Source organism: Rhizophagus irregularis, chromosome 25 (genome assembly GCF_026210795.1).
Source record: "Rhizophagus irregularis chromosome 25, complete sequence".
Classification (NCBI taxonomy): domain Eukaryota; kingdom Fungi; phylum Glomeromycota; class Glomeromycetes; order Glomerales; family Glomeraceae; genus Rhizophagus; species Rhizophagus irregularis.
This window is the reverse complement of record NC_089453.1, coordinates 3,508,423-3,579,881: the sequence shown is the minus strand read 5'-3', so window position 1 is coordinate 3,579,881 and position 71,459 is coordinate 3,508,423. Positions and strand designations below refer to the sequence as shown.

Here is a 71,459-nt window from a genome sequence, read left to right as displayed (position 1 = left end):
TTTTCTTATATTATCTATTTTTTCAGTGTGACTACTGTTCATGCTTTACTTACTGTAAAATCAGATTTTCCACAGGATACGGACTTTTCTGAAAAAAAATTTATGAACAAAATATTCCTTAACTCTCCTATTCATTTGCGAATCACCTCTTAATATTATGACTAGAAAAATAAGTGATTGCTTGAGAGGAAATCCATTAGAAAATTAAATTTTGAGAGAAAGAAAAAAATTTTTTAGTCATCTCACGCAAGTATTAATGAATACTATACAGAAATAATATTTCAAGAAATTTCATCACACTCTTAAAAAACAAATAGAATATAAGTTTGTATACTCTAGTTAAAAAATAAAATCGAATGAAGTGTGATAGATCTTTTAAGATTTGTATTCCTTCGAAAATATTACCACTATAAATTCATAAAAAAAATAAAATTGAAAAATTAGTAATATGAGAGTTCATATTTGTTAACACTGGTTAAAATAGTCCATTTTAGCAAAATTTTAAATTGTAATACTAAAATAATACAAAAATAATACGAAAATAATACTAAAATAATAAAAATTTCCTACAAAATAATACGAAAATAATATGAAAATAATACTAAAATAATAAAAATTTCCTATGAAAATAATACTAAAATAATACGAAAATAATAAAAATTTCCTAAAATAATAATACAAAAATAATACGTAAATAATACAAAAATAATATGAAATAATACTAAATTAATAAAAATTTTATACGAAAATAAAAAAATTCAATCCACAATTCCACAAAAAATCCCATAATTTTCAAAAAAAATTCAAAAAAAACTGACGAATTCACAATCTAAAATTTGAAAAAAAAGTTAGTATAATAAAAACTCAAACAAAAATTAAAGTACAAATTTATACCATTTGTCTGTTTCATCTTCCATTTCTAGCGATTCTTCCACTCCTATTAGTTCTGATTCTTTCACTTCCGTTAGTTCCAATTCTTCCATTCCCGTTAGTTCTGATTTTTCCATTCCTGTTAGTTCCAATTCTTCCATTCCCGTTGATTCTGAATCTTCTATTACCACTATTTCATCCATCTTCGCTGACACTTCCGCATCTTCCGCCATTATTAGATTCTCCATCATTTGAATCAGCGTCTCCAGCTCAGAAAAGTTGGTATCAGCCAGCGTATTCTACTCCACATAGGTCCAATTTGGAGCACCTCGTGAATGACAAGAGACGATATTATATATCTCATCGTCATAATTTCACGTTCGTATCAATTGTGCAGATTGAAGAAAGAAAGCGTGTTGGTCTGATACATTTCGTAATAAATCTATTAACTATTATTAGAAAAAAAATCAATCCTATTACGAAAAAAGTAAAACAAATAAAAAATAAAAAATAAAAAAATGCGACAAATAAGTTATCGAACCTCTTCAGATCTTCAAGACAGATTATAAATATTGATATGTCTTTTACCATCTGGTTGCTCTTCATCCGATTCAGAATACTCTGGAGAGTAATATCAGTTGTCACTTAAAACATTCAAAAGTTCTTTTTGATCATAATTCTCAGTTTTTCATCATTTTTGTTGAAAAGCAATTTTGCGCCTTTAACTCGACGTGCCTTTTTCTATATTTAAAGTTTCAACGAATGATGAGATTTTTTTTTTGAAATAATAAAGAAATTATTTACCTCATTTAACCGATTATTTCGATGTAAACAGCGATTATCTTTGTTTAAAGTGCCGCATTGTTTATATAACAAGCGCACTCTGCGATATTTATGTAAAGCGAAGAGCCAAGACTTGACTTGCCTGTATCGTGGAGTATACCTTGGCTTCATCGCTTCAATTAGTTGAGGTATAACCTGTTGAAGAATTTCATCATTTAACTCACTGGTAAACTTTTCATCGTATTTTAATTCTAGTTCAATTAAAAAAGTTTTTAGAATCGTCTTCATCTCGGCCTAAATTGAACAAAATATCGGTTTAGCGAGCGTTAAAAGCATACATTGAAAGAGGAATTTTGGACGAACCCTAGCTTCTTCTTCATCTACTTCCATTTCATCTTCAGAATCGCGCACAAGATTTTTTCCTTTCCTACGCTTTGTTGGTCGTTGATCCTCTTCAAATTCGATATCTTGAAGGTCAGATGAATGTCGGTGACGCAAGCCGTCGTTTTCCTGACTAAGTATATTGTTATACGATTGTAATTGGCCAACATCTAGCCGTAGGTCACGCAACTCGCCATTTGCATTATCGAGTTGCCGATTTAATTCGTCAATTCTTTCCCGTAAGTAAAGTTGCCTGCCGAAACTCTACAGGCCATTGTCGAAATGTCGAAACTAAAACCTGTCGAAATGCCGAAATGCCGAAATAGTTTCGACATGTCGAAATTGTCGAAACCTAAAAATATTACGTTTCACGTAATAACTCGGCATCCAATGATCGTAGAAAGATGCGCCATAGCTCGTTGGAATCGTCTCATAACGACGAGTCGAATGGTGGTTAGATCGTCTTTCTACGATCACTAGATGCCGAGATATTTAACGAAACGTCAAAAATTGGCATTTTGTATTTTGCGATACTGCGCCGTTGACGCTTTCACATAATAACTCGGCATCCAATGATCGTAGAAAGATGCACCATAGCTCGTTGGAATCGTCTCATAACGACGAGTCGAATGGTGGTTAAATCATTTTTTTACGATCACTGGATGCCGAGATAATAGGCGAAACGTCAAACGGCGCAGTATCGCAAAATACAAAATGCCAATTTTTGACGTTTCGTTAAATATCTCGGCATCTAGTTATCGTAGAAAGACGATCTAACCACCATTCGACTCGTCGTTATGAGACGATTCCAACGAGCTATGGTGCATCTTTCTACGATCATTGGATGCCGAGTTATTATGTGAAACGTCAAACGGCGCAGTATCGCAAAATACAAAATGCCGATTTTTGACGTTTCGCTCAATATCTCGGCATCTAGTGATCGTAGAAAGACGATCTAACCACCATTCGACTCGTCGTTATGAGACGATTCCAACAAGCTATGGTGCATCTTTCTACGATCATTGGATGCCGAGTTATTAAGTGAAACGTAAAACGGCACAGTATCGCAAAATACAAAATGCCGATTTTTGACGTTTCGTTAAATATCTCGGCATCCAGTGATCGTAGAAAGACGATCTAACCACCATTCGACTCGTCGTTATGAGACGATTCCAACGAGCTATGGTGCATCTTTCTATGATCATTGGATGCCAGTTATTACGTGAAACGTAATATTTTTAGGTTTCGACAATTTCGACATGTCGAAACTATTTCGGCATTTCGGCAAATCAGAGAGCCAATGTCGAAATGTCGAAATAGTTTCGACAATTTCGACATGCCGAAACTCCCTAATTTCGGCAGGCAACTTTACCCGTAAGTAGGCATTTTCTTCTCGGAGATCATACGTTTCTAAAAAAACGTTAAAGTCGACCAGAACTCTAAAATGAATGCAAAAGTCAATTGTAGCTCACCAGTTACATCTCTAGTCCAATTACTACTATAAGGTTCGCGTATAATTGGCGTTGATTCTCTCCTATATGGTTCGGCGATGCGTACATTGCTCCTATACGGTTCGGCAATGCGTACATTCGCTCCTATATGGTTCGGCTGTGCGTGTAATGGGCGTTAATTCCCTATGTACGGTTACATTACGAATCGGTGGTACCATCCTGCTTTGTTGCGAGTACAAGCTGGATGGTACCACTAAGCGAAATGGCCCATTATCTTCCGAAGCTTCTGGTATCGACGTTTGTTTTTGAGTCTTGGTAGAACCAGAACCGGAAGCTGCGGATTCCTGTATCGACGTTTGTTTTTGAGTTTTGGTAGTACCGGAACCGGAAGCTGCGAATTCCTGTGTCGACGTTTGTTTTTGAGTTTTGGTAGTACCGGAACCGGAAGCTGCGGATTGTTGTTTCGACGCTTGTTTTTGAGTTTTGGTAGAACCAGAACCGGAAGCTGCGGATTCCTGTATCGACGTTTGTTTTTGAGTTTTGGTAGAACCGGAACCGGAAGCTGCGGATTCCTGTATCGACGTTTGTTTTTGAGTTTTGGTAGTACCGGAACCGGAAGCTGCGGATTGTTGTTTCGACGCTTGTTTTTGAGTTTTGGTAGAACCAGAACCGGAAGCTACGGATTGTTGTTTTGATATCGACGTTTGTTTGGGAGAATCAGAACTTACAAATTCCTGTGAAGAAGTTTGTTTGTGAGACTCTTGACGACTTTTTTCGACACTTTTTTTTCCAGATCGTTTCATTCTTTATAGAGATTTTAATAAACAGAAGAATAGTAAAATTAGTAAATAAAGTAGAACTTTCTTTCAAAATGACGAAAAATATTGTTCGATTTATATAAAAGTTGATCAATATAAAAATGTATTGCAAATTTTATAAAAATTACGAGAATTGTTTATCGAAAAAATAAAATTATTTTTGCGAAAAAAATTCGATTGATGGAGCTTTATAATTTCAAAATAAGCTTTCCTGGGAAAAAGTTTATTTGATAAAAATAAAAACCGAAATTTGATTTATAAGTTAATTAATCGTTAAAAAAAGTCTAATCGAAATTAAACTTTTAATAAATCAATTGCTAACAGATCAATTTTAACCGAAATTTTCAAATTAATTAAAAAAATTTCTCATGATTGAAAATTTAATTAAATCGACTAAATCAAAATCTCGAAATTAAACTTTTAATAAATCAATTGCTAACGGATCAATTTTAACTGAAATTTTCAAATTAATTAAAAAAATTTCTCATGATTGAAAATTTAATTAAATTGACTAAATCAAAATCTCGAAATTAAACTTTTAATAAATCAATTGCTAACGGATCAATTTTAACCGAAATTTTCAAATTAATTAAAAAAATTTCTCATGATTGAAAATTTAATTAAATCGACTAAATCAAAATCTCGAAATTAAACTTTTAATAAATCAATTGCTAACGGATCAATTTTAACCGAAATTTTCAAATTAATTAAAAAAATTTCTCATGATTGAAAATTTAATTAAATCGACTAAATCAAAATCTCGAAATTAAACTTTTATTAAATCAATTGCTAACAGATCAATTTTAACCGAAATTTTCAAATTAAAAAAATTTCTCATGATTGAAAATTTAATTAAATCGACTAAATCAAAATCTCGAAATTAAACTTTTATTAAATCAATTGCTAACGGATCAATTTTAACCGAAATTTTCAAATTAAAAAAAAATTTCATAAAATTTTAATTTTCAAGAGAAAAATTGACTTCATTTGTCAAAATTTCATTAAATTTTAAAGTACATATTAATTATAACCGATTCTTTATCAAATTTTATAAAACATGACGAGAAGAAGATCGATTAATCAAATTATGGGTTCGGAAAGGATAGCAAACCGACTATCTTCTAGAAGGTTTAGCAAAAAAAGAACCAAAGTCCCTTGTTATTGTGACAAATGTAATGGAAAACTGGTTGTAACACGAACCAAAATGCTTCACAAAGCGGCGGAAAACACAACTGACTCGAATCTTAATAGTGGTTTGGCTTCATTGTTACTAATTAATCAAGAAGAAGATTCGACAATAACTTCGTTAGAAGAAAATCTGATAAATGAAGATATTTTGATATCTCCATTAAATGAAGAAATTTCGGTAATAACTCCTTTTGGAAGATTCGACAACAATTCCATTAAATGAAAAAGATAATTCGACAACTCCAGAATACAACGAAAATGAATATATTTTTTTACCTCGAAGCCGTACAAGAAGCTACGCAAATCGCCCACAAATTATGCTCGAACATTCAGGAACAGAAGATTTGAGCAATTCTGATTATGAACAACATACTGATACTTCTTCTTCTGATGGCAATGAGTCAGATGATGGAACTTTTGCCGATACTTTTGAAAATTATTTACCGCCAGATTTTAAGTCATATCAAGAGGAAGAAAAAACGACAATAGATGATAAATTTTCATGGATTTTATTGTGGATAATGACCTTTCGAAAAAAGTTCAATCTCCCCTGAAACAGTGACCGAATCTCAACTAAAATTCATGAAAATAGTGTTAAAAGAAATCGGTGGAGATATTTACGATAGCTTTCCTGACTTTCTATATCTGGCAAGAATTCAACTTGGCCTGAAAGATCGTTTCCATAGTTTCGTGCCATGTCCGAAATGTCATAAATTATATAATAAGACAGACATGGACGAAATTCAAAAAAATGACAGTATCGGTATCATAAGATGCAGTCACGTCGAATTTCCAAATTCTGCGTCTCAAAGGACGAAATCGTGTCAAACGGTCTTGGCTGAGAGAGAGGTTAAAAAGCCAGAATTAATATATCCATTTGTACCGATTCATCAACAATTGGAAGCTCTATATCGTCGGCCTCACTTTGAACGGTTACTTCGACATTGGTCAAATCGTCGACAATTCGATAACATACTGACCGATATATATGACGGTCAAATCTGGAAAACATTCAGAGAAACTGACGATGAAAATTCAGCCAAATTTTTCTGACCAGAAGTAGCCGATTCACATCTAGGACTAATGATAAACCTTGATTGGTTCCAGCCCTACGATGGTACATTTTATAGTATCGGGGTAATTTACGCGGCTATCTGTAATTTACCCCGTGACATTCGGTTCAAGCGCGAAAATTTGCTGGTTCTCGGTCTACTACCAGGACCGAACGAAGTAAGCTTGCACAAGATTAATCATTATATTGCGCCTATTGTCAATGAATTAGAGTTACTATGGAGTGGAATAACTTTAAATCGAACATTTGAGTGCCAAAACGGGAAAAATATTCGTGCGGCTTTAGTACTAATTTCGTGCGATATCCCTGCTGCTCGAAAAATATGCGGGCATATTTCAGCTTTGGTTTCTTGCCATCGGTGTATGAAACGAGCAAATTATGAAGACCACCAACATAATTTTGCAGGTATGGAGGATATGGAGAATTGGTTCATTACTCGCGATTCGACCGAACATCGTCGGAATGCTCTTGCATGGCGAAGTTGCAATTCCACCAATTCAAGAAAGAATTTCGTTAGTGAAAAAGGGGTTAGGTGGTCGGAGTTACTTCGATTGCCGTACTTTGACCCAATTTGTTTTATTATTGTAGATCCAATGCACTGCTTATTCTTAGGAATTGCGAGGTGGATAATGAAGAGGATTTAGATCGACGAGGGTGTTTTAACCCCGAACGATCTAAAGAAGATTCAAGAAAAAATGAATCAATTCAAAATACTGGCTGATTTGGGACGAATTCCCGGAAATATTGAGCGCGGAGAAGGGTTTTCGAACTATACAGCCGATCAGTGGCGAATTTTCTTTATGATCTACGCAACTACCTCATTGTGGGAACATTTACCGTCAAAAGATCGAAAAATCTTGACACATTTCGTTAGAGTTTGTTCTATTTTAGTAAGCCGAATTTTAGAAATTGAATTAATGGAAGAAGCTCATGAGAGGCTAATTAAAATAATTAAGCTTATTGAAGTACACTATGGAAGAGTAAAAATTACGCCTAATCTTCACCTTTCGCTCCATTTGTGCGATTGTTCGAATGATTTTGGTCCATTATATGCATTTTGGTATTTTTCATTTGAGCGTATGAATGGAATACTCGGTAAGATATTCTTTTTTTTACTTTTTTTACTTTATTCGGATGTTTACATTGTTAGTCTTATTTTTAATAATTTTTAAGGCTCGTTGCCAACAAGTAATAGACAAATTGAACCGGAAATAATGCGTCAGATAATGAATGATAATCGAATTGGAGATATCATTAGTTTTGACATTCAAACGAAAGGTTTAGAATTGCTTGAAGATCGACCCACAACTGGTTCAATATCGGCTGCAGACCAATTTTCTTCAAATGAACTAGAGCGGTTTTGGCTAAATGCTAAAAACATACAGGAATCGACTATTACTGGATGCGAGCCGTTTCCTGGAGAAATGCTGAAGCCTAGTTCCGAAGCAATAATGACCGAATCAATGCTTGAACTGATGGTTGCTTTTTATAATGCTTCTTATATCGAAATGTACAAGTTTCGCAAACCAGCAGATGAAATTATCCAAGATTCTATAACAATTCGAGTAAAGATAAATCAATTTGGAAGATGCCGAATTGGTTCTGAAGTATTTGGCTCCGCAATGTCAGTTCGACATACAAAAAGCTCGTATGTCCTAGCCAAATTTATAACTAGTGATGGGAAAGTCGACAGTTATCCTGGACAAATTCAATACTTCTTCAAACATACAGTCGACTTGCCAAATGGACAAATGGAACATAATTTGGCATATATTCGTTGGTATCGACCAGCTAGTACGAGTGAAAGTCGATATTATTTTCATATTGATGATGAAGACGAGAGCTGTAACGTCGAGTTGTGGAAATCTGAATTTTATGATGAAAGCCGCGATTGTATTATTCCTGTACATAATATCCTTTGTCGATTTATACTATCAAAATATCGAATTTCTACTCGGAGTAATGCTATTGAATATTTGGCGATTAATCCAATTAATCGCAAACTCCAAATTCGTTAATAATTAAGTGTTTTTAGTAAAAATCGGCCGAATTATTATTATTTTTTTAAAAAAAAAAAAATTTCATAATTACTTGTCGAGAGACACGTTTATTAGACGAATTACGAAATTTCCAAATAAAGATTCTTTTGTAGTATTTTTATTATAATTTCTTGACGAAAGACGAGTTGAAATTCATTTTTACAATTAAAATTTTTCGTTAATGATTATGCACTGAATATAAACAATGTAAACAAGTATAAATTCGAATTAAAAAAGAACATATTTTTTTGATTTTTTCCATTTGGCAAAAATGTGTCGATTTATATGACCAATCGGCAAAATTTTACTGAACGATCTCAAGTAACCATTTTTCGTATAACAATCGGTATAAGTCGATTTTTCACCAAAAGACTGAACGAGGTTTCGTTTAACAATCAGTATCAGTCGATTTGTGATTGATTTTACCGATTTTTACCATTGGTCAAAAAATGTGACGAATCACATGACCAATCGGCAAAATTTATGCCGAAAGCTCTTAACGGTCGAAAGTTTTGATTTCGACCAGTGACATTTTATAACTAAAAGTTTGACGAATAGTTTTGTTTCCGAATTTTGCCGATAATAACGAATTTTTGCCGATAATAACGAATTTTTGCTGATTTGTGATTGCCAAGTGGCAGGCGAACTGTGCAAATCGTCCATAATAATTTTGACGATTTTTTTTGGTAACGATCGGCCAAAGTTAGATCAACTTTCGTCCAACATTCGTCAATTTGAAATTTGGACGAAATGGACTATTTTGACCAGTGTCAATTTTAATTAATGATTCACATCATTCATAAACATAATTGCATGTAGCTGATATCTTTCTTGAACGTCAAAGTGAGCATGACATTCAACGCAATGCTCTAGTGATTGTATTTTTAAGGTTACTTGAATATCATCAAAAAATTTTGTTTTTAACAACAAATCGAGGTAAGAATTTTTGAAAATACATTAAAGTTTTACTGAATTATTCTGAATTAAATTCTTTATTATAGTAAAATGTTTTGATGCCGCTTTTCAATCTCAAATTTCAGTTGCCTTAAAATATAATGATTTAGACACTGATGGTTGGTTATATTCATTAATGATCAAAATATTTATTTTTAACTAATTGGAAGTTATTTTTTTGCATTCATAGCACATGAAAAAGTTTGGCGTACATTCTTGGATCGTATTGAAGAAAAGAATAAAAGCCAGGTAGACATTAAAAATTTGAAAAAGAGACCTCTAAATGGCAGGGAAATCAAGACGGCTGTGAGATTAGCAAAGGTAGATTTATTTGAGAATGCATTGTGTTGACCCAAAACTTTATATTAATAGATTATTTAAATTTAATTTAAATAGGCATTAACCACAAAAGATAACCCAGACTCATTGATTACCACAAAACAATTGGAAACAATTCTTGACATTTCAAAAACTTTTGGTGAAGAGTTGGAAATATAGATACAGTAAATTCAGTTTAAAAGTAATATAGCTTGCAAATACACATTAAGATGTAACAGCTCAATAATATTTTTATCACTTTTTTAACGTGCAGTTCTTATCATTGTTTATAACAATTCCTCACATTTTATTATCAAAATTTAAATAATTATTAGGGTTCTATAAGTTTTGATACATTTTCTATATAAAGACTGATTATTATAAGAAATAATTATTATAAACTTGATTGTTTATAAATGACAATTGACAAGAAAAAAATTATTTAATATATAAATGTATTTGATATAAAGAAGAAGAAAAAGTAAAATACTTTAAATTATGACCTATATGCTATAATTTCTCTCCTTTACTAAATTCGAGAAATTTGTCAACATTTCTTTAATTCTAACTAACTAATCTGATAATTACGTTAAAAGTTTATTAGGGTCCTGTCTAGACTTCTGCAAATTTGAAAAGAATGATATGGCCAAACAGTTGGAAGACAAAACTAAGGTCGTCTAATAACAATTGCTTGTGATCTATGAAAGGAACATCAAAGCAAAATGTTTCTAACGTAAAATACAAAGGAGTTTCTAGTATTTCATAAATTACACCTTGTCAACACATTTATAATTTGAATTTTCATTACAAATTCAAATTAATAATAAATTATTATATATTGCTTTATAGTTTCATATTACGAAATTATAGTATTCAATGTTTACTAAACGTTAAAACTCAAAGAAGAAATCAAGAAACAAAGAAACAACTTTTTCCAATATTGACGACTCTCATTTGATGCTGCGAAAAGTCTCCAATGACAGTAAAGATTTATCTAACCTTGTTTAGAAAAAGATGAATAGAAAGACATTTACTCTCAAAGAAAATATTAATAAATTGTGGAAGAACAATCCTCTCTACTAGATATTACACACGATATTGTCGATTCACCATATTAACATTTTCAGTTAGAAAAAGGAGTTAAAGAATTAGATGAAATAATTCAGTTGTCAATGGATATCAAGGTTTTGCAGTACCAACGGTTAAGGGAATAGTTGTTGGAAACAAGTATTTGGAAATGATCAAACACGCTGTAAACGGTCAAATATCAAACACGAAAAGATGATAAAATTCAACCACCAAATGTAATTGCCAAATATCAAGAACGAACAAATTAATTATGAATTGGCATGGATGGATAAATAATTAACCGAAAAGGATAAACATTTAGGAAGAGTAATGATCTACATGATGTAATATTTGTTGAATGATTGACAGAGAACCAATAGGATAATTAGAGTCGATCAATTGCGGCTTAGCAATCTTTAACAATAAGAACAATTAGAAAGAATAATTATAAGCCACAAAAGATAGATTATAAGCAAAACACATAAAGCGAGTTAAAAGAACATATAAAATAATGTCGGAAAGGTTAAAGAACATAAAATAACATAAAAGATAATATAAAAAGATAATACAAAGATATTATAAAAGATAATATATATGTATATAAAAGATAGCATATTAAAAGATAGCGTATTTAAAATATAGATAGTATATTAGAAAGATAGTTCAAAGATAATATGTAAAAAGAACATAAAAGATAGTATATAGATAGAATAGAAAGTAGCGTAAAATTTGTATAAATAGAGAACGGAATTCAAAGTAATTCCACAGTTCTCATCCACAGAACTCAATAAAAATATAAGTTTCATTTAATTATTTGTTAATGAAGTTTAATGTTAATTAAAGGTACACAGGTCGAAATGCTAAAAATCGGCAAAAAAAATGGCGCGAAAAGCAGTGGCTATTCTTGGCTATTCTTGGCTATTCTTGGCTGTTTTTGGCTATTTACGAATTAACCTATACTATTTGTAAATAGTTTATACAAATTTGCGAATAGTTTATGCGATTTGCGCCATTTTTTTTGCCTATTTTTGATCATTTGACGTGTGGTAATAGGTTCACCCTAAACTTTAATTAATGTTCGCTTAATTAATTTAATTGAATAAAATGGAAATTTCAAGATGAATTAAATATACGTTTTTGAAAAGTAATAATTCGTAGCGAGAGCTATCGAAGTTTGAAATTAAAGGTAAAAGTGGATATAATTTGGGGAAAATTTAGAGAAGTTAATTTTATTTTATATCGTTTGATGTTTTATATTACTAACGCTATTTATGTTGTGAACCAAGAATGTTGTTGTTATATGTGGTTGTATGCATGTTGTTCGTTGATTATATTGTTTGCTAATTATGCTGTTGATTATTTGTTTGTTCGTTTATTTGTTCGTTCGTTCGATTATTCGTTTGTTCGACCATGAGAATGCCCGTTCGATGTGGCAACTCTGTAAATTGATGACAGGGGGAATTGGGGGATCTCAACGCAGACTAAAAAGATAAAAAAAGTATATATAAGCTTAACCCCAAAACTTTTTAAAAAAAACACTTGATTTCCAGAATAATATCAATATACTGTATCATAAAACTCTTCAAAAAGAAAATAAAAACATTTAGTATTATCATAAAACTACAATAAATACAATTAAAATTAAATATACAAACTGAAATGAAATATGAAATACTAAGTACTAACATACCACAAAAAAGAAGAAAGAGTGAAAGATAGGAAGAGTGAAGATAAAATAAATTATGCCGGAGTTATGTAATAAAAGTGCTGATTAGCCAATCAAAAGTTGACTGGTACAGAATCGGTGGATCAGGTTAAGGATAGCCCAACACTGATCGTGACAAAATGTCACAGGTTTTCATATAAAGCAATGTGTTATATTTCGATTATTGTAATAGTGAATAAGGGAAATGGTAAATTTGGTTTCCTTGATATTTTTGTTTTAGAAGAATGCTATACTAATATTGAATTAAAATATATTCCACTAACTGGGTTAATGAGTAATACTGATGGAAAAGATTTTGATGCAAATGAATTGGGAGAATTAGATAAAGAGAAGATGAAGATATATTGTTGAGAAGACAATATAGATATTATGATAAAAAAACTAATAAATATATTCGCACAACTATAAATGATGTGTTAAACAATGGAACAAAGCAATTAGAAAGGTACATGAGAATAATTGCAAAAGGACAATTTTATCTCCAAGTTGTTACAAACCGAATTTACTATAATTTATGCAATATTTTCCACCAAAGAAGCTAGTATTCTATACACCCCAAGGAAATACGTGGAAATTTCTTTATCCGTTTACATAAATCATTATTGTCAATATATTTTCTCTTATTATTATCACGATCTTCAACAATAGCTTGTGCAATTTTCTCTCCCACCCTATATATAACTCGTAATTCACAAAATCTTGCCGTATTAATAGGAACTTTGTTTTGAGCTACAAAAGAGTGAATTTTTCAGTAAGTAAAAAAAAAAATAACGAATTCTTTAAAAATATAAAAACCTACCTGCGAAAAATTGAGCACGTGACGAATATATTCTACCATAAAATTCATTAAAATTATTTCTGTCAACAATAGCACAATTTGGTGGTAGGTCCTTTGTATAGGTACTCTCACGATTTGATAAAATCAGCAGTAACCAGTTATCACCCAAACCAATCTTTTCTGCGACTTCTTCAGACTTTTCATACTCCTCTTTGATTAATTGATCATCAATTTTTGAAGGTTTCGTTGAACCTTGCTCTCGCCACTTCATTTGAAACGACAAAAACATTGGCTTCCCATTAATGATCAAGAAACAAAACCCATCTCCATTTGCCCCTTCTCCATTTTTATAAATTTTACCATTATCTTTAAGTGAAATATTAAAAGTTTTACCCCCATCAGTTAACAAAGTTATACCCTCAGTATTTAACATATTATAATTAGCATCAGAAGGAGGAAATTGATTAACAAGAAAATGCGTGCTAACAGATTCATGATCAGGGATATCCACATTTGCATTCAAATCTAAATTATCTGAATAATGTGCTCCTTTTAACAATTCCTTTAATTCTATCTGTTTGAATCCGAGTGCTGAAAATAAACAATAGCGTAAGGCCCAAAACTTAACATTAAAAATTTCCCAATTTTGACAATAAAATGGTTCATCAGGATCGATCATTCCATGCCAGAATTTATTAATTGATTTATTAACAGCTTTTTTTACAAGTAATCGTACCCAAAGATAGGGAATACGTATATAAAACTTAGTATTGACTGGTTCAAGTGATAAAATTCCATTGGACTTTAACATTTTGTATGAGATAGACTCATTCTCGTCAAGAGTTGCGTCACCATCAACAGGCCTATCCAAAATCGCATTTGCGAGCACTGGAGTGATCATGTTGACATATTTATTGAATGGATACCGTATACTTAGTTCCACCTCAAGTGATTTCATAATGTCCACTAAATCAATGTCGTCATATCTGTGGGTTCTGGACGCATCCCATATACGATCATAAAATATTTCTAATGCACGCACCTGACCACCTACATCAGAAATCATACGTCTGAAAAGATTATTTCGATAAATAAAGTTTTCGTCAAAGCCAAGATTACACGCTATTTTTAACATATCTTCTATGTCTAGCAAATGCAATGGTAACTGAAGAGGCGGATGCATTGATTTTGTAATAATTAACTGGAGTGGACCCTCAACTGTACCCGCAAAGACTGGAACAAAAAACACTTTTCCTGTTTTTTCTGGAATTGAGCTTCCTATTTCTTCTGAAATTAAGTCAACAATAAAATTACAACTAGCTGAGCCAACAGAATTTATAAGGTCACGAAATTTATCGTAATTCTTATCATGTAATTTATTGATCTCATCAATACCGACAATTATTGCAAGTTCATATATATTTTTGTCTTCTTTAAGCTTACTTAAATAAATGGCTCTTAAAACGAGGGACAATGTTAATCCCCTTGCATTTTCTTGCCCAATCTTGTCTCTAAATCCAACAAAGCTCTTATTGCCATGTACAAAATAGCTGAATAAGATCCTCAAAGCTATCGAAGCTTCTGCTCCAATATTCACGTCAAAATCTGATGCCTCTGTTCCATTTCCATATGTAACGTTCAGAAAAACTGCATTTCCTAATATAGACATAATATCTTGATCTCCAGAATTCGAAGCCTTGTTGCGAATAATATTAACAAGTTCCTGCAAAAATCGACTTTTTCCCGTGCCGGGACCACAGGCTAGGAATGGAATTGGATGAAAGTTGCGATCTTGTTTTGGATGGGTAGGGGAAAAGTTTTTAAAGTTTTTAAATCGATTTAGAATCCCACTACATTGTTCTGTGCCACCTCCGTTCCAAAGAGTTTCTATGGTGTCATCACGACCACACAAAGTAAATCGAGCACCAAACGTTTCGACCAACAATGTCAAGGGTTGCCTCCCAGTGACCGGTGAGTATTCTTGTATCCATTTTAAAATCGAATTTGAATCACTAAAAGGATTGGATACAGCTACATTAAATTAGAAAATTTAAAAAAAGAGTTAAGTAAAGGCAAACGTATTTTTGGGGGCGGTGTCTAATGTAGACAAAAAAAACGAAGTTTCTTGTTCGAGAGGTAAAAAATTGGGAGACACTTACCAGTGGTGGTGGTCAGAAGTTGCACGATGATGTGAATAGCAGACTTGCTTTTCTTATCTTTAAAACTATCCTCGTTGAAATATTCATCAAGAGAAAATCGAGGTTGCATCAATTCTCCTCCAAGTTTTTCTTTAATGTCATTTTCGGTAGAAAATGTTCTAAGCAACTCGTCGTTCTTGATGACACTATCACGGTCAACCTTCCAAAGATTCAGATTGTCAGGAGAATAACTAACTCCTTTTCCAGTCAAGATAAGAGATTTGACATGTGAAACTTTAATATCTTCATATTCGATCCTGTTAATGCCAACAATAATTTCGTCACTAATATCAACTGAAATAGATCGGACAGAAGCTTCTTTCAGAAATAGACAATTTAAGGAGAATTTCATTTTGAAAGTATTTTTCTGTAAAATTATAAATGATATTTTTTTTTAAAAGAAGTTTAGAGAAATTTGAGAAAAAAAAAAGGTATATATACTTCTGAATACATCGTGACTAATTATAAAATGATCTTTATAAACTCTTAATTGGTGACACGAAATATGATATAATGACATATAAACGATATAAGCAAAAAAAAAGTTTATAAAATTGACTTGTCGGCAAGCGAAAAAGAGTGATACTCAGATCGCATTCACGAGGTATTTATTAATTCTTCGGTTGTACAACAACAATTAGTAGCCAATAAAATTAATTTTAAATTATGTCATAATGACAACTAAATTAAATCTGGTACAACTTTTTTTTTCTTATTCCGACCCCAAGCCGTCGTGCTATTTTCTCCGAGCATGAACCTATCGCAGTTAAGAAGTGTTGACGAAAAAAATTATTAAAGTCCGGACGAGACACTTCACAATTAAGGGCTGTGACTGTGCATTTGCAAGGGAGTGATTCATAGCTTGTAAAGCTAATCTCTTTTTTATTCAGAAATTTCGAGGACCTTATTAGGCGGGGAACATACCTTTGGTGAGTTTTACTAAGGCCAATATTGTTAATTTATTTCTGACTCTTCTATACATAAACTGACGACCATTTTATTCTATCCAGAATATCGACGTTGAGACAAAAAAAATCGGATTAGAGTTAATATTGGGATATGTTAGTATATAGATAGCTTAGATAGCTTAGATGAGCGAAACACCGGCAGGCGACTCTATTTCACATTGTAAAACAATGTCTTTTTTTTTTTTTACAATAATTCCGATCGTGACATTTGTCACGGTTTTTTTATCTATGCTAACGAACTTTTGAATTATTCCGTTTTATATAAAAAATTATTATCGAACATGCAATCCATTAAGAATTAAATTCCAAGCTCTTAGCTGAGATTGCAGAGCTTAGGAAGGAGAATGCTGAGATTCCCGAACTTAGAGAGAAGTTACTAAAGTTTGCTGAGGTTGAGGCTGAGAATGCGAAGCTGAAGCAAATTATTGAAGAGAATGCGAGGCGTGATTCTGAGAATGCCGAACTCAAGTCTAGAGTTGGAGAGCTTGAGGCTAGACTTGCATTATTAGAACAGGGTTCAGCTGTGGATGGGATGACGTTGTCATTTGGTCAGACACAAAATGATAAAGAAGCGATGCCAGTGGTGACTATACTTGCCACCCATATTAAATGGGATGGGAGAATCCCCTATCCCATCCCATCCCATATCCCATCCCATTTGCCAAAATCCCATCCCAATCCCACAATCCCACCCATATCCCATATCCCTTATCCCATCCCTTATCCCAAATAATCTCATTGGTCAATTATCACGTGACGTTACACAAATTTCCAAAAAAGGAAATTTTGCTTTCCGCAAAAATTGAGAGATTTTGGTTTCACAAGTATTCCCAAAAAGGATATTTTTACGCCGATCATATAATTCTGGCCAGCATTGCAGCTATTACCAGAATATGAGCAAAATTAAGATCCGAACAGATTCACGAAGTTTATATTTTAACTCCGGCCAGAATTACAAATTACAAGGGTTTAAATCCTTATCCTACATACACCAATTTTTAAGAGATTTACCGATCAGATTTTAATGAAATTCATATTGTTGGATTCGTCTTGATGCAAGGAATTCAATGGTAGTAAAATTGTATTTCTAAAATTAATATTGACTGAATTATTATAAAAAATGTATTTTGTAATATATATTATTTAAAAGTAGCATATTAGCAGTTAGTAATATATTGATTATTTTATTTGAATTAATAATTTTGATGATGATACTTTTTTTTTAGATTAATTTAATTTTTGGTTTGTAAATATTATTTTATTAAATATTTATGCAATATCATATAATAATAATCCATCAAATTGTATATTAGAAATAAATAATCAAACTTTTTTTTATTAAATGCCAAGCACAAAAAATTAGTATTATTTTTAAAGAACAAGTTTCTTTTGTTAAATACTAAGCACAAAAGTTAGTGTAATTTGGCTTAAGAAACTATATGCTAAATCACTGATGTAATTTGCATGGCTTAAAAAAAATCAAGCCTTTTTTTATTAAATGCTTAACTAGCAGCCCAAAAAATTAATGTAATTTAATTTAATTAAATGCTAAACCAAAAAATTTGCATGATTTAGGATCAAGTCTTTCTATTAAAAGCTAAGTACAAAATTAGTGTAATTTGGCTTAAAAAACTAAATACTAAGCCATTGGTAATGTAATTTGCTTAGCTTAACAGCTTTCTTTATTAAATGTTTAGAAAAAATTAAAAACTAGCTAAGCCCAAAAATTAATGTAATTGATTTAATTAAATGCTAAGCCAAAAAAATTAGCATGCATGATTTGGCTTAAAGATCAATTCTTTTTTATTAAAAGCTAAGCACAAAAATTAATGTAATTTGGCTTAAAAAACAATGTTAAATTATTGGTATAATTTACTTGGCTTAAAAATACTGAGGCTTTTTTATTAAATTTTTAGAAAAAATTAAAATTAGCTAAGCCCAAAAATTAATGTAATTTAATCAAAAAAATTAGTATAATTTAGTTTAAAGATTAATTCTTTTTATTAAAAGCTAAGCATAAAAATTAATGTAAAAAACTTAAATACTAAATCATTGAACATTGTTATATTGGTATAATTTGCTTGGCTAAAAAAAATTAAGCCTTTTTTGCCTTTTTTATTAAATGTTTAGCAAAAAATTAAAAATTAGCTAAGCCCAAAAAAATTAGTAATGTAATTTGATTTAACTAAATACTAAGCCACTTTCTTATTATCTAATATGATTAAAACAAATATATATAGTTAACCAAAAATGTGAACTACCCCAACTCTTTTTTTTTAAAAAAAATAAAAAAAAAGAAAACCCAAATTTCAATTAAATAAATTGTTACTTTTAATCATAATGGTATATTTACTTTATATTTGTATTTGTGTACTAGTATTATTTTTATATTTAATACAAATATTAAAAATTAATATTTTATTTAATAATAGAATACTGAAAGCAATATTTTAACTGATATAGATACTACTTTGAATGATAATTTGAATTATTCAAATATATTAAATGACACAAGTACAATTTTAGATGATATTAAAATGAAACTTTAAATTTAATTCAAAAAAAAATCAGGTAAAAGAAGGGACAAAGTATGGGATTACTTTGATATTGTAGATATTCCAAATGATACACATAAAGGAGCAGTATGTAAATTTTGTAAACAATCATGAAAACGTGAAAAGCCAAATGAAATGAAATCACATTTAGCTTTAAGATGTTCCAAAGTTCCACACAATATTAAAATGGAATATTTACGTATGATTTCAAATGAAGAAGTTTCTGAATAATCTATTAGTAAAATTAATAAAACAGATAATAGTGGAAATATTGATTTTACAAGAACTGATAAATCTTTAGTTCGTTTTTTCATATGTTGTGGAATACCCTTTTCAGTTGTAGATTCTCCTTTTTTTCAAGATTTTGTAAAAAGTTTATGTTTTGAATATAAATTACCAAAATGAACAACCTTATCAACTACTTATTTAAATGCAGAATCAGCAAATGTAATATTAAAAATTGAAGAAGAATTGCATCAATCAAAAAATTTAACTTTAAGTTAGAATTTTTAATTTTATTATTATATATTTTATAAGAATTTTTTTTTTTAAAAAAAAATACTAAATATTTCTTTTTAATATCAGGAATTGATTTATGGACTAGTCCACTTGGATAAAGTATTTATGCATTTGTAATAATAACTCCTATACGACGTCAATATATATATTCAATTAATGATTTTTCATCTCAATGTCATACAGCTGAATTTAATGAAGAAAAAATGCTTAAAGTTATTGAAAATGTAGGTAACTCTAAATTTATAGCAATTGTTACAGATGCAGAAACTGCAATGCAATTAGCTAAAAGAAAAGTAATGAATAAATATCCACATATAATGGCTATCAGATGTATAGCTCACCATATTAATTTAATAACTAAAGATATAATTTCTATTGATTGGGCAAAAGAAATACTTCAAAAATGCCAAAAAGTTATTTCATTTTTTCATGGTACACACCGAGCTGGAGATGCATTGCGTAATAAAATTAGAAAATTTTTTTCTAAAGGAAGTTTGAAGTCTTCAGTTAAAACTTGTTGGAGCACAACATGGGATGTCTGTGATTCAATTTTATGATCAGAAAATAATATTAAATTGATTGGTATTATTTTATTTATTTTATATATTATTACATATAATATTAATATACTTTTTTTAATATAAAGATTTTTAGTGAGCAACCTGATATTTTTATTAATGCCACTAAAACTAAAGCTATTATTCAAGATAGGCAGTTTTGGTATAATGTAAAACAATTAAAACTGATTTTAAAACCTGTAAAAAGTGCTCTTGAATTTAATACAACTACATTAGCTGACTGTTTTTTTGAATTACTTAAAATGGCACGAGCAATATCAGAAATTCCCTCTTTTTAAAATATTGATTTTAAGAAGAAGTATATTGCTATTTTTAATAAAAAATGGAAGGAATTTGATATTAATACTTATATGGTAGCATTTTTACTCCATTCAAAATATCGAGGTAAGAAATTAAAAATACAATTTAATAATTTAAAATTTTTTATCTAATAGATTTATAATATAAATTTTTAGCATCTTGCTTTCAGCAAAAGATTTTTAAAAAAATATCTAGGGAGGCTATTAATATTTGGAAAGACCAATTTGGTGGTGAAAAAAATAGCTCTAATTAAGGTTGCTTGTCTAAACCTCTTCAAAATCCTACGATTAGTTTCGTCAAAATTTTACTATAGATTTATTATAGTTTCGGCAGAGTTTCGGCAGTTTCGGCATTTATAATAAGTTTTAGCAGTTTCGCCTTTCTCCAAAGTTTCGCCAGTTTTTTAATATAACTTTAATATAGTTTCGGCAGAATTTCGCTTTTCGGCGAAACGCCATCTTGCCTAAACCCCTAGGTTTCGGCAAGCAACCTTAGCTCTAATCTTTTGCTTATACAACTTAATTTATATCGAGATAGAGAAGATTCTTTTGATGATCCATATACAGAAAGTATTAGTAATCCTATAAATTGGTGGACTTCAGTAGAACTTAAAAAAGAAGAAGATCCTATTAGAAAACTTGCATTAAAAATGCATGGAATTATGCCTCACAATGCAGATTGTGAAAGAGTTTTCTCTATCTTAGGATGGTATTTTAGTAAACGGTGTACTAAGTAAGTAAATTCAGTTGAACTATATGTATATTAATTTTAGTTATTTTTATTTAATATCTTATTTTTTATAGAATAAATATTGATAGATTTCAGGCTATGGCACAAGTACATTCATATCTTTTAATGAATGCAAAATCAGAATTAAAGTTTTTAGATGATGAAATAACTTCAGAAAAGCTTGATAAAACACTAAATCAGATTGTATCATCAATAAATAATGGAGTTGATTTATTTGATGACAGTGATAATAATAATCTTGAAATTGATTTGGTTTTTGAAAATATCAATGAAATTGAAGAAACAGTAAATTTAGAAGATGTAAATAATTATAAATTAGAAGTCTCAAATTTTATTAATTTATCAACAAGTATATTAGATGATAAAGATGATGATACAGGTAATAATAAAGGTAATGAGGAAAGTATGATGCATCATGGAGATCTAAGTTTTGATGTTGATGAACTAATAGATAAGTTTGAGTTAATTCAAAGTTAAATTGTAATAAAATAAACTGAATAAAAACTTTTTATATAAAAAGTAATCCATTGCTTTATAACATGTTATTTTTAATAATATATTATAAAATACATTTTTTATAATAACTTAGTCAATATTAATGTTGGGAATATAATTTCATTGCCATTGAATTCCTTGCATCAAGATGAATCTAATAATATAAATTTCATTAAAATCTGATTGGTAAATCTCTTAAAAATTGGGGTATGTAGGATAAGAATTTAAACTAAATTCTGACCGGAATTAGTAGTAAAATTTCTGGAATGCCGGCCAGAATTATGTAATCGGTGCATAAATTTCCTTTTTTGAAATACTTGTGAAACCAAATTCTCTTATTTTTTGCAGGAAGCAAATTTTGTGGGAAGCAAATTTTCCTTTTTTTAGAAGTTTGTGTAATGTCATGTGCCTATTGTCCAATTGGAATAATGTTATACAAGTAAATGGGATTTGGGATGGGATTTGGGATTTGGGATGGGATGGGATTTGGGATTGGGATTTGGGATAGGATGGGATATGGGATTGGGATGGGATATGGGATGAAAGGGGAGGAGATGGGAGGGGATGGGAGGGGATTTTAAATGGATGGCAAGTATAGTGGTGACGGTACCAACTGTTGATGTACCCGATTCTGTAATAGACCAACTCAATAATGAAGTAGGATGAGCACCTAGTGACCTTCGGTATGTAGAAAACATGTCATGTATACAGATTAAATAAAAAACAAGTATTGTATGGAAACCGATATATGTATGATGTCACATGTATGCTATGTATGGTAACGATTTCATACATGTATGTTTATCACGAACCAAAAATAAAGAATGACTTGTATGATTGTATGAACAACTTTTTTTTTTGGCACGTGTCATTTGACAAAACTAAACAAAACTACATTTCTTTTTATTTTTTTAGGAGCGATTGAACATATTTCTAGTAAGATGAAAGAATTTTGTCTAAATTTACTTTCAGGAAATGATATTAAGGTTTTTTTTTCTCTCTTTTTTTTGACATTTTGATTTTTTTTTAGATTCTGAAGTTTCTTAGAATGGTTAAAAAAACATTAATATTTTTTCTTTCTATTTTTCCTATTTTTAGGTTATTTGTTGGAGTTTCTAACTGATCAAAACAAAATGTTTTAAAAGAATTTCTTAAGTAACTTTTAGTGTAAGAATTTATCATTTTCCAGAGACATTATGAATTTTTAGGAATTTTGGAAGATTCAATCTTTCTTTAATAATTAATAGTAATTGAAGTGGAAAGATTCTTATTATTTATAAAAAGGTCAAAAATCTTTTCAAGTTAGTCATCATTCCTTTCAGTGGTATTATTAATATTAATACCATTACTGTATTAAATTGTTGGCTTGTATTGAACAAGTAGTAAAAATTATATTTTTGCAATTGTAAAAATTTATAGTATCATTCTATTGTCTTTTTTTTGATATATATTATAAAATTTTCTTGTACATATACAGAAATATTACTGATATATTAGATGTGTTATAAGATCAGATTTTATTTATTGTAAAACATCAACCTATATAAATAAATGAAGGATTTCTGATATTTTAGATATTTTTCGCAAGTAATTTGATTTGGAAAAAAGGTTAGTAAGTAATTTATTTTCGGAAAATGTTTGTAAATAATTCATTTCATATTTTTAGGGGTGTGAAAATATTTATTTGCTGATTTATTAATTACCTAATCAAATAATAATTATTGTAGATAATTGAAAATTTTCCCATAAGTTAGAATATTTTCCGCAAGTGGGTATTCTAATCTTTCACTGATGGAAATTACAAAATCTCAAATAGCAATTGGACACTTTAATGATATTATTTTTTTCAATTAAGAATATTTTATTTAACACTATAATTAGGGTTTTTTCACATTTAACTGTTAATAAACCTAATTTTTATTTCTTTTTTGTCTTTTTAGATCATAATTTAACCCTTTAAGTTGAATTTATAGAACTCATGACATATATAATGCAATTTTTTTAAAATTTTGTAACACGTCTTCTTCAGAATACACTTATATTTCAATCTTTAATTAGTTATAATGTCTTCGATTATTGAACTTTTGAATATAGATGATTATAATAAAGAAGACTTAATTGCTGATCTGCGAGTCAGGTGATAATTAAAAACCGTATTTCTGAATGTAAAGTTGTTCGTGAATTTCATTAGCCAAATGTCTAAAAAATGTCATTTTACTTCAAAACTTTTAGGAATTGGGCTTATTTCCCCAATATTACATTATGGTATTTTTGCACAAGATTGGTGGAAAACCATTTCATTAAATTCAAAAGACAAAAACATAGTTTTTACCGTACCATTTCGCTTATACATGCGTGTTAGTTGTTTCCTTAATGGCAAGGACTTCATAATTACAGTCCTTCAAAATAATGAAAATGAATATAAACCTGGTTTTTAATGTATTTGTGAAAACATAAGTTCAAAAATAGAACCTTACCCTTCAACAGCCATAAACTCATGTTATAAGGAAGTTTTTGGAACTAAAACTGAGTATTCTGGTATGGCGGTTATTGGTTTTGAGGATGAAAAAATTATTCAGCAATTACTTGATAAAATAGAATTTTTTCTAATATTTCTTCAGATTGAAAAATTATCAGTTGTAATTTCAGGTCTTGGCTATTCATCCAAAGATGGGTATTATGGAGCTGGGGAGGATTTTACTTCTTCCTTTATTACACGATATCAGAATTCACAGCACTTATTTTTATTGAAATTGGAAGATAATCAGTGTATTTTAGAAATATATCATAATGCTAATAAAATTGAGCAATTTACTGAATCAATGCCAAATGATGTCTGGAAAAAAGTTGGTATACATAAAAAATTTTCTGAATCATATCTCTTCAGAATTACCCACGAAACTACTCAGAATTTATTACAATTTGAAGTGGCTATATGTAAGCCTGATGAATGGAATAATTATGAAAAACTTACAAAAGTATTTAACTGACATATAAAATTATGTAAACTTCCAAATACAATGATTAACTGGTCACAATTATTCTATGATTGGTATAAACAAGAAAGTTCTATTGTTCAATTTCCATCTATATTAGCTAAAATATATCCAGAGGATTACAAACTACAAGACAAAAAGCTAAGAGCATGGCGTGCTATGTTTAAAGCATACAGATGTTCAAATATAACCCCAGCCTTTTTCATATGAAGAATCTCAAATTGAATTTTGGAGTAGAGCCTATAATAATAAAGCAGATAGACAAATATTAGAAAATTTGTATAATTCTAAATTGCTTAATATTGATAATAAAAAAGAAGATTTACTTTAGAAAAATTTTCGTGATGCAATAAATTCAAATAAAAAAGGATAGGATGGCAAAATTCATATTTTATCTATTATTGCACTAAAGTTTAAATATAAAGATTTAATACAGGAATTAGGAGTAAGTAATAGTAGCTAAATCATTATATGATTCTAGATATATTGATTTTTTGATTTTTAATATTTTTTTTTTTTGCGTATCAGGTGACTTCTAGTACTATAACTGATGCACGAAAATATGCAAAATTATATGGTCTAGGTGCTCCACCCATAAATAAAATAAAAAGAAAAGTTCAATGTTTAAGTAATGCACAAGAAGAACAATTTACTATTTTTTTTCAAGATCGTGAAAATGTTACTATGAGTTCTTACTATATAGATGTAAAAACAGGGTTGCCAGTTCTATATCTTCGAGATTAAAAAAGTGAACTATGAAATAAGTTTACCGAAACTTATCCAAATGGTATGAAAAGATTAACTTTTATGGCACGTCTAAAAAATTCTACTAATTTGAAATACTGTAATGATCTTGGAGATTTATGTCAAATTTGCAATGATTATTGATTTGAGGTATTTGAGAATTTGGCCAACATAATACGGGATAATTTCAAAGATAAAACAATTATGGTTAGTTGAAACTAAATCATATTTACCTTTCACAATAACATATAAATTACTTACTAGAGATATTTTAACATATGATTCTTAACCAACTTGACAAGCTAAAAAGACAATTAAAGCGAGGTTTTGAAAAAGAACTAGCAGTTAATCCAGATGGTCAAGTTATTCACAATCCTTGTATTTCTCATTGTTTACCATATGCGTTTGGAGAGTGCAACAATAAACATAAAACACAATGTTTGAAATGTAATCAACTTTTTGAATTTTTTGATTTCATGACTAAAAATACTTTTGAAAATTATCAATCACAACTTGCTGAAGCTAAAGAGCACCTGTTGTACTATCTTTCACACCAAGCATGCAAAGTATTTCTAAATGCCCAGTTTAATGCCACATTAGCTGAGTTGGATTCAAGTGGTGCAGTTATTATTGCTGATTATAAAATGCGAATATTATCACAATCAGCACATGAAACAAAGCAAGATTTTTTTGGAAAGCGTGGATGGATCTTGCATACTATTTTAATTTTTATGAGAGAAACAAATTCAAATAAATTAGATATTGGAGCTTATGATCATTGGTCTTTGGATACCAACCAGGATGCTTGGTTCACAGCATTGGTATTTGAAGCAGTATTTGAAACAATAAGTAAAAAGCCTAAATGGATCAAAGTAATATCAGACAATAGTCCACATTGTCACAATTCTAAGCTCATGGCAATTGTAAGTTATTGGTATACTTGGTATGATATTGAAATTCGGAGTTGGTTGTTTCTTGAACCTGGGAAAGCGAAAACAATAGTAGATTCACATCATGCATCAGTAAGTTCTAATCCAATTGAAATCAATTGACTATAATATCTGATTATACTATACCATCATTCCTAGATAATGCATGCAATCAAACGATATTTACGAATTGGATGTGATTTATCAAGTGGTGATGATATTGCTCAAGCAGCAAAAGGATTATCTGGAACTTCATTAGCTAACCTTGAACCCAATCGTAATAATGATTCTGAGAGTCATGAAAACAATCAAAAAAAAGTCAAAGATTAAAACAATCAAAGGGATTTCAAAACTATTTTATTGGAAATAGCCTTGACAGTATCAATATGATGGATATATATGTGCTCGCCTATTACCTTATTTGAAGCATGAAACAATTTTTCACCATCACACGTAGCTAAACTTTAGAATACGCCTCTTCACCAACCTCAACCATCAATATTTCAATATACTACTCCAGAAACCCAATGGACTATGTTAATTGCATTAGAATCAGGTATTTTATTACGTTGGCGTATGTATATCTAAATTAATAAAATTATTGATGGTTATTTTTCAAATAATCTAGATCTAATAGAAAATGATAAGAATGCTGATAATATATAACTCAAACCTTTATGTATTAGTTACTATAAGATAACCCTATAAAAAATATATATACGGTTAGTATACTATATTTTCGTATTTTGCGAACAGTATATTTATAGTATTATTACCGTATAATTACAGTATTTTCACATACTGTATATATTCGGTATTCTGCACACCGTATCATATATACGGTTTGCATACAGTATATTTTTCCATTGTAAATAGTAGAAAAACCGTATATTTTATACCAATAAACAGTATATTGTTTTATATTTTATATTGCGAACAGTATACTTTTCAGGATAAACCGTATATTTATACTGATAAACAGTACTTTTTTCCAATTTAAACTGCATATTTTGTACTGATAAATAGTATATATTATTCAATTAAATCGTATATTTTATATTTGCAAACAGAATTTAAAATGCATTTATAATCAATAAAATTTTTATTAAATAATATTAAATATACAAATATTTTTTTATAAATAATATAAATAAAAAAACTAGTATAAAATAATATACTATTTGTAAAAAAAATAATATTAGCAAAATATAAACAAAAAAAAAAGAAATTTAATTAGTAACATTATCATTATTTTAAATATAAAAAAGAAATAATAAAAAGTTAGTAATATTATTAATATATTAGTTAGATATAAAAAAGTAATAAAACGATAGTAGTAATGTTAGTAATATATTAAAAAAATTAAATAAAATACATAAAAGTAAAAAAAAAAATATAATTAATATATGTTAACATATAATATTAATATAAAAATAAAAACATAAAACGGTGTACATATAGTTGTTTAATTAATATTGTTAAAATTCACCATTACAATTCCAGAGAGATATTAGTGAAAGTAATTGTTAATTGATATACGTGCATATCACTTTTTGTATAATTAGTAGTTTGGTATAAATATATATATTATATATTATCAAAATAAGTTTTTTATTTAATTTTTATTATTATATGTTAAAATAATTTTGGTATTCATTTTTATTGTCTTTTTTTTTCTAAAAAAAAGAAGAGAAAAGAATATTTTTGAAAAAATAAACAAAAAATAAACAATAACGTGTTATTAATGCATGTGATCGGCGATCAGCTGAATTTTAATTGGTTAAATATAGAAATGCGAAAATTAAAAAGCAGAAGTATTTTTTTTAAAATTTAAATCATACAGATTGTTTTTAAAGTTTAATTAGTAATTTAAAAGTTCTTTTTTTAATAAGAAAATTTGTAAAAATTTTTCTTAATACAGCTTAATTTTTAAATTAAAGCCTTAATATTAAATTAGCTAAATTAGAATTAAGAAAAATTTGTAAGAATTTTCTTTGATACTGCTTAATTTTTAAATTAAAGCTTTAATATTAAATTAGTTAAATTAGAATTAAGCAGTATTAAGAAAAATTCGCAAGAATTTTCCTTGATACTGCTTAATTTTTAAATTAAAGCCTTAATACTACTAAATTAGTTAAATTAGAATTAACATATGGGCTGATTTATGGAATTAAGTTTTTATATTCAAAAAACTAACTTTATTAAGAAAATGCTAATACAATTTACATGAAAATGATAGATTCACACCGCTGATATAAATAAAATTGATTTGATTATATTATTTTTTGATTTTTTTAATAATATCATTAAAATTAAAAAATTTAAATATAATTGTCATGACAAAATATTGAATAACTTAACGTGTATGTGTGCTAGACGAATGAATTTATATTCATTAGAAAGAGGTAATCAAGAGCTATCCATAAACCAAATATCACATGAATTGGATCACAAGTTGCTAAATAATTACGTTCAATATATTTATTTTTAACCTTTGACATTAATCGTTAATATCTTTACATCTAGTAATTCAATTTGAATAATCTTTTTTTGTTCAGGTAGAGTAGATTATGGGCTTTCATATGAATATAAATATATGTGTTTAGCATACATGTACGCCGAGATATTAACGATTTTGTTAATTGAATAAAACTCTGACACAAAAATTTTTAAAATTATAATTCTTACCAAAAGATGATCTTTACAGGTATTATTGGGTTCTTTTTACTTTACTTAACAAGTTTTTATTTGCCATTTCTGTTTTAAATTGAATAAATTAATAAAATCAATTTTAAAAAGTAATTAACAAGTAGAATAAAATTAGTATAGTAAAAAACAAAAAAAAACATCTCAAAAACTCTAAATCATAACTCACATTTTTATTTTATATATATTTTTACTAAAAAAAAGAAGGAAATAAGGTTAAAAATAAATGAAAAAAGATTTTTCTTATTAATAAAAATTATTAATATTTGTTTTCTTACTTACTGATTAAAAAAAACCTGCTATATATGCCTATAAACTTTTCTAAGTTACCTAACAAAAATCTGATTGAAAAGTGATTGAAAAGTGATTGAAAAAGAAAGTAGTTGCCATTGTTATTTTTGAATAAAAGTTAAAAAATTTTTTTTTTATTTTTTGATAGATTTAGATCATCTGATTATGTAACATATACAATTTAAGCTTGTGAAACATAATTCTTGTTAAAATGTGCAAATCTTTATGTTTGGCTAATTTCACAAATTGGCAGATATAAGCAGTATTAAGAAAAATTCGCAAGAATTTTCCTTGATACTGCTTAATTTTTAAATTAAAGCCTTAATACTAAATTAGTTAAATTAGAATTAAGCAGTATTAAGAAAAATTCACAAGAATTTTCCTTGATACTGCTTAATTTTTAAATTAAAACCTTAATACTAAATTAGTTAAATTAGAATTAAGCAGTATTAAGAAAAATTCGCAAGAATTTTCGTTGATACTGCTTAATTTTTAAATTAAAGCCTTAATACTAAATTAGTTAAATTAGAATTAAACAGTATTAAGAAAAATTCACAAGAATTTTCCTTGATACTGCTTAATTTTTAAATTAAAACCTTAATACTAAATTAGTTAAATTAGAATTAAGCAGTATTAAGAAAAATTCGCAAGAATTTTCCTTGATACTGCTTAATTTTTAAATTAAAACCTTAATACTAAATTAGTTAAATTAGAATTAAGTAGTATTAAGAAAAATTCATGAGAATTTTCCTTAATACTGCTTAATTTTTAAATTATAATTTATAAAAATGATTTATAATTGAGTTTTGAATTTAGTATTATCAATCGGACTTTGAATTTAAAAATTAAACAGTATTAACAAAAATTCTTGTGAATTTTTTAATAATTGTGATTTTACATCAGTGAGTTTTTGGATAGTACATATTAGCAGATACTAGTATTGTTTGATGCTTTAAAGTGTAGAAAAACTTACTCTATCACACGTCAAATAAATAAAAATTGGCTGATTTTAGCTATATTTGTCCGATTTGTGACTTTTTACAGCCGTATTACCAATTCTTAACCACATTTTTCAGTTTTTTCACTATACAAAAAAATTGTATATACATTATGAAATATATATTTTTATAAAAAATTATATTGTAATATTGAATTAAAATTTAAAAAATATTTTATTAAGCAATATTAAATAAAAAACTAATCTTAAATAATTAAATTTTAAACAAAATACATTAAGAATATAAATTTACTTGTAATTTAATGTAATACGCACAATTATAAAAAATTAATAACTCCACAAATATTAACTGTGCTTTCATTAAAATAAATATTCAAGTAGATTCTAAGCTGCTGAACAATTTTTAATTAATAAAAGAAGTCGATTTACTTTGGCTAAAGTGCTTAAAATACGCTCTGAAGTAACAAAATGGAAAAAATAAAATTTGTAAATGAGTACCGTTGTGAAATCGTGAATAACTCATCAAGTATTAACTGTACCTTCGTAAAAATTAATATCCAAGTAGATTTTGACCTGCTGAACAACTTTCAATTAATAAAAGAAGTCGATTTACTTTGACTAAAGTGCTCAAAATACGCTCTGAAGTGACAAAAGGAAAAAAATAAAATTCGTAAATGAGTACTGTTGTGAAAATCGTAAATAACTCATCAAATATTAACTGTACCTTCGTAAAAATTAATATCCAAGTAGATATTGACATGCTAAACAACTTTCTATTAATAAAAGAAGTCGATTTACTTTGACTAAAGTGCTCAAAATACGCTCTGAAGTGACAAAACAGAAAAAAATAAAATTCGTAAATGAGTACTATTGTGAAAATCGTGAATAACTCATCAAGTATTAACTGTACCTTCGTGAAAATTAATATTCAAGTAGATTTTGACATGCTAAACAACTTTCAATTAATAAAAGAAGTCGATTTACTTTGACTAAAGTGCTCAAAATACGCTCTGAAGTGACAAAACGGAAAAAAATAAAATTTGTAAATGAGTACTATTGTGAAAATCGTGAATAACTCATCAAGTATTAACTGTACCTTCGTGAAAATTAATATTCATGTAGATTTTGACATGCTAAACAACTTTCAATTAATATAAGAAGTTGGTTTACTTTGGATAAAGTGCTCAAAATACGCTTTGAAGTGACAAAATGAAAAAAAATAAAATTCGTGAATGAGTACTGTTGTGAAAATTGTAAATAACTCATCAAGTATTAACTGTACTTTCATGAAAATTAATATCTAAGTAGATTTTAACCTGCCGAACAACTTACAATTAATATAAGAAGTTGATTTACTTTGGCTAAAGATCTCAAAATATGCTCTGAAGGTAAAAAAATTTGTAACTTAATACTACTGTATAATATAAAAAATGTAAATAATTCCAAAAATATTAACTGTACTTTTATGATCTTAACAGTTTTAAACTTACTAAACTACTTTTAATTAAAAGAATAAGATTTACTTCAGCCAAAATGCTCAAACCATACTTTGAAATATATGTAAAAAAAATATAATATTTGTTTATATTTTAAATTATGAGTTATTTAATTTAAATGTATTTATATTTAAGAAAAAAAATATTTTAATTCTATTTTATAAAGTATTTAAAAAGTATTTTAGTAAAGTTTTTAAGGCAAAAAAATAATTATAACTGAAATAAAAAAAAAATCTAAGTTAATAAATAAATATTAAACAGTAATACATAATCACATGTTATATATTAAAATCGAAAAATCCTATTACAAATAACCAAAAATCGGCAATTTCATGTTAAAAATCAGAAATATTATATTAAAATCAGAAATATTTATTAAAATCGGAAATATTATATTAAAATTGCCAAAAAATCAGACAGCCATATTAAAAAGGGCAAAAATCTGATTTTTATTTATTTGACCTGTGTATATCTGTAGAAAATACATTATAAACGTATGAATTTTAATATACTGTAGAATAATACGTATACCGTATCCTTTATTTACAATATTTTTGTAAACCGTATACAAAATACTGATATACAGTAGAAATGATATACGTTATAGACGTATGAATTTAATATACCGTATCACACAGTATGTTTACCGTATACTTTATTGTATTTTTTACTAAACACATTTTGTGAACAGTATACATTATACTGATATGGCGTATGTAAAAATGCAAACTGTATTAAAAATACGTATATACAGTATAAAAACCGTATACATATTTTTTATAGGGTAACTTTATGCGCGTTTGAAAATTTTAGATGAAATTCTTCCAAATGAACAACCTAATGATTCAAATTCTTTTAATAGCGAAGAGGAAATAGATATTAATAAGTCAACTATGAACAAAAATTACATAATGAAGATATACTTATATACTTTACATTATTCCTTCCATTTAAATAATAGATCAAAAGTTTCCATTAGCAAAAGGGTAAATGTTAAAAGGTAATCAGAAATTGGGCGGAAGAGGTGGAAAAAGAATAAAAAAAGAGGTAAAAGCCCTATTAGAGCTTTTTTTTCTGAATGGAAATCATAGGTCAAAAGATAGAATGAATGCTCGAAGTATGCGTGATGAGCTATTAAAACACGTTAAAGCTGGTGAACTTGAAGAAGAGGATATCCCAAAAGTCAATACCATATAAAATTGAATAAATACATATGTCCGTGTTTTTAAAAAAAGAGCTACAGAGCGTGATTTGGCTAATAAGTTTAAAAACATCTTGAATTTATCAGAATAAAAGTTGTTATAACTTAGTTTATTTATAAAATAAAGTAAAAATGTACAAAAGTTTGGTGAAATTTAAAAAAATTTCATCTTTCGAATTCTTATTTTACCTAATAATATATGGTAAATGCCACGTGCTTCTAAGGTAAAGTTCGCCAAAAAAAATTTTTATGCTTGGTGGCTTGAAAAAATAAAAGTATGACGTTTACTTTATTGTTGGTTACTATTTTTAGTAAAATATGTTTATAATTTTATTACGTCAGAAACTGCCAAAATTAGTGTACTACGACAAATTAGTATATGATTTGCGTCAAATTTTATATGTAATTTCGCTAGTTGACTCGCGGATCGTCAATTAATTAAAATGATAAATAAATAATGTTTTTGAATTACTATATCATTTTATTAAAAAAAAAATTTTAAAAACTAACAAAAATAGAGTGAAAATAGCAGTGATAGTGAAAATGAATTAGAAAGTAAAGAAACATTAGCTTTCTTTACTTTTTAACTGTGAGTTCCTAAAGTTATATATACAACTGTTTCTATAAAATATCCAGAAACATCTCCAGAAGAAGTTGTGATGATCTATAACATATTTGACTGGAAAAACCTATGGATGTGTTTTTAGATGTAAGTACCATATATAGCGGGTCACAGTACCCTGGGTATCTTGCAAAAATTGGTGGTTTGACCCTGTACCCTTGGGTATTAAATAAAACTTAAAAATTCCTTTTTTGTGAATATTTCACGATTTACCAATCCAATTTGAACGATCTTTTTTTTATTTTGAAGAACTCAATGAGAGCTATTAAACAAAAAAAAAGATGGCTCAAATCTGATCACTGGATTACGAGATAATTGTAAAATATCCTCCTAAGTACTATACAATTCTATGAAATTTTTCAAGAGGGGTATTATGGCCCGTGATATATGGTATATATCATTTACTTTAAATTTGATAATAAGCAATAAATCTTTAACTATGAATCTATATATTAAAAATCACTGATGGTGTAACATTTAGACAGAAAATCTTACCACAGTAACCACACTACCCTCAGTTACACAGTGACATTTAGCGTCACATTGTCATGTGATATCTGCGTTCGCATTTTTTATATTTATCTGAAGAGCTTAGTTTTTTTTTATTAGCCTGATTAGGGTTGCAGACATATCTTTAGGTAACTACCTAATACGTCAATACGTCATGTCGTAAGGGGTGTACTACCTTTTAGATGTTTTTGCCGTATATATGTATGTGGTAGTAAGATAGTAGTCACATGTGACGTATCTTATGTCGTATGCTGTATTATATGTTTATGCTTTATTATGTACCGTATGCCGTATATCATATAAATAAATTTAGTTCAAAATATGCAGATCTTTAAAAATTTTTTTCAGAAAAACGAAAAAAAATTATTTATTTATATCCAAATATCCAATATACTATTTATACTAATAAAATGTTATTATATTATAAAATATTAAAATCGTTACAAAATGTTATTCATATTATAAAATTATTATAAGTGGTAAAAAAATATAAAAAAAACCTAAAGTTAAGATTTACGATTTTCCAGAATCTGTAAGATTCCTTTCAGTATCTCTTTCACATCCTATAAATCCATTTAATACATCATTAGGATCATAATCCAAATCAGCTGGATCTAAAGGTTGTTCTTGTACTGGAGTAATATCAGAACTCATCTCTCCATTAGTATCATCAACAGCTGTCAAATCAACGATATTACTAATAGCCAATTCAGTATTTGAAAAATTTTCCGATGGTGAAGTATGATTTAAATTATTATCTCCATCAATATTTACAGTATCATCATCCTCCTCTAAACTAATAATGCTATTAACTGAAGCAATATTAGTACTTTCTCTTAATTCACTTTCAGTAAGATCCTTACTCATATAACTTAATTCCTTTTGGATATTATTCATATAGTAAGACCGAATTTTTGCTATAGCTTCAAGTTTTTTTAAAGTCAAGTTAGTTCGTCTATCACCCAAAATCCAATTAAGAGTTGAGAAATTTCTTTCACAATTTGCTTGAGTTGGGTTAATAGAAAAAATTTGACAGGCAAGTTCAGGCAAATGTCGTGGCTGTATTTTAATTAATTTCCACCATACGTTTGGAGATTCAAGTCCAGAAATATAAGGAAGATCAAAAGGAGCAAGCTTTAATTCAAACCTACGAAGTTGAGCAATTAATTCTTCACTTTCCTTGCGAGTATGACCAAGACTTTGCCACATTTCAATTGCAGCTAAGGCGGCTTTATGAAAAGCTTCATCTTTTAAACCTTTACCTGTTAATTAAACAAAAAACTTTATTAATTTTATAATTTGAGATTATACAAATCATAACATTTATATAACCTCGATAATATGGATGAAGATAATAAGCCAAAATATAAAGGGGATGTAAAAATTCTTCAAATCGATAATTAAAAATATTAATAGAAAAAGATTTGAAGACATTGGTAATTGGTAATCGATGTATTGCATTAGCCAATTTAATAAGATGGATGAAGCAATCAGATAAAGTAGCTTCGTTTGCCTCTAAAAGATTTATACATTCTTTTATTGGCTTCCATATAGAACGAACTGATCGACATATGGAAAAAAAAGATTCGTCCTCCATTAAAGCAGCAACCTCATTGTTTGTAATAGAATTAGCATGCTCTCTAAGAATCTGAAAAATTGTAAAATTGAAAATTTAGTAAAATATTTTTTAATATTTTTAATTTTATTATTAATAAACATTTTACCTACCCAATCAAACACTGGCCGAGCTCTTAATAAAGCATCCATTGTCATAAATAAAGACCCCCAACGTGTTTTCACCCAAGTTTGTAATCCGCCTCCTTTGATTTTCATAGTGGTAAAACCTTGTCTTAAAAGAGCATTACTAGCGTGTGATGTACTAAAATATCGATTAATTTTACCACATTCATTAATAAATTTTTTAATAGGTTCAAGTTTGACCAAGTCAGATGCAATCAAATTGATTGCATGAGCTGCACAACGTATATTCCATATATGTGGATACGTTTGGTGAATATTTTGTCTTGCAACTCGGCAATTGGAAGCATTATCAGTAACAATTGCGGCAAACTTATCACTGCCAAGTTTTTCAATAATACTAGAAATTTCTTCCGTTAAAAATTCACTTGTATGTGAATCTGACGAATAATCATATAAACCAATCAAATATTCCATTCGAGTATCGGTTGTGACTATGTAATTATAAATTGATTTCATTTTAGGAGTAGTCCAACCATCTAACGCTATCAGAGATAGAATTTAAAAAAAATATCAGTGTAAAATTTTGGGAGAGATTAACATTTAAAAATTTTAAATCAACAAGTTGCACATGTAATAAAAAATTAATTTATATTTACCTAAAGTAAGATTATCAGATTGTTCCAAATCACGTTCAATCGCCAGATTCACTCGTGTATATTCTTCTGTAATAAGACGGTCAGAGAGAGTAGTTCGTGATGGTGGGGAATAACCAGGATTTAGATCTTTAAAGAGATCTAAAACAAATGGGTTTTCTATTACATTAAATGGAATACCAGCCATGACCCAAGCCTTTAAAATCTTTTTATCAAGTCGGTCAACAACAAATTTGGGTAAAGACTGATCAGACTTATAATGATCGGTTATTTGTGTTTGAGTTGAATAAGGTGGTTGTGAAGAAAGTAATTTTTGGTTATTACGAGAATAGGTTGTTTGTCGGTTAGCTATATTTTCACGCCAATATATTGATATCTCTTCAGGACATTGTATACATTCATTTGCCAGGTGCACTTCCATTTTTTGTGGCTTTCCCCTTGACCATTTTGTTTTACAATAGAAACAAATAGCTTCATAATGTCCATTATTCTTTTGTGCACCTTTTTCATAATATTCCCAGATTTCTGAGAAGGGTTTTGTATTTTTTGGAGTCTTTGACAATTTTATTTTTTTGTTATTGTTTGGTATTGTGTTTTCTTCATCTGAAGAAACTATAAGTTCTTCATTTTCATTAATAACTGGTCTTTTACCCTTTCCTGAACTGCTTTGTCCACAATTCATAGTTCATAAGTAAAGAGAATAAAAAAAAAGTCGTGAAACATATTACATTTACTTGTGTTAATTTAATTTCGTGACGTGATACAAGTACTGTACATCATATGATATGTCATACGTCAGATATTTGTCATACGTCAATATATATATCATACGTCAAGAGTTGTGGCAAACGGCATATGTGACGTATTGCCGTGACGTATGCTGTAAGGTAGTTACCCTCAAGAAAAGATATGTCTGCAACCCTAATCATCACAATATCCATATCCGGAATAAGATAATTTTCCACATTCTTTGCAAAATACCTGAGAAGGAGAATTGCAATGAATAAAACATCCTTCCAGATGGTAGCATCCTCGATTGCAAATCTTACCACTCCTGTAGATATAAGTACATTGATAAAATACCATTTTTAATAACTATGGATTGTTGATTTATGTATCAATCTATGTAGTTCAGAATTAATTTTCATTTTAAACTTTTTCTTTCGGAGTATATAGTTTCTCTTGAACTGTATATTTGCGATATAATATCATGACTAAACAATTTGAGCTTTCAGAGTTCCTCAACGTCTCCGCCCCGTACTATCAAGGATACAGAGCCTCTGATATAGATACATTTCTATATAAAATTTGAGATGATAGTGTTAAACCAAGGCATTTCCTTGGTGCAGACAATGCGGATGAAATAGAAGCCATACTAACAGAGCGTGAGGGCCACTCCTTACACGAATTTATTGATGGAGATGAGCCACTCCGTCCTGTTATAGACTTTGATTTGCCAATAGAAACATTAAATGCTATAACTCCCAAGCTTTCAGGCGGTCAGGCAAAAAATTCACTTTATTGTGCCTTTAGAGATACTTGCCTAGAAATATTCCCAGAATGGGATAAAGAAACTTTAACTATTGCCGAAAGTAGTGATAAGAAAAAAATATCTCTCCATGTTTCAACCTTTGGCATGAGACTTCCAAATACTGCTCAGGTCGCGATGTTTACTGAGCTTGTTCGTAAAAAACTTCTGACAGCTCTACAAGAAAATAGCATTATCGATAACATAGCAAACAAATGTTCATTCTCTTTGCAGATGCTTGGATCACCCAAATACAATGAAAAAACTGGAGAACATATTCATGTGAAAAAAGCTATTCGTCCCAAAGATGGAACAATCTTTGACTTCATGATTCGCCCATCCAATGATGAATCAGAAGTCATCAAGAACAGTCCTCTCCTGGTTGTTTTGAAAGCAAAAATGGAGAGATGTTCTAGCACAAATAATGTTATCACCAATGCTGAATTCGAACTAGTAGAGACATTACTTCAAGAAGCTAGCATCGAAGGGTATAGTCTCTCATATCCATCTGAAAATTTTTCCAACAAATTTCCACTATCACGCATCTCTCCATCGCACTGCCCAATATGTGACCGAGAATATGATAGTGATCATGGATATATTATTCGAAATAAAAAATCCTACAGCTTTTTCTGCTACTGGGTAAATAATAATAGAGAACCCGGCTCTAAAAAACCTTCAAAAAAGCTTACTATTAGTGAAACTGCCTTGGATTGAGAACAAAAACTCCCAAGTCCTACAAAACTAGACCGATCCAGAATTTCTGATCCAAATGACCGTTTCGTATGAAAAGATTTAATTGATATGAGCACCTCTGGGTGAAAATTTTCTCGTAATGAAGTTTATGAAGCAATACAGGCAACAGTCGCCTGTATTCAAACAACATCAAGATTATGGGTGCTCAAAATAGAGGATACGAATGGTAGACTCTATTTTGATATAGCGCTAAAGCTAGATCTTGCCAAGTATGAAGTTAACTTGCTTGAGCTAGGTGGGGAGGGGGTGAAGTTAATTAACTTAATAGATCGGACGGTTACCAAAGGTCTAATCGTTTACCACAATATTAATTTTCTACCGTATCTGCTGAATAGTCCAGTTCCCAATACAAAGTTTTTTAACCTTTTCATAGGATTTTTGGCTAAGCCAGCGGTAGAAATTAATCCCAAAATTATAGATCCTATTCTCTGGCATACGAAGAATATAATCAGTAATGAAAATGTGGAGCTTCACGAATATCTTTGGAATTGGTGGCATATTTAGTGCAGAAGTCAGAAAAAAAGCCTTGGTCAATCTTAGTCTTAAAGTCTACATTACAGAAGTGTGGAAAAAATATTATCACTGACTTTATTGGTGACAAAGTCCTAGGGGAATATCTCCATTATGCTACATCAGATTTGGAGAAAATTCTTGGGCGATTTAATAGTGCTATTCAAGCTCGAAAACTTATTGTTATGAATGAGACTGGAATGTCTAGTGGGGAATGGCATAAATTTAACGGACATCTTAAATCCCTTATAACGGAAGGAATGGTGTCTATAGAGCGTAAGGGTATTGAAACAAAGCGAATTAGAGATTTTACCAGATTTATGGTTACAAGCAACCAGGATGCTCCGCTCAAAATAGATATAGGGGATTCTCATGTAGTCTGTTTTGATGTGTCTTCACGATGTAGAGGAAATACAGTATATTTTAAGCAACTAGGAAAAGTTCTTGACGATCCCGATGCACCAGGAGTAGTCATGAGATATCTTCTTAGTCGCGATCTCTCAGACTTTGAACCACAAGAAATTCCTGTAACTAAAATGAAAATAAAAACAATGTGAGACCAATTACTTAATCCCATCTGATTTATAATTGACTATATTTCTTCATGGTGTGAGGTTAAAATAGCCAGTTCAAGTCGTACATTATTATATCAGAAGTATCTTAAATGGTGTGGAGAGAATAGTGAAAAGCCATTTTCAAATAACATTACCGGGAAGAAATTTTCAGATATTGGTATTGAGAGCAAACAAGCGTGAACAGGTGGCAGAAAAAGAAAATGGCAATATATACTTGACCACTCCAAGATCGTAGCCAAGCTCCGTGAATCTGGCCTAGGTGATATGAAAGAATTTTCTGATATACCTCAAGACGACTTGCCTGAAAATGAAACTACAGACATACCCATATTCAATATGCCAGAAACTATTCCACAGAAAATAATCCTGTCTCAACCAGAGCGCCAAGCCGATAAAAAGAATACGTCTTTACCTAATATCAGTAAAAATAAGAAAGCAGATAAACAGGACAATTTGACCTAAGCACTTTTCGACTATGTGGCAGAAAATACACGTGCTCCAGTCGCCTCAACATCTGGAACATCTGAAACTAGCAAGCTTTCTGAATCTATTGAGCCTATCAATGAAGTAGTGAATTTGCCTCCTAAAGAGATGTCAGCCGATTCTTCTAAGCCTATCAATGAAGTATCGTCTGCCATACTTCTGGCCAGAGTTCAGCGAGAAGAGCGCCTCAGAAAAAGGGTAGTCGAACTTGGAGAAGATCCAGATGTCTTCATGACCATTACCAAAAAAGACCGTCTTGATTCCATTGCATTCTGAGATAGAATGGAAACCAACTCTTGGATGTGTGGTTATGCAGAAGAGGTGGAAGAAGATCCCAAAGAATATATAGACATGACAGTATGGGAAAGATTGATAAGAGAAGAAATAATCCGAGGAAGATGAGATCACATCCTTCTGGCTTGATACTGATGAGGAATGGAAAAAAACGGTAAGCACACTCCAGGAGAATGGTATGCTTTGGTAAAGAGCGAATAGGAGTGGGTTATGAAATATTAGTAGGGATGGGACTTTCGTTCTTTACAATTAGGTGATATAAAATCCCAAATTATTATTTTTTCGCATATCCTATTTATCCGCAATTTTCAAATATATATAAAAGATATTCTGGCCGGAGCTTGTGACCTCATAAAGAGCCCGCAATAAATTATAATATTCTTTTTTGCCCACCGACTATAGATGTCAGAACAATTATTTATTTTTTTGAATTGAACTTTCTCCGCATAGTATATACCAAACAACCTAGGTATAACCAAATATCTTACATATTACCAAATAATAACATGGCTGGCATCGCTACTAGATATGTAACAGAAAATGAGCTCAATATCGAGATGAGTATCGAAGAGCTTAGTAACCACGCTCCGGCATTAGATATCCTTTTGACGGATAAAGTTAAGAGGGATCAGGCACGACGACGTTTCCAAAAGAAATATAACTTTAGCAAAGAACAGGTATTTGCATTAATTCCTAAGCAAACAGCTGGTCGGAAAAAAGGAGGAGCCTTACCTAATGCTCCCAATGCTCCCGAAACTCCCGATAACACCCAAGAAGCAGAACCGGACGCAGTGAATACATGTCAAATTTCACCAAAAGAGACTATTAGAGATTTGGCCCAGCGTATCATTTGGGATAATCTTGGTGAAGCAGAAATAAAAGTTATAGCTAATGCCTTAGCTAAATCCGCCTCTAATGCTCATCACACCTTACTAGACTTCGAAGAGAGATGAGAGCCCTTGAAGCCTCAGAAAAAATAGTCTCTGACACAAAGATTCCAGACACAACCCGTTCAGCTAATAAAATTCAAAAGGAGAATAGATTGTTACATGAAAATGAAGGAATCGATTATCCAGACCACTTCTCATTAGAATCGTTTAAGGAAAGACTGGATTTATATGATGTGTCCAATATACCTGATAAACAAGCCCTAGCCGATGTAATGATAATGCTTTGTATTCGCCCTGCTGAAATTAAAGACTTACGCATATCTAATGGAAGCGTAACTGGGTATGGAAAAAATTGGGGACAACAAGACATTCCCTAGATATTCAGATCACCAGAGAAGAATGAGGAACGGGCGAGGCAATTGCTTATATGGATTCAGGAAGCAATTTCTTCTGGACAGTTAAAAGACCCAGGAAAGCCAGGTGTATTATAGTTCAATACATTTCTAAAAAAGGATGAATTCCTCTCTAAAGTAGGCAAACCACTACTTCCTAGTTCTTTGCGCAAAATAGGGGCGGTATTTGCAGTTGTAGCTCATGGAGCAAAGAATTTATCAAAAGCTGAGACCATTGCTAGTGAAGCACTTCGCCACAGTCCCGACAACCATGCCTCTCCTGCAAAAAACTATATTATAGTAAATTATCGGTTAAGAGGAGAACCATATAATCAGGCAATGGTATTCGAGCTCTCTGGTGAAAACTAATCACATATAAGGTTAGAAGACCGGAGTATTCAATAATATTCTTGGTATTTAGCTTCCAATTTATTTCTCTATAATTCATATGCAGGAATCAGCTATACAATATTTCTTCCACCGATCATGAGCAGGTTCCAATTGGGAATTTTATTTTTTTTGCTCGAGGCAAGATATAGCATATGTAAAGTATCGTAAAAATGGTAACCGATCAAAATCATTCATCTGACGTATCCAGCGAGCAGGAAGTTATCAGGTAGGCGTACAGAGAAAATAGCCAAGTTATTAGAAACAGATAAGTAGAATGCAGAGGTATATATTACGCTTTCTGACAAAAATAGGGTGTTAAAGAAACAGTTGGAAAAATATCATTCTCAACATAACACTTTAGAAAGGAGGGTAAAAAGGTTAGAAAGGGATGTAAAAGATCTGGACGAATGCGTAGATAGGGAAACTGTGGTCGACTTAATACAAAAAATAGTCCTCTCGCTGGTTAGAGAAAAACCTAATAAAGAATAATCCTTCCTCCTCTTCGTCTGACTATTTATCTGATTCTGATATTGATGAAATAGTAAAAATGATTAAGCATCAAAGGATTCGAATCAGATCTGGGAGCGCCAAGCCCAAAGGAAGGTTTCAGAAGAAAAATGTATATCATTCAACTAGTCCAGACCAGTTATCATTCCACGCTATAGCTAACCAATAAATGCCAGTCCGCAGTGATAGAAATTTATTTTTTATATTTAGATATTATATATGCCATAATAAAAATGATATTCGGTAATTGTGTAATCAAAGAAACCAGCCCCAGCCAAGCAGTACTCGATACAGGCGCTGATGTAAGTTGTATTAGCAAAAAACATATTGGTGAATTAGGAATTGCATATCATGATAAAAATAATAGCATTAAAACTCTGGATGCAACCTATTCCACAATAGGAAAAGTTAATCTGCATATCGGCTTTAATGGTGACGAGAAACATAAAAGCACACCCAGTGAATTCATAGTTATTGGACCAGATTGGCTGGGACCTGATTTAATTTTAGGAGGGCTTTGGTTTCGAGAAAATGGTGCAACTTTGAATATATGCAATTCAAAACTATTATTAGACGATAATTTTGCGATCCTATTCAAAGTATGGACCCATGCAGAATAACAATTATCCGAAGTACATCAGGAATTTTTTTCCGTTTAAAATCCACATGGAAATCCACAATAAATACTGCAGAAATATGTGGAAATCTAAATAGTTCCAGTATTTTCTGAATACTCTGTGACGAAACACGTGGTATTTTCGGCATAAGTCCACAAAATTCGGTGTGGATCCATGTAGGATATTGGGAATATGTGGAATTCCACGTATTTTTGAGCAAACCCACGTGGAATTACATGGACCGACCCACCTAAAAACTTCCTGATGTAGTGATCATCAATATGCGTAATTTTATTTTTTCGTTTAAAGATATAATATATAATATGCAATATGTATGGCACAATCAAGCATCTTTTATTTACCAGAACTATTAGAACAGATTTTACATTTCTTAGCGATAGATAAATCTCTCTATCCCGCTCTATATGTTTCCCAATTGTGGTACAGATGCGGTGCTTCTATTTTATGGAGACGCATTGAGTTAAAGGGAAGGGAAGCAGAGGATCAAACTCGATTAGAAAGATTTTTAAAAATAGTACCCAGAGGAGGAAGAAAACCAGTCTATAGCTCAAAATTAACTCATCTTAAAATATTGCACTACCGACTTTCTAATAGAAAAATCAAAAGCATTGTGCATACTTTTCAAAATATAATTTATTTAGATCTCGAAGGAAGTACAGACCAAATAGGTAAAGTTCTAAAGCTAATAGCAAAATCATATCCAAATTTGAAGTATCTCAATATATCCACTTTACGGGAATTACGGAGAAAAAATGATATAGGTCTAACTGCAATCGCAGAATTATGCCAGAAACTAGAATATCTAAATATCTCTAACCATACAGAATTTTCTGAAATATCAATTTGTAATATTGTTCGCTCTTGCCCAAGGCTCTACCAACTTGATTTTACCTATTGTGAAATCACTGATATAACTATCGAAGAAATTGCTAGATCATGTCTTAATTTAAAATATCTTAATTTGGGAGGGTGTTATAAAATTAGCAAAGGAGCCGTAAATAAGCTAAATCCAAATACTTACATAGAGAATTTTAAGGAAACTTTAACACCTTCCGATCTCATTGGAGCAGTTAGAAATCATCTTATACAGAACAACGTTTCTAGTAGACAGATTTTAGCTCAGGGCCTTCAGAACCTCTTAGATTTAAGTATGCGAGATAATTTGCAATGATATTCCAGTTTGGCTAGATCAATAGTCCAGAGCGATGATCATTAATTAGTTTTTGCTGGCCACATGCATGTACTTCTGTGCGACAAAAAATATAGATTAGCTAACCTGTTCTAGACATGGGCATTGACCAGCACTAGATGGATTTTTGACGAATATTTCGTGCAATTGTTGAGAAAAGACTAGAGAGATTTGGAAATAGCGGATGCCCCTCTCCAGTAAACCGAATTTTATTTACCTCCATTTTACCATATTTCTGTAAAATCACAATTGGAACATCTTCTAATGGACCGTGGAATTTCTCAAACTTTTGGAGATATGCTCTTGCTTTTTCATTGACTTCTTCTGCCCTTTCTTGATTAGAATAACCAATAATACCGAGTTCATCCTGAATTGTTATTATATCCTCTTCCAGGTATAAAAGCAAATTATATATTTCTCTATATGAAATATCCGTAGAAGCTTTATAACTCTTAAGTTCCACCTCTAGAATGGGATTGCCTTCGATGTTGAGTTCCTCCTGTATTGGTAACATATCTCCCACCAAGTCTAACAACAACTCATATGAATCGGCAAGTGTTATCTCTTCCTTGCTTTGACGCATTGCCTCTTGATTTGCATTGATATTAATACCAAGCTTTTTCTGAATAGCTATTATATCCTTCTTCTTATATAAAAATACTTCATATAATTGATCAAGAGATTCTTTCATAGGAGATTTATTAGTATTGTTATTCACCATGATTGCTAATAGTAAAGTAATATATTTAATGTGGAAAATTTTACCAAGTCTGAAATACTGATCGTCAACCTGGGATAGTGATCATCAGCTCGGAAGAATTTGCTGAGCCACAGATTGTGTGATAGAAAAAGGCCGATCACCAGGCAGGGTTTGCGCGACATATTAATTTTCACATATATATTCGAAAAAACATATTAACCTTTATTCTTTATTTTTTTCTTGAACAAACATGAGAAAAATGACCTGCTTCACAGGCGCTTCGCTTGAAAGGAGGTCTAGTTGGAGCACAGGACCAGCTCTATAAGTAAATAGTGCCAATAAAAGCATATGTTATGAAAGGCTGGGGACTTTGGAATTTCGAGATCGCCAGGCGTAAAACCAACTATGTCTTTCTAGTAGATCTACATGTGAAAAGGTATGAGAATTCTATTTGCATGTGCCTTCATAGAACTCTTGGCATCATATGACAATGCTAATCACTATTCTTATCTCCTTAACTTCGGCTTAGCGCTCTTTTTCCCAGCAAGATATAAAGCATATAGAGGTATGTGGTAAAATAACGCAAAATAAGGTATGTATATGCCAGAGAGGGTCCCTCTGGGACCAGTTATGAATGGGAGCGAGTTTTTTCTCACCATGGGCCTTGATTTAGGAAAGCAAGATGTCTGATAAGACCAATGAATCTGATAAGACCAAGACTCCTGACAAGCTTGACAAGTTTCTCGCTGGTGGGGATATTACTCTCAACTGTCTCATTTCTGACGAGGGAGTGAACGATATTTTTGAAGTAACGATATCTAACGCTAACAACAATAGAGTCTCTTCTCTCGCGAAGGCAATCAGAACCCATCGTCTAGATCGATTTCAAGATATAGATTCGACCAATTTGGCTTTATATAGGGTCGCATTTATAGCTGATAGTGTCATAATCAACAGCTTAAGAAACATCAGTGAATTTGAAGTAGAAGGTGCAATAAGAATGGAACTGCAAAACACAATTTTTACTCATTTTCCTATACAACCCCAACAAATCTTTGGTGGTGAAAAGGGAATCAATGTTATCGTGTACCCTCCCGCTGAAAGGATGCTGGAGGTACTAAGCAAAGATAATTAGATTTTTTTATCTATATTTCATTATCATGTAATAGCAATAGGCCTGAGCCACGAAGTATAGTCTCATTTTTTATGTAATGTAGGCCGGCTATCAGCAACTATTTTATTTCATAAATAAAGTATTATTATTGTACTATATGAGAAATGGGTCACATGTAATGGTGCGGTCCGGAGGCGCTTTGCATAAATCTAACATTTCCAATCTAGCCTATATAAAATCGTTAGGTGATAAGTGAGAAGAGTCTCTTGGTTACCAGAGGTAACACAAAGGGCACAGTGATTAGGCGATCGTTGCACTTATGATGAGGTCTGTGAAACGGAATAATTTCTCACATATAGTCTGCCTCAGTATTTTTTTCCCAAATAAAATTCTTTTAACTCTTGTCCTCACATACCGCACTTTGCACCAATAATATTTCGCAAAAAATACTATATAAGCCGAAAACATGTCTATCACTTTATTCTGTCTTGTTAAAGGAAATACAACCGCGAACGCTTTCTCTGTTAAAATAAGTAGAGACGAACCTATTAGCGAACTCAAGAAAGCTATTAAGGTGGAAAAAGCACCAGAGTTCGACAATTTTCCTGCAGACAGGCTCAAGCTATGGAAGGTGTCGATCCCTGGCGATCAGGACAATCAATTAAGAAATCTAATACTCCAGGACAGTGATGAGCTGTTGGCAATAAGAAAGATTTCGAAATATTTCCCAGACTCACCTCCCGAAGAACATATCCATGTTATTGTAAAATTGCCACGTAAGTGTCTGGTATAGTCTGTGCAAAGCGCCTTAATGGCTAATTTTTCGTCATTTGCCCTAGTAATAATAACACATATTCGTTTCCAGTTCTCAGCTTGGAAGAGACGTTGTCGTGTATTCCACCACCCATAACATATTCTCCGGACTGTACTAAATCGAAGACCACTACAAAGGTTAATAGTGACCCGCCGACAAGTGTACAATTATGGGGCGACTTTTTCGATAAAGTGAATCAATTCCGCTTCGACCAACAACCGATATTCGAGAGGTAGTGCCTCAACCCGGATGAAAACCATCATCCGGATTACACAAAAAAAAAATCCGGATTACATTCGGATTGACCCAGATTTTGAATCTGGATCAGATAATCCGGATAGAAACCGGAATTCGGATTGGATTTACATATAATTTTTTTTTGACTGCGAACTAAAGTTAAACAATTTTCGCATAATACTTCAAAATATTTATTGTCAAAAATTACCAAATAATAATTACTGAAATCTGATGCAAAAATATACTAAAAATAATTTAAGAAATAGATATTAATTATAATTAAATTATGATAGCAGCAATTTAATTATTTCATTTTTATTTTAACATTTCTTTATGTTTATACAACAATTTCATAGCATTTATGTTTTTGTTAATAAGCTTTATAAAATTTATTAATAAAATTATTTTTAAGTTTATGGCATTATTTAATAAATTTGTGGCTTTTAATAAATTTTATATAAGCTTTGTGTCATTTGTGGCTTTTATGAGTAGGACTTGTGGTTTTATAGATGAGATCACAACTTTTTTTAATAGGATTATATATGGCTTTTTTGATAAAAATATGGCTTTTTATTTTGATAAAAATTAAAATCATTTTGTGGCTTTTTTTGATAAAAATTAAGATTACATTATGGCTTTTTTTTTGATAAAATTAAGTTTGTTTTATGACTTCTTTTAATAAATATATGGTTTTTTTAATAAAATTGTGGCTTTTTTTGATAAAATCATAATAGTTTTCTTGATAAAAATTAAGATCATATTATGGCTTTTTTTTTTGATAAAAATTAAGATCACATTATGACTTTTGTTGATAAAATAATGCTTGTTTTATGGATTCTTTTAATAAAATATATAACTTTATTAATAAAATCATGGCTTTTTGATAAAATTATAGTTCTTTTTGATAAACATTAAGATCATTTTATGGCTTTTTTTTTGATAAAATTTATACTTGTTTATGATGAGATATAGTTTTTTTAATAAAATTATGATACTAGTTTTTTTTGATAAATATCAAAGATCATTTTATGGCTTTTTTGATAAAATATATAGCTTTTTTAATAAAATTATGGCTTTTTTAATAGAATTATAGATTTTTGATAAATATATAGGCTTTTTTTTTTTGATAAATATTAAAATCATTTTATGGCTTTTTTTGATAAAATCTTAATTTTATAAATTTATAATAAAAAGCCATAACCTTACTTAAAAAAACACTATATAAATGCTGTAATTTCACCTTGATAATTTTTACATAATTTCACTTTGAAATTAAATTTAATATTTAAAAATAATTTATTAAATATGGCAGATGATAGTAGTTATATTCTACCTTCAAGTGATGATGACTTTAGTGAAGAAATTACTAATGAAATGGTCCAAATACCAGAATTACCAGTAGCTACAAAAATAGAACAAATAAATGTAATTAGTATACCTGACTCAACAGTTCAAATATCAGCTAAATTACAAACAAAAGTAAGTAGTTGGGTATGGAAATATTTTATTAAAGATTATAATAATAAAGGTGAAATACGTGCATATTGTCAATTTGTAATGGAAAATGGAGATAAATGTACAAAGAATTATAAATATGATGGATCTACAGGAAACTTTAGTAGTCATATTATTAAACATGGAATTATACCACCTACAGCAGCAGAAAATTTACCTGCTGCTGAAATTAAATCAAAGCCTATACAATCTATTGATAATATTGGACAAAAAGAAAAGGAAGAATCTACATTACGATGGATTCTATTGACAACACAACCCCTTTCAACTGTAATTCACAAAGCTTATATTGAACATATGCATATCATAGATCCAGAATTTATAGTTCCTGGAGAGAGGAAAATTAGAATGATGATTGCTCAAAGTTATGGATATAATAGAAACAAATTAAAGCAATTTTTAAAATCTGCCCAATCCATTTCTTTGACCACTGATTTGTAGTCTTCTAGGTCAAAACATGGTTATTTAGGTTTAACAGCAACTTGGATTAATCAAAATTTTGAAATAACAGATATTTTACTTGAAATATCCTATTTTCCAGCACCACATACTGCAGATAAAATTGCACAAACTATTAAAATGATTATCCAAAAATGGGAAATTGAAAACCTTATAGTATCAATTACAACTGACAATGGTGCTAATGTAGTAGCTGCTATTCGTGAATTAGCACCAATTGAAAGGTTTTCCTGTACAACACATACTTTACAATTAGCTATTGGAAAGGGTTTAAAACTTGTGGAAGATTTAGCAATACGTGCAAGACAGTTAATTAATTTTTTTTCAACTCAAAAACAGATTGAACGATTAGTTAAAATACAAAAAGATAATGGTTATGAGGAGCAATTACATTTAATACAAGATATTCCCACTAGGTAAATAAAAATTTTAAATCTTTAATTTTGTTTACAAATTACAATATAATGCTAATATATTTAATTTTATTTCAATTATTTAAGATGGAATTCAACTTATTTAGCATGGGATCGTCTTATTTTCCTTCAATGTGCTATTCTTCAGCTTAATGTAAATTTATCTTGTTCTTTAATACGTGAAGAAAAAGCTGATAGTATCAAATTGAAAAAAATTATGTTGAGTGATAATGAATGGGAATTACTAGATGAATTATGTAATATTTTGTCACCATTTGAAAAAGCTACACGAGATTTGTCTGGAAATACTTATGTTACATTAAGTCAAGTGGTTCCTATTATTACAAGACTTACAAATTCTTTAAATCCATCTGGTAATTTATATGAAGAAGAACCTGATGATAGTTTTAATGATTTAGAAGAAGAAAATTCAACTAACCAGCAAACTAATTATGATAATATTAGAGAAACTTTAGAAAATGTAAAGAAAAATATTTACAGAAGTTTGAGATACTATTGGAAAATACCAAACGAGTTTGGTATTATGGCAGCACTTTTAGACCCAAGATATAAGAATCTTGATTTTATTTCTGATGATAGTATAAAGAGAAAATTTCATTCTACTTTAAGAACACGATATGACCAATTAAAATGGGATATAAGTCAGCAAAGTATTCCATCATCACCTACAACTGTTACTTCTGCTGAAAGTTTAATTGCTGGAAGTTCAACTCCAAGTAGATCTTTACGTGACCATAAAGCAAGGCGTGAACAAAAAGCAAAAGAAGTATTTCAAAGAACAGAAATCCCTACATCATTAATGGAGGATGAAATTACAAGCTATCTTCTTATGCCAATTGCAAGGGAAAATAAAAATCCATTAGATTGGTGGAGAGTAAAACATGAAATTTTTCCAATTCTCTCTTTAATTGCACAAAAGTACTTAGGTATTCCTGCTACCTCTGTAGCTTCTGAGCGACTTTTCTCTGATGCAGGAAATCATATTACATCAAAAAGAAATTCATTGGACCCTGGCCTATTGGGAAAAATGATATTTTTAAAGCGTAATATGCAAACAATGGATCATATTAATGTGTTTCCTTCAGATTTAGATGTGGAAAAGAGTAATTCAGAAGAATATTTATCTGAATGTGAATTTGAGGAATGGTAAATAAATAATAATTTTTATCTACAATTATTTGTTATTTGTTAATATATAAATTTAAATAAATAAATCTGATACAAACTTCAATAAATAAATTATAATTGAAAAATCTTCTTAAACTTACTGTATTAAAAAGTTTAATATAACTAATAAATTTTAATAAAAAAAATTATCCATAATATCATTTAGATATAGAATGTTATGGATCAGCAAAATTATTATTATTAAAAAAAAAAAAAATTTCATCCGGATTCCGAGTCCAACCAGATATTTTTCATCCGGTTTATAATCCGGATGAAACCCGTAGAAATCCGGATATCCGAAAAAAAAAATCCGGATCAATCCAGATTGATCCGGATACGGGTCGAGTACTATCGAGAGGCCACAATTTATTCCAGATAAAGTGGTAGATAATGAGGAGGATGTTCATTTTGCTATTGATGCCAATATTTGTTTGGTGTTAAATAGGCTTATGGGACCAGATTATAATTTTTCAAAACGTCCACCTAATTCTCCTGGCATACCGGACTTCACCTGTCATCTCGTGGGTTCATTGATCTTGGTGATTGAGGCAAAAAGAAAGCATGTTTTAGAAGACATGGGTGAACAGACATTTCCCGAGTTTTATAATACGAGTAAGGGCAAGGATGTAATTCAACAAATCTATAATTATATGGGAGAAAATGAACTTAAATACGGTATTCTTACCACTTATGATAATCACTGGTTTCTATGCCGAGAACACACGAAGCTCTGGATCTCAAAAACCCTTTCACTGGAATCTGAATCTCCACCCGTACTCAAGGCATATACTTATCTAACTCGACAGGCGAAAGAGAATCCCAACTCTCCTAAACTTCAAGTACTAGTGCCGGCTCAAGGGGATAATAATTCACGTACTCTTCGATCAAACTCAAAATCTTCATCCAGCTCTTCATTAACTAATCAGGCTTCCAGCATCTTTTCGAATCAACAATCATCTTCTAACGTCCCAGTAAACCAGCAAAAGTTTAGCTTCGCAGACTTCAAGTTTAAGGGCATACTAGGTGAAGGACGAAGTGGTAAAACGCTCCTATGCGAGTTTTGTGGTGATACAATTGCTCTGAAGAGCGTAGACTTGTCGAAGGCTCCATCGTATGTTCTGAAAGAAATGCAGAAGGAAGTAGAGATGTACAAAGATCTAGCTGATATTCAAGGCAAGTATATCCCAAAGCTGGTCTGTTATGGATATTATGGAGGAGGCATGAGCTTCGTTATCGGCTTAACCATTGTTGGCACTATGTTGAGCGACCAAAAAATAACGGAACAGCAAAAGTCAAGGGCTATTAAGGGATTAGAAGCAATCCACAAGCATGGTATCCTCCACAATGATATTCGGGAGGAAAATATCTTAATTAATGATAAAGGTGCCCTATACCTGATTGACTTTGGGATGGCAAGCCGGGAGGATACAAAAAAGAAGAGAAAGCTTTTTGACGAGGAACAGCTCAAATTATCTCAATTGCTAGATGGATATATTGTGTAAGAATTTATTATTTTACAAATTCCTGTACAATAATTACTTGTAATCCTAGTTTTTTATAATTAATAATCATGTATTTTACAGACATTTCGTAAAGAATGAGGGGCGAATTTCAATGTCAGGTGGTTAGTTAGACTGTAGGGATATACATTAGACATTTATATAGAAGCGTCATGTATCACGGGCAATGTCCCGAACATTTGTATTTATTTTTCGTATGTATTAATAAAATATTTTTTTCTTGGCATTTTTCTGGAACCGCGCGGTCTCAGAAATCTGGTGACTTTATAACCTATTTCTCTTGGTAAAATGACAGTCTCTATGTATATATATACTAACTAACTTTTGAATATTTCACTTCTTGTATAAAATTTATCAATCATGTCATCTGAGCTTGAAGTATTGAAACAGCGTATCGTTGAACTTGAGGCTAAGAATGCCGAGCTTGAAGCAGAAAAAGCTGAACTTTTAAAGCGGATTATGGAGGAGAATACTAGACGCGATGTTAGAGTTGAGGAACTGGAGCAAAAAAATAAGGAGCTTGAGACCAGACTTGCGATAGTGGAACAGGCTTCCTTACCAGTGGAAGAGCAGTTGTATAATGATAATCCTTCTGACAATAGTACATCTAACTTTAATTCAGTTGCGGAGTATCATGAGAAACCATTGGTGGATGTGGAAACAGATAATTCCTTTCCTGAAGAGGTTTGCTATAATAAGCAAGAATTGGTGGCAACAGTACCTGCCAACTCTGCGAAGCGCCTTAATGGCACATCGTTGGAAGAGAAAGATATGGATAGTTTCTTGCTTGAGGCTCATAAGAAAATCGTTAGTAGTGAAATAAAGCAACGCAATAAGGAGAAGAAATTTTTACGTAAATTGGCTAACCAGGACAGCATCTCCGATACTGCTTATGTATCAGAAACTGTGGTGGTTGCTCCTCAATTGGTCATTGCAGATACCCTCAGGAAGAAATTCCCACGGTGAATTCGAAAGTGATGCATGATATAAAAGTAGTTAACAGGTATCCTGAAAATTCATATGAGGATGCGCATCGGATGAGTTTAGAAATTTTGGAAGAGTTCGAAAAAACCGTTCCCTCAGGGAACGATCAGAGTCATGTGTCTTCAGTTAAGCCAGATCTCGAAGTATCCATGGAGCAAGATGATGAGCAGGAATCGTTAGATAAAAATCAAATCATAGAACAGGGTCTAATACAAGAGCTGTGTGGTACCTTTGACATCTGTTTACCCATATCCAGTGATGACAATATCAGCTCTACCAATGCTAATTCCTCTTGCAATGGATCAGAGAATATGATTTCAGGTTCTGCCCAACACTTGTCCTATCTATTCGATACAGCAATAAAGTCTGGTCAGCAGGAAATCTTAGACTGGTATAATTATTCACTTGAATTCGAGAGCAGGGTAGATGCTCTTACTGTTAATGGTAGAATCAAAGATAAAACGGCAAAATCAAAGATTTACAAGGAAATGAAACCATTTCTTCCTGCTAAAATCACACAAGATAACTTGCGCTAGGAAACTCTTAAGGCTAGAAAACACCTCACGTTATTTGGAAAAAATGGAGTTGGAATAGACAAAATCAAGTTGGTCTCATATAGCGCAACTGAGATTTCGAAACTAACTAATGCACAAATCCAAAATGTTATAGATCAAGTAAAAAAATATATTAGTGATCATCAGTGTCATGTGACTTTGAAAACTGTTCCCTCAAGGAACGATCAGATTAAGGATGAAATGAGTACATCGGCAAGTGTATCATCTGCATCCTAATCTAAGCCCGATCATTCCTATTTTCGCAACAAGATATTGGATCAATATCCTAATCTATATAGAGAATGTAGTATTGAAAATTTAGACTATTATGGGATTACTGATGAGACAACATGCAGGGACTACATCTGTCCATTATGCAAATTAGGTCATGATGATGAAGAAATAGAAGGTACGTATAATACCAGATCTTACTTTATTAAATGTGAACAGCATGAAATTGAGATAGTTGCATAATCTGATCCCTCTGGGATCGTCTGGGAATTTTAATCTTTTTTTTCGAATGAATAGGTCTATACGAGAAAAGGGATTTAAATTGTTTGCAGTCATATAAAAAGGAAAATGACTGAGTTTGATAAAATACTAACCCTAAATATCTAGACTGGCATGCCAAATTAAGTGGATTACCAAGCGTTTTGACGGATAAGATTCGTTCCAAATTATACAAAAGATATAAAAAACAAACTGGAAATGAGCCATGACAACTAACAGAAGTACATAAATCAAAACAGAGTGAAGTTATAAATTCGAAGCCAGAAAAAGGGCCTATAACTTTTGAAGTCAGACCCGATCCAGAATTAATTATCAAATCCGTCTTAGAGTACTTCCCATACTTGAAATTCCAAAATAGTTTCAGAGGGATTGATAATTATAATTTTGCATTACCTCAGCCGTGGAGCTCACTATGTCCTATTTGTGATGGAAAATATGGGAATTATGGATTACATGGCTCATGGTACTGCGAAAATGGGAATCAGTTCCCTTATGATCCTGAATTAGTGAAATTGTATTCCCAAGATAAGTTGGAATATTGTCTTGCCAGCAACACTTCAAGCAATAAACTCAAGTTCACAATTGTAGCATAGTGATCATGTAATTTTGTTGCGGAGTAATGTTCCAAATAATTAGTAGCCTATAACTTTATTGTGACAAACTTGTCATGCTCCTTCGCATAAACTGGTTGCGTAGTTGTGACATTTAATGTCACAGAATAAAAATCATATGACTGAATTCTGACTACTGCGTGTCTGCGCCCATATTAAAATTGATTGCATCACTGATCAGATCTGTGATCCCTCTATAAAACTAACTCGTTTCCCAATTCTGCAAAAAAAATTCTTTTCTTTCCTCATTTATCGTTGTGATATAAAATAACAGTAAAAATGTCTACTGATAGTACGCCTATTACCCTTTGGTGTCTCGAATACAGAAGTAATTCCTTCTCCATTACCATTGGAAATAATAATTCTATTTTTGATCTAAAGAAAGCTATCTTTGAGAAGATTAATGTACCTGACAACGTAAAAGCTAAAAACCTTTGTTTATGGAATGTTAATGTTGAGGAAAGTCAGTTGGAGAGCAACACCCCTGATGATTTAATGACTGTTGAAAATGAAATAAAAATCGCATCGCAAAAAGTTGGCAACACATTCTATGGAGTTCAAGATAATAACATTCGAGTTATCGTTAAAGTTCCTGTTGCCATCGGTGAGTCAATAATTTTTAGTCAACGCGATATAACATAATTTTTTTCTTCTCCTCTGTTATATTCGCCAATAATACCGAATACTTACTTATTCTTGTGCTTTTCTTTCCTGCTTCTTATCGTCAAACCCGCCCAAAAAACACATTCGCGTTATTGTAGAGCAACTCGATGCATCAGTGTTCGTTGACAGAAGTGGCATAATCTGCAAAGAGCTTTTAAAAAAATTCGACATTATCCCAAATAAAGTAGAAGAACTTAAAACTCTTATTGATGCACCGCTTCTACGAAAACTGCCTGTAACTTCGGATGAGGAGATAATGTTTCCTGATATAAGCAATTATGTCTGCACAACACAAGGAGAACGACGAAGTGCTATTGCGAAGATCAACAGCAATCTGTTTACAATTGATACGAAATTCTCAGGCAAATCTGAGAGCATGTTACACCATCCGATAGATTCCATGATTAGAATCCCACTCGAAAATTTTAATAAATACCTTGGAGGGTCTTTACCTATTGATATTGATCGGGATAAATCAGATTCAGGATCAACTACGAAAGGTACGCAAAGGCCCAATTTTCTATGCTGGATAAAAAAATTACTTATTTTTAAGGGTGAAGAGAAGGCAAATGTTGGTGATTTTGACACAGCAAGAATTGAATTAGTAGAGAAGTTCAATGTACTTGATCCTATATTCTTCGGTAATATTAAATTTTTGATCTGCTATGCTGCAGCAGGATCGAATGTGCAATTCTATGCAATTGATGGCTCAAAAGAAACTGTGAAAAATCCAAACCAACTAATGCCACTTACCGGTGTACTTAATTCTATCAACCTTGTGGATCGAATTACTATTCTCCGCACGACTGTAAATATTGCGCGCATCATGTTAACAATAAGTGACAACATTACCGACATGATCATACCTCTCGGAAAGAAACAGAAGTTAGGACACTCATATATCACATTTTTTGCTAATTCAGTCGTAAAGTTGGTCCCAGAAGTTGATCTTCCATACACACAACATCTGCAGTCTCGTGTAAGATTCTTAACATCAATGTATAAACATGCTAAAGGTTACCCGGGCTTGTCCAGATCAAGGAAGACCCTCTCTTTATCCAAGATCAAAGAATGTATAAAGTTAAAATGACAACTCAAGGTATCCCTTGCAAACTGAATAATGAGAATGACGTACGGGAAATGACGAAATGTGTTCTCACCGGGCTAGCCAGATTACATGCAGGAAGATACGTTCATCGTGATATCCGGATACCAAACATCGTGTTCGTTCCTGAACATCATGACAACTTTAGATATGTCCTCATTGATTTCGAGCATGGAGGCATGAACAAACAAAAGCCTGGTGAAAATTTGAATGGCTGGGATGCAAATACGCTCACGAAATCTGGCCACTATGTATACTTATCAGAAATGTACCAGCTGGGAAAGATGCTAGAAAAGTATAATGATTTGATGACAGCTGGTGGAAAAGATTTTGTGAATCAATTGAAATCAAAAAATTTGACAGCGGAGGAGGCACTTAAACACACATGGATCAATAATAGTACTACATCAATCTAAAGTTTATCATGATAATTTACTAGCTATACTTATATACTTTTAGAAATTTAGAATTCTCTGCATTTTTTCAATCATAACAAATAATTAGATCACAATCTATGTAAAAAATTAATTATATTTGCTGTATAACTAATTGCATAACAATAAAGCTTTATTACTGAATTTTTTTTACTGTATGTGGGTAACGGAATAATAAAGTAATTCGTGATTCGTACTCCTATTCCTTCGACAAGAATCTTTCCAATATCGTACTGCGCATTTCAGATAATCGGTCTTACCTAACAATTGCTATGCTTTTGTCAGAGCATAACCCCAAATGGTCAGGCTGATTTACATACATATTCCATTATTTTTTTCAACTCAATTTGGATTTAATTTTTGCATGCCATGTCTTCAGTATCATACTAACAAAACAATTTTCGAATATAGATACAGTCAGAATTTGATATACCAATATTCGATATACCGATACATTATTAAAAACTTGATATACCGATAAAATTTTACATTCCCACTATATGTAAGGACATATAAATATCGGTATAATTTGATATAACGATATTTTTTAAATTTTTTCTTATGAGTCCTGACATATCGTTATATAAAAATTTGACTGTAGTTTTTTTGGCAATTAATATTTTGCATATGAGATTTGGGGATGTGTATGCTAATCCTTCGTCATTTTTTTATTGATTTGCAGAGGGATTAACAAATGACGAAATGTAGTGCGTAATTGCTGGTGAAAATTAATCCCAAAGGGAATGTTTTCTCCTGCGAAATTTACAAGTGATATAAAAACCCGTCTTTAGCTTTAGCCAGCAAATAGCTGACCATGAGAGTGATGATAAGTGGGCAGGTATGGAGAATCAAGAAAGCTCAGTTAATACGGAAGCGACCACTGTTGATAAAATCAATATTAGCCCAATCGGTAACACACAAAGTAGAGATAAGTGCAGTATTTCGGAATCTGAGAGACCCTCTCTTGTTAATCTTAAAAACCTTGGATATAATATCCTCAAAAGTCTCGATGATGAAACTGTTGGAGATATTGAGTTTCCAGAACTAGATTCATGCTCCAAATGTGGCAATGATATTTTAATGTCTCTCTCAAGGTGTTCTCATACCTCACTTGCAGGCATATTTTTCACAGACTTTGTATTGAAAAAAAACTTTTTCTTGGCACTTCAAGTGCATGTCCAGCCTCTGGCTGTGGAAAGAACGTGGACATCTTAGATCAAGCTGATGCCCTTGGTATTGTTTCCAATTTGCCAATACCTGATCCCAAAGTGACCTTTCAATCAAGTGGAATTTCACCTTTATCCAACTTAATGGGAACGTTTACCCTATCTTCACCACCTATACAGATGGGAGGGATCGAGGGTACAGCAACTCAGCAAGTCAAAAGTGCTTTGAGATGCGCTAAATGTTCTGAAGACCTTTCTTCGTCCCTCCCTCCTTTAGGCTTTCTTTGAATCTCCCCTCAACCTCAAGGTCCTCCGAAACCGCTCGTATATTTAACCAGCAAGCATATTGTCCATTACAACTGTATTGACAATCCACGAAAGTTGTGTCCTATATGTCCATCAACTGATATGGAAATTGATGATTTGGAAACTCCAACAAAGCAGAGTTCAAATACTGCACAGAAAAAATGTTTTAGCGAATTTGCTTCTGAAAAAGATTCAAATAAAAAAGCGAAGTAGACCAGAAAGCAGATTGATCGAAATGATTCTCCTACATTGAAAAAACTAATTATGGAGTTGACTTCTCCTGAGTCCCTAGAAGATGGTCTCTCTCGAGACCCCCTCATCACTTTGCAGTTAAGTGTCTCTAAGATGGACGTAAACTCGCTTGATTTTCTCAATTTATATAATAAGATTGGTACTGCTGAAGACAATCTTCGAAGAACCACTCATGATTTGCTTCGATGCTATTATATTTTTGGCCAAGCCACTGTAAACGGTCGAATATCAAGCGCGAAAAGATGATAAAATTCAACCACCAAATGTAATTGCCAAATATTAAGAACGAACAAATTAATTATGAATTGGCGTGGATGGATAAATAATTAGCCGAAAAGGATAAACATTTAGGAAGAGTAATGATCTACATGATGTAATATTTATCAAATGATTGACAAAGAACCAATAGGATAAATAGAATCGATCAATTGCGGCTTAGCAATCTTTAACAATAAGAGCAATAAGAAAGAATAATTATAAGCCACAAAAGATAGATTATAAGTAAAACACATAAAGCAGATTAAAAGAACATATAAAATAATGTCAGAAAGATTAAAGAACACAAAATAATATAAAAGATAATATAAAAAGATAGTATAAAGATGGAACGTAAAAGATAATATATTAAAAAGAACATATATAAAAAGATAGCATATTAAAAGATAGCATATTAAAAGATAGCGTATTTAAAATATAGATAGCATAATAGAAAGATAGTTCAAAGATAAAATGTAAAAGAACATAAAAGATAGTATATAGATAGAATAGAAAGTAGCGTAAAATTTGTATAAATAGAGAACGGAATTCAAAGTAATTCCATAGTTCTCATCCACAGAACTCAATAAAAATATAAGTTTCATTTAATTATTTGTTAATGAAGTTTAATATTAATTAAAGGTAATAGGTTCGCCCTAAACTTTAATTAATGTTCGCTTAATTAATTTTAATTAAACAAATGAAAATTTTAAGATGAATTAAATATATGTTTTTGAAAAGTAATAATTTGTAGCGAGAGCTATCGAAGTTTGAAATTAAAGGTAAAAGTGGATATAATTTGGGGAAAAATTTGGAGAAGTAAATTTTATTTTATATCGTTCAACGTTTTATATTACTAACGCTATTTATGTTGTGAACCAAGAATGTTGTTGTATATTGTTCATTGATTTTGTTGTTTGTTAATTATGTTGTTGATTAATTGCTCGCTCGTTTAATTGTTCGTTCGTTCGATTGTTCGTTCGTCTGACCATGAGAATGCCCGTTCGATATGGCAACTCTGTAAATTGATGACAGAGGGAATTGGAGGATCTCACCACTAAGCAGTTATTCGATCATTTTAAAAAAACTTGTAATGAGAATGTATCTAATGCTAAAGTTAACGATAGAATTATGAATCAGATTTCTGTACAAGATAAGCTTACCAAAACTAACCTTTGAAAAAGAAAGGAAAGGGTAAAAAGGTTTTCAGGCTTTTTAGTAATGTTGGTGGTATAGAAGCAATAGAACGGTTAAAGTCTTTTAATGCTACTACAATCTTAAATCTATCCCCAGATGATGTCGATTTTCTTATTGCTAGATTAAACGAATAAATAGTACTACTGCTACATGTATTTTGTGTAACTCTTGATAATAAAAGGTCATTTCAGGACTGGCTACGGCCATTTTTGATTTTTTATTTGTAAAGTAGTGTAACACTAATGTCACGGCTCTCAGAGCAAAAATCATAAAGTTTCTGGTTTTCATTTCAGCATATAAATTGTCATAACCCATAAATCTGTTCCAAAACTTTGCCAGATTTCATTGGTTTAGTTGTGACATTAATGTCACACTTCTCCCAATAAGATTTCTAGTAAAAATCCACATGATTAAATTAGCCGATCATCTCGAACATGTGCATTTTATTTATAATCATTTTCAGGCTATCCGGCTAAAGAAAAAATCTGAAATCTGATTGGCCGGTCATCCTAATCGAATTTGGGTTTACTAGTGTGTAGTCTCACTAAATCAGCTACAGATCAATAAAACTGCTAAACTGTTTAACCAGCAAATCCGTATAAAAATGAATCTGATATTTATTAGAGTATACTATTGCTAAATTGGCTAAAATTGCTAAAAACAATATAAATCAATAAAATCGTTATATTCTGTTATAATCAACCAAAACACTAATATGGATTTAGATAGTAAAGCCTATTCCAAGTTAATTCATGCACACAATAGTGTTGGAGGCTCTGAAGAATATATAAGAATTATTGTTGCAATATTGCCTTTAAGAAGGGAATTTCAGATCTGGCAATATAAACAATACATATTACAAGAAAAGGCTAAAATTAATCGTCTTCAGCTAGAGCTTTCATCCCAATCTACTCCACATTCAGAAAAGGATAAATTGGCATCGGTATCATATGATTATGACGGCATCCAAACTGGTATTCCATAACACTTCCAAGATAGTTCCTCACTAGTTTCATGACAGCTCTACAGAAGTTCCAGAACACTATCAAGTCACCATCATGATACTAAGCTAGATCCTCGAATCACATGTCTAAAAGATCAGGCAAAATTATGGTATACTGCCAGCCGAAATTAATCTACTACAATCTACTGCGCCACCTAACATGATATTTTTTTACCATATTTCGGCAGGACCCCGGATATCTCCAAAACAGGTCATAAGTCACACTTTCGGCAGATTGGCCCATTTTTCAGGGCTCAAAAAATCGTTTTTTGTAAATATCTCGACATCCAGTGGTCCAATTTTGATGAACTTTTTTTTTAAATTGTAGAGCTAAATGAGGGCTACAAAATAAAAAAATGTTCATTAAAATTGAATTACTGGATGCTGAGATATTTACAAAAAACGATTTTTTGAGTTTCAGCAAAAAGGGGTGTTTTTGGCCAAAAGTCCATTATGACCTTTATATTAGATATCCAGGGTCCTATTTCGGCATTTTGATGAATAATAAAATAGGTAAAGAAGGAAAGCACCCTCGAATCCTTAACAGGCAACCAAAGAGGTACAGAATGGCAAAAACTTCATCATAAAACTTAGAATCCAAATAATTGCAGACAGGCCGGATCTCCAATATAGAATTTAATAACCAATCAACTATAGAATCCCAATTACATAAATTATATTAGAAAATGATTATTGACGTACAGAACTAAACAAAAATAGGTACATTTCGATTATTTAGTAATAGTAATATTTAGGTTATTTAATCACATGATCACAAATAATAAATGGGAAAAAGCTAAAGAAAAGCGAATTCAAAGGGAAGGAATATAGTAAGAAAAATAACTAGGTATACAAAATTGTTATAAACAGGTTATTTGGTTAGAGTATTTAATCATATTTAGGTTATTAACTTTAGATTATTTAGATATATTTAAATTATTTAGTTATATTTAGATTATTTATAGTCATACTTAGATTATTTAGTTATAGTTAGATTATTTATAGTCGTACTTAGATTATTTAGTTATAATTAGATTATTTTATTACTAAATAACCTAGTCTAAGCTGTTTATGACTAAATAATACAGTCAAACCTTGATATAGTGAACCCTTGATATAGTGAATTTTTCAGACAACTATAATAAATTTCCCCTTGCTATAACGAATTAACCAATCAAATCTCTTAAAATCTTCACTATAGTCCTATAGCGAAGTTGAGGTCTGGAACCTAGGGTTCGTTATAACAAGAGTTGACTGTATAATTATATTATTTAGTCATAAACGGTGAGATCCCCCATTTGGCTAATCCTTCGCATAAAGTTTTATTGAATCTTTCGACCAAACCATTTGTTTGTGGCCTATATGGTGTACTTAATCTATGATTTATTCCACACCTTTCTACTAATTCTTCCATTATTTTATTGTTAAAATGAGTCCCTCTATCGCTAATTATTTTCTTTGGACATCCATGTCTACAAATTATGTCTCTCCAAATAAATTCTACTACTTCTTTTGCTGTAGCTTTTTTTAGTGGTGCGGCCTCGGGCCATTTTGTAAAATAATCCATTGCTACCACAATATACTTATTTCCCTTTTCTGTCTCTTTTAGTGGTCCAACTATATCTATTCCAATCATCTTGAATGGTTCATTTATCTTTATTGGTGTCAATTCATTCTTTCCTCTTGGTTTTCCTCTCATTTGACAATTCCAACACGTTCTCAGTTACATATTCTTCTACATCTTCTTTCATATTTTTCCACTAATAATTTTCTTTTATTCTATCTAATGTCGCTTCTATCCCAAAATGTCCTGATAATTCATTATCATGCATCATGTACATCAATCCCTCATATTCATAATCCCTAATTACTCTAAATTTGTTTTGTCCTTTTACTCTATATAGAATTCCCTCTTTCAATTCATATTTATTCTCCTTTTCGATATTATCAATTATTCTCTTGTAATTATTTTCTTCCATAATACTTCTTTAATTGATTTCGCTTCTAAATTTGTTATTCTCGTTATGTGTCCTGTATTTTTAGTTCTGTGCTCTTCTCCATTTCTCCACCTCTTTAAATACTTTTCTCCAGCTATTATCGTCATTTTTAACTTTTACTCGACTGTATCTTTTGGTATCTTTGTACACACTCTGATTTTCTTCAAACATTTTAACCATGTCCAAATATTCATCCTTCTTTAATGTTGGGTATGATGATTTTTCCGTTTTCTTTGTTTCTCTTCCAATGTAATTTTTCCAACATACGTCGCCATCTTTTTCTAAAAATATCACTATTGATTTATCTATTGTTTCTTTCAATCTGAATATTTCTTTTTCCATCTCATGATTTCCATATGGAGTAATTAATCCTCTGTCAAAACTTTTCGTCTTTTGATAATAATATTCACAATAAGAATGAATCACCTGTTTAAAAACTCTTTCTGCTCTTGCGCTTGACCAAAATTTTGTGAAAACAGAAAAATATTTTTTTTCAAAGCTACATATTTTATATTGTGTTTTATTTTGTCTATTAACTATTATGTCCGGCCCTGCAGCCCGAACTAGGTCTCAGGTTACTTCACAAGGCCAGGCGGACATACAGGTGTCTTTACCGCAAGAGAAACAGAATGATAACAAACAACCGATACAGGTCAACAACAATACTACTGTTCTTACAACCAACGATATGATAGACTGCTCTCATGATGCTGCAGCGGGCTCACATAAAGATAAACGGAAAAATAATAATAAACAAGGCTTCTCGGTGGAACAGGCTCTTTTGGGTCCTTCATCTTCACCTTCTTTAACTTCTAATATTGCTCTTGAAAGTCAACAAACAAAGGCGGACCAATCAGAAAATCCTTCACAACAACAAACAAAGGTTACCCAATCAAATGTTTCAGCACAACAACAAATAAACAAACCCCCTGAAACGTCACAACCAAATATGGCGTCAACAACTGAGGGACCGGAAATCACTGACATCAGTATGCAGGATGCTGATCATGACTCACAAGGTTCTACTGAAGAGGAAATTTTGTATTACGCAAAAAAACAACAAACATTCTCACTTTTCATTGGTGTAAAGTTATCTGATAAAGTTAATACTTCATTTGCTACTAACTTTTTAAAAAATACAAGGGATTTTTTGATATCAGACTCAAATTTAGGCCCAGGAATTTCTCAAGTATCAAAAATTATACCCGATTTTAATAAAGTTGCCCCAGGAGAAGGGTCACGTGACAATAATAATGAAGCCAATCAAGATAAACCAATCAAAAAGAAAAAAGATATTATTGGATATCATTTGATTATTAACGTTACCACAAAAGAAATATATGAAAGCATTATGGCAGTAGACTTCTCCTGTGCAGAAGATACAGTTTCTTTCGCACCATACCAAAGCATTCGTACACAAAGAAAACAAACAAATGAAGGAACGCGTGGTCGTACTGTTCAAATTTATAACGCTTCTTTAGAAATAACAACTGCTACTCTGAAACCATTTCTGAGAAGATATGGTGAATTGGAAGAGAATGGGGTTTATGCAACTAGACGTAACCCCTATCAGCCAAATAAACAAATTTTTTATGCAACGTACAAAGAAAGTGCTAGTGCAGACACCTTTTATGGAAAACCGATACTATGGGTTTACAATGAAATGCTTTACATTACTCCAATGGAATTAAGTTTAGATAAAAGGGAAGAAAGAAGAGCTTTCTGTGCTAAACTTAATGGATTACCTCCAAACGCTAATGCTAGAGAATATCAAGATTTTATTGAAGAATTTAACGTGCTCGAATTCAGAATTCCTAGGAATACGAGAACAAATCGGACGCAATTATATGCATACGTATATTTTAAAGATGAAGAAAGTATGCAAAGAGGGACCGATAGGGTGATAATGAGGCGAAATAAACAACATGAATGGTCAATACCAGATATGAAATCATGTTTTAATTGTGGGTATACATCTCATCTTATAAGTGACTGTGACTATCGACCACCAAGAAATAGACCTATGAACAAAAAAGATTATTTGAACTCGGTAAGGCGATATCAACCAGGATATCGTCAAAGAGAAAAACAAGAAAATGCTCGCCCAGGGTCATACGCAGATGCGATACGTTCAAGACCAAATGAAGCAAGGTTTGAAAATAGAAAATTTCAAGAAAGATATAGGCAAGATAATCCTTATTCGAATAATAAAGATCGCCCATGGAATAGGAATAACTTACGAAAAAGAAATGATGATAATCATAATTATGGTGATGATGAACAAGGGATGCATGAATGGGACGAAGAAGATGATAGTTTTGAGGACATACCGCGCTCTAGTAGTAGGGCTTCAGTTCTTTCTAGGCCAAGGAATGCACACTATGAGAATGTTGATAGAACACCTAGAAATCATAGAGATGATAATGAGATTCAGTCAATTAAACAAGATCTAGCTACTTTACAAGATATTGTAAAAACCTTGGCAAAATCCTTAGAACAAACTACTAACCAAATTAGTTTGTATATGCAAACAACATCTAGCAAAGGCAAAGAAAAAGTTAATGAAATGAACAACAATGCCATGTTGATTGATCAATCGGGTAATACAGATAATAGACAACACCAAACACCTAAAAGGAGGTTGGTGTCATTTAATGAAAATAATAAACGACCACAAAGAGAAGATTCTTCAGACTCAGACTCAAACGATAACAGACAAAATAATATGGCTCTTTTGACTGCGCAACTTCAAGAACTTCATAAAGGCATGGAAAATATTACCAGCAGTCTTACAAATATCAACAACAGAATTACAACTGTAGATATCGCAAGACAAGTACCAAACAGATCAGTTGATGGGGGCAACCGATCTGCTAAAAATAATAACACCCAACATCATTTTTAATGATAGACAATAATCAATATAATAACAATTTAAATATTTCGAATACAACTACTTACCCCCCTACCAATGATACAAGAAAACAAAAAATTATTAATGATAGTAAACATAGAAGAAATTATAAAAAAAGAAAAAGAAAAAAAAGGATAACAAATAACAATAATGGTAACGAGGTGAATCTTGATACTAACAATCTTCATTTTTTTAAGGTAGCGACGCTTAACATAAGACAACTTAATGATATTAAAGCTCAAAATTTGGCAAAATATTTAGATAAAAATGATATAGATATATTAAGTATAACTGAAACTAGAATTAGTAACAAGAACTTAAAATTTATAACGAAAAACAAATTTATGAATCATCAAGTATTTGGAACAGTAGGTGCAAAATTCAACGAATCAGGGACCCTTGTAATAGTTAAAAAAGAACTGGCAAAACATATTAGCAAATTGGAAAATTATAAAGGTCGTATTTTAAAAATAGAATTTACTTTTTCTGATCAACAAAAATTGGCAATTATATCAGTATACAATAAAAGTGGAGATAGAGGTAAAGATTGCGTAGAAACACGAATAGATATCAATAAGGAGATTATGAAGATGATTAAAGATAGTAAAAAGAAAAATCAGCAAATAATTTTGATGGGGGATTTTAATTTGCAATATAAAAAATATCTTCAACAAAAGAATAGTAATAGAACTAGGATTTCAGAACAATTGAAAATATTTGATCTTTTAGAAAAATCAGAATTATTTGATACCTGTAAAGAAATACTTAATATCGATGATTTAGCATTAACAAAAAATCACGTGACCCATATAACGAAAAAATTAGGATCTAGGATCGATTATATTTGGGTTACCAAAAAGATTTTTGATGAAATAGTCCAAGTCCAAATAAAAGAATATGACAACAAGAATGACACAGATCATAAAATTGTATATTTTAAAGTTGCTCGAGATTGTGTATTGCCATCAATTATATATAATAGAAAGAAGAAAAGTAAATTCGATAAGCGAACTAAATATTGTTATGATACAATTGATGAAGAAATAAAAGAATGTATTAAGATGAAAGCTGAATATGAACTCAACGAAAGGAAGAACAGATCTTCAACAATGATATTGACTTTACACGAAAAGATACAACTATATGAAGATGTTATAAATGCAACAAAGAATTCAGAAATCGAAAAAAAAGAGATCTGTTTAACTAATGAAAAAGAAGACACAAGTATAAAGAATTTGGATTTATATCGGGCGGTTAGATTTTTCATCTATTTAAGAAGAAAACTGAAAAAGAAGAAAGGAATAGAAAATGTTAAGCGACATTGGAAGAAAAATATAAGTCACGTAAACAAGATATTAAAAAATTGGGACGTTGATGGTTTTTATTACTTAAGATCATATAATTTTGGAAAGGTTCAAATAAAGAAATATATTACTGAATTAGATGAGTTATATAATATATTTCAAACGAAACTGCAAATTAAAGTATCAGCTATGAAAGAAAATAAAATTAAACGTGCGATAGAACAGAGACAAAAAGATTTAGAAGATAATCAGAAAAGAATGATAGATAACGTTATGGATAGAGAATTTAGAAAAATCAACATCGATAGGGTATTATCAACTAATTCAAAAGGTGAAGATATCTTAATCGTAGACGAAGATAAAATTAAAGAAAAAGTGGCTGATCATTTTCAAAATTGCGCTGGGACTATAAGTATTGATAAAGAATTACCAGAGGATTGGAAAGAAGAATACAATTCTGGAACACACATACATATCCCATCATTTGCATATGATAAAGTGTTAGAAAAAATATCTATAGAAGAGATATTAGAAGCAGCGAAAGAATTACCTCAAGGAAAAGCTAGTGGACCATCAGGTATAACATATGAAGATATCAAACTAACAATTTTACCTTTAAAAGAATATATACAGGAAATTTTTAATGACATCTTGGAAACAGAGGAGATACCGAAACAATGGCTAAAAGCTAATATTTATCCTATTCCGAAGCCAAAGCCTTGGGGTTATGATCTTAATAATACTCGACCAATAACTCTCTTAGAAACTTTAAGAAAAATGTTTATGAAAATTATAACCAATAGATTATCTGATGCTATGGTCAAATACAACATACTCAGAGGACATCAATTTGCTGGATTGCCAAAAAAATCAACATTTGAACCACTTAGAATTATTAAAGAATTGATAGATTACGCTAACGAAGAAAATAAAGAATTATGGTTTTTTTTAGTAGATATGTCTAAAGCTTACGACAGGGTGAATATTTATATGCTAAGAAAAGCTATGAAGAGGATTAAGATACCAGAAAAACTATGCAATATAATAATAGGAATGTTTCAAGGACGAATGAACCAAGTATTTACTCCTTTTGGATTAACAAAACCATTTGAAATGATGACTGGAATAGATCAAGGGGAAATAATCTCACCATTATTGTGGATTATATTTTACGATCCTCTCTTAGATAGGTTAAGAAAATCTGATTTGGGATTCAAGATTTCAGCAAAAGAACAATTGGATATATATGAAGGTTTAACAAGAGAAAAACAAATAAGATTTCCAGCATGTGGATATATGGACGATACAAGTTTTCTGACAAACAATAAATTAGACATGGAAAGAATTTTAAAAATAGCCGATTCCTTTTACATGCTTAATGACATTAAGATAAATAAGAAAAAATCAGCGCTCTTGATAAGATTTAAAGAAAAGAAGAGACTAAATAACGAAATTAATCTTCAATTTGGAAATAAAGAAATTGGAATTCAGCCTGTTCAACATAATGGATCAGAAAGGTTCTTAGGAGTATGGATTAATATGTATAATAAAAATAAACACATACAACAACAAGTCAAGAATGAAGTAATGTCGATTAATAAAGCTTTTACAACAAAAAAAGGTTTAACCGATAAAATGATGATATATCTCTTTAACTATTTAATTATACCTATCGTGAAATATCGTACTCAACTTACAGTAATGGATGGAAAAGTATTGGAAAAATTGATGTCACCTTTTAGAAAAATTTTGAAGAATAAATTGAAAATGGCCTGTACAGCGCCAAACGCTATTTTAGAAACTAATTATATTTATAATTTAAACAGCTTTACTAATAATCAATTACAGGCAAAAATAACTAATTTTATTCTACAGATAAACGACAAAGGGATTCTTGGAGAAATAATGGATATTTGACTAACGAGTATACAGAATTTATTACTTTTAGAAAATAATCCACTATACAGTATTGACAACACGACAAGTCACGTGATTAAGAAATTTTATAAAGAAAATTTTACGATGAGAAATATTCTTCTGATGAAAGAAAACAACTTTGATTTGGAAACAGATGATACAATTATAGAAAGATTTAAAGTAGAAGGAGGACCTACAACTGTTAGATCAATAATTTCAAAAGATACTTATGTTAATAATTTTAAATTTTTACAAAATAACAATATTCGATATATAGATCAAATAATCTCACTTAGTAAAAGGTATCTCTTAACAATCAAAGAGCTAGAGGATAGAAAGTATATTAGACTAAATTTAAAAGGAAAGCTATCAGCAAACATCAACAACTATGAGCAAATAAGAGAAGAGTTGACGATATCGCCACATACATATAAGCTAAAGGAATACATAGTCAAACAAATAGACGGTGTAGATAAAGTAGAAAATTTAAGAGGTGTAGAAATAATACCAGTAATAGCAAATACAAGAAAAGATGTTCCAATTATAATAGAACTCAATACTGGAGGAAGTTTACAAGCTGTATTTGGAAGAACTAGAAAAGTCTTACCAGGCGGTCTCTTAATAGCAATGCATATGATACCTATAACAACAATAGAAGATAAAGATTTAATTCTAGAAAAATGCCAAAGATGTAATATAACAACATGGTTGGATGTCCCAGAAGTAATGTTTTCAAACCAAGAACGAAGTAGAATTCCATGTATAATTATGACAGACGCTAAAAATGCAAGCACTTTTTCAAGAAATAAATGGCAAAATGGTATTAATCAAAATAATATTCTAGGACACGAAAAGATTATATTTCCAGGAATAAGTGGACAAATAATTCAAGAGAATTTTATATACGATAGAATATTAAAACAACAACCATATTTATACAAGTCGACTTATAGTAAAATACATGAAATGATACCTAAAGATAAAATCTCCTTTTTAAATAACATACTTAGTCAATTCTTAAAAACTGGAAATTATAAACCAATGACGAATAGAATGCAATTATGTAAAAATAGATTAACAACTATTAGGGGAAGAACTCTTAAAATATATATCGATGGATCAGTTAAATTTAATAAAACAGAAAATATAGAAGCAATATTTGGACTTATGATTTATGATGAAGATAATAAATTATTAGATACAATAATGTCGACAGTAGAAGACTGGATTACAGTAAATAAAACAGAAGCTCTAGCATTTTTAGCAGCGTTATTAATTATACCCGAAAAAAAAGAAGTTACAATTTATACAGATAGTCAAACGAATTATGATAATTTTATGGCAATTAAACAACGACCGCATCGAAATAACTTAAGAGATATATTAAAATTTGGAACTAGCAATCATATTTGGGCTATTATAAAAAATATAATTTTTTATCAAAATTTAGACGTAAAAGTGGTTAAAATCAAAGCTCATGCAGAAGACGCTTTACATAATATTTTAGATAAAGAAATTAAAGAAAGATATGCTGATATACAAGGTGTTAGTAAATTAGA

The 71,459-nt window shown here is 30.7% G+C and overlaps 22 protein-coding genes across 22 annotated transcripts; 16 read left to right on the top strand and 6 right to left on the bottom strand.

Moving 5' to 3' along the window:
- Positions 1-875: 875 nt before the first annotated feature.
- On the bottom strand, positions 876-1,103 carry OCT59_017164 (uncharacterized protein; the record flags this gene model as incomplete). The annotated part of the gene is made up of 1 exon (XM_066146185.1): positions 876-1,103. One exon carries the CDS (start codon positions 1,101-1,103, stop codon positions 876-878), a length of 228 nt encoding a protein of 75 aa, XP_066003905.1.
- Positions 1,104-3,598: 2,495 nt separating this feature from the next.
- OCT59_017163 (uncharacterized protein) lies at positions 3,599-4,288 on the bottom strand (the record flags this gene model as incomplete). The annotated part of the gene is made up of 1 exon (XM_025327802.2): positions 3,599-4,288. One exon carries the CDS (start codon positions 4,286-4,288, stop codon positions 3,599-3,601), a length of 690 nt encoding a protein of 229 aa, XP_025169401.2.
- A 1,072-nt stretch (positions 4,289-5,360) lies between these two features.
- OCT59_017162 (uncharacterized protein) lies at positions 5,361-5,714 on the top strand (the record flags this gene model as incomplete). The annotated part of the gene is made up of 1 exon (XM_066146184.1): positions 5,361-5,714. The coding sequence occupies one exon, from the start codon at positions 5,361-5,363 to the stop codon at positions 5,712-5,714; it is 354 nt and encodes a 117-aa protein (XP_066003904.1).
- Positions 5,715-5,808: 94 nt separating this feature from the next.
- Positions 5,809-6,045, top strand: OCT59_017161 (uncharacterized protein; the record flags this gene model as incomplete). The annotated part of the gene is made up of 1 exon (XM_066146183.1): positions 5,809-6,045. One exon carries the CDS (start codon positions 5,809-5,811, stop codon positions 6,043-6,045), a length of 237 nt encoding a protein of 78 aa, XP_066003903.1.
- Positions 6,046-8,887: 2,842 nt separating this feature from the next.
- Positions 8,888-10,054, top strand: OCT59_017160 (uncharacterized protein; the record flags this gene model as incomplete). Its single annotated transcript, XM_025311658.2, has 5 exons — positions 8,888-8,948; positions 9,422-9,538; positions 9,604-9,675; positions 9,747-9,877; positions 9,953-10,054. The coding sequence occupies 5 exons, from the start codon at positions 8,888-8,890 to the stop codon at positions 10,052-10,054; spliced, it is 483 nt and encodes a 160-aa protein (XP_025169402.2).
- Positions 10,055-12,812: 2,758 nt separating this feature from the next.
- OCT59_017159 (uncharacterized protein) lies at positions 12,813-13,019 on the top strand (the record flags this gene model as incomplete). The annotated part of the gene is made up of 1 exon (XM_066146182.1): positions 12,813-13,019. One exon carries the CDS (start codon positions 12,813-12,815, stop codon positions 13,017-13,019), a length of 207 nt encoding a protein of 68 aa, XP_066003902.1.
- A 187-nt stretch (positions 13,020-13,206) lies between these two features.
- OCT59_017158 (uncharacterized protein) lies at positions 13,207-16,097 on the bottom strand (the record flags this gene model as incomplete). The annotated part of the gene is made up of 4 exons (XM_066146181.1): positions 13,207-13,397; positions 13,468-15,477; positions 15,606-16,011; positions 16,086-16,097. The coding sequence occupies 4 exons, from the start codon at positions 16,095-16,097 to the stop codon at positions 13,207-13,209; spliced, it is 2,619 nt and encodes an 872-aa protein (XP_066003901.1).
- Positions 16,098-19,208: 3,111 nt separating this feature from the next.
- Positions 19,209-19,481, bottom strand: OCT59_017157 (uncharacterized protein; the record flags this gene model as incomplete). The annotated part of the gene is made up of 1 exon (XM_066146180.1): positions 19,209-19,481. One exon carries the CDS (start codon positions 19,479-19,481, stop codon positions 19,209-19,211), a length of 273 nt encoding a protein of 90 aa, XP_066003900.1.
- A 1,732-nt stretch (positions 19,482-21,213) lies between these two features.
- On the top strand, positions 21,214-21,791 carry OCT59_017156 (uncharacterized protein; the record flags this gene model as incomplete). The annotated part of the gene is made up of 2 exons (XM_066146179.1): positions 21,214-21,296; positions 21,368-21,791. The coding sequence occupies 2 exons, from the start codon at positions 21,214-21,216 to the stop codon at positions 21,789-21,791; spliced, it is 507 nt and encodes a 168-aa protein (XP_066003899.1).
- Positions 21,792-23,872: 2,081 nt separating this feature from the next.
- On the top strand, positions 23,873-25,549 carry OCT59_017155 (uncharacterized protein; the record flags this gene model as incomplete). The annotated part of the gene is made up of 5 exons (XM_066146178.1): positions 23,873-23,946; positions 24,001-24,239; positions 24,297-24,787; positions 25,218-25,250; positions 25,334-25,549. The coding sequence occupies 5 exons, from the start codon at positions 23,873-23,875 to the stop codon at positions 25,547-25,549; spliced, it is 1,053 nt and encodes a 350-aa protein (XP_066003898.1).
- A 278-nt stretch (positions 25,550-25,827) lies between these two features.
- OCT59_017154 (uncharacterized protein) lies at positions 25,828-26,808 on the top strand (the record flags this gene model as incomplete). The annotated part of the gene is made up of 2 exons (XM_066146177.1): positions 25,828-26,571; positions 26,638-26,808. 2 exons carry the CDS (start codon positions 25,828-25,830, stop codon positions 26,806-26,808), a joined length of 915 nt encoding a protein of 304 aa, XP_066003897.1.
- A 6,111-nt stretch (positions 26,809-32,919) lies between these two features.
- OCT59_017153 (uncharacterized protein) lies at positions 32,920-33,126 on the top strand (the record flags this gene model as incomplete). Its single annotated transcript, XM_066146175.1, has 1 exon — positions 32,920-33,126. One exon carries the CDS (start codon positions 32,920-32,922, stop codon positions 33,124-33,126), a length of 207 nt encoding a protein of 68 aa, XP_066003896.1.
- A 1,649-nt stretch (positions 33,127-34,775) lies between these two features.
- Positions 34,776-35,129, bottom strand: OCT59_017152 (uncharacterized protein; the record flags this gene model as incomplete). Its single annotated transcript, XM_025327804.2, has 1 exon — positions 34,776-35,129. The coding sequence occupies one exon, from the start codon at positions 35,127-35,129 to the stop codon at positions 34,776-34,778; it is 354 nt and encodes a 117-aa protein (XP_025169407.2).
- Positions 35,130-41,268: 6,139 nt separating this feature from the next.
- Positions 41,269-41,715, top strand: OCT59_017151 (uncharacterized protein; the record flags this gene model as incomplete). The annotated part of the gene is made up of 1 exon (XM_066146174.1): positions 41,269-41,715. The coding sequence occupies one exon, from the start codon at positions 41,269-41,271 to the stop codon at positions 41,713-41,715; it is 447 nt and encodes a 148-aa protein (XP_066003895.1).
- A 1,459-nt stretch (positions 41,716-43,174) lies between these two features.
- OCT59_017150 (uncharacterized protein) lies at positions 43,175-43,561 on the top strand (the record flags this gene model as incomplete). The annotated part of the gene is made up of 1 exon (XM_066146173.1): positions 43,175-43,561. The coding sequence occupies one exon, from the start codon at positions 43,175-43,177 to the stop codon at positions 43,559-43,561; it is 387 nt and encodes a 128-aa protein (XP_066003894.1).
- A 331-nt stretch (positions 43,562-43,892) lies between these two features.
- OCT59_017149 (uncharacterized protein) lies at positions 43,893-44,750 on the top strand (the record flags this gene model as incomplete). The annotated part of the gene is made up of 1 exon (XM_066146172.1): positions 43,893-44,750. One exon carries the CDS (start codon positions 43,893-43,895, stop codon positions 44,748-44,750), a length of 858 nt encoding a protein of 285 aa, XP_066003893.1.
- Positions 44,751-44,883: 133 nt separating this feature from the next.
- OCT59_017148 (uncharacterized protein) lies at positions 44,884-45,489 on the bottom strand (the record flags this gene model as incomplete). Its single annotated transcript, XM_025330760.2, has 1 exon — positions 44,884-45,489. One exon carries the CDS (start codon positions 45,487-45,489, stop codon positions 44,884-44,886), a length of 606 nt encoding a protein of 201 aa, XP_025169410.2.
- A 7,599-nt stretch (positions 45,490-53,088) lies between these two features.
- Positions 53,089-55,369, top strand: OCT59_017147 (uncharacterized protein; the record flags this gene model as incomplete). The annotated part of the gene is made up of 5 exons (XM_066146171.1): positions 53,089-53,412; positions 53,676-54,134; positions 54,249-54,386; positions 54,537-54,675; positions 54,996-55,369. The coding sequence occupies 5 exons, from the start codon at positions 53,089-53,091 to the stop codon at positions 55,367-55,369; spliced, it is 1,434 nt and encodes a 477-aa protein (XP_066003892.1).
- A 297-nt stretch (positions 55,370-55,666) lies between these two features.
- OCT59_017146 (uncharacterized protein) lies at positions 55,667-57,571 on the top strand (the record flags this gene model as incomplete). Its single annotated transcript, XM_066146170.1, has 3 exons — positions 55,667-55,991; positions 56,149-56,980; positions 57,067-57,571. The coding sequence occupies 3 exons, from the start codon at positions 55,667-55,669 to the stop codon at positions 57,569-57,571; spliced, it is 1,662 nt and encodes a 553-aa protein (XP_066003891.1).
- Positions 57,572-58,291: 720 nt separating this feature from the next.
- On the top strand, positions 58,292-59,274 carry OCT59_017145 (uncharacterized protein; the record flags this gene model as incomplete). The annotated part of the gene is made up of 4 exons (XM_066146169.1): positions 58,292-58,296; positions 58,381-58,683; positions 58,761-58,951; positions 59,063-59,274. 4 exons carry the CDS (start codon positions 58,292-58,294, stop codon positions 59,272-59,274), a joined length of 711 nt encoding a protein of 236 aa, XP_066003890.1.
- Positions 59,275-61,480: 2,206 nt separating this feature from the next.
- Positions 61,481-61,750, top strand: OCT59_017144 (uncharacterized protein; the record flags this gene model as incomplete). The annotated part of the gene is made up of 1 exon (XM_025327807.2): positions 61,481-61,750. One exon carries the CDS (start codon positions 61,481-61,483, stop codon positions 61,748-61,750), a length of 270 nt encoding a protein of 89 aa, XP_025169416.2.
- Positions 61,751-64,306: 2,556 nt separating this feature from the next.
- Positions 64,307-66,670, top strand: OCT59_017143 (uncharacterized protein; the record flags this gene model as incomplete). Its single annotated transcript, XM_025311659.2, has 1 exon — positions 64,307-66,670. One exon carries the CDS (start codon positions 64,307-64,309, stop codon positions 66,668-66,670), a length of 2,364 nt encoding a protein of 787 aa, XP_025169417.2.
- Between the last annotated feature and the right edge of the window lie 4,789 nt (positions 66,671-71,459).